The 71,835-nt window shown below is 44.7% G+C and overlaps 2 protein-coding genes across 2 annotated transcripts in view; one reads left to right on the top strand and one right to left on the bottom strand.

Moving 5' to 3' along the window:
- Adamts15 (ADAM metallopeptidase with thrombospondin type 1 motif 15) overlaps nucleotides 1-20,424 on the bottom strand; it is a 25,734-nt gene extending 5,310 nt beyond the window's left edge. Inside the window, exons 1-5 of the mRNA XM_047519693.1 lie at nucleotides 19,119-20,424; nucleotides 7,732-7,864; nucleotides 7,077-7,244; nucleotides 6,548-6,831; nucleotides 678-855 (exon numbers count right to left, since the gene is read on the bottom strand). Coding sequence (XP_047375649.1) covers nucleotides 678-855; nucleotides 6,548-6,831; nucleotides 7,077-7,244; nucleotides 7,732-7,864; nucleotides 19,119-20,075 — 1,720 coding nt within the window. The 5' untranslated portion in view covers nucleotides 20,076-20,424. The remainder of the gene's footprint in view (nucleotides 1-677; nucleotides 856-6,547; nucleotides 6,832-7,076; nucleotides 7,245-7,731; nucleotides 7,865-19,118) is intronic.
- Nucleotides 20,425-37,472: 17,048 nt separating this feature from the next.
- Adamts8 (ADAM metallopeptidase with thrombospondin type 1 motif 8) lies at nucleotides 37,473-58,629 on the top strand. The gene is made up of 9 exons (XM_047519587.1): nucleotides 37,473-38,651; nucleotides 46,540-46,779; nucleotides 48,373-48,508; nucleotides 49,058-49,225; nucleotides 50,136-50,437; nucleotides 52,336-52,519; nucleotides 54,886-55,058; nucleotides 55,170-55,345; nucleotides 57,414-58,629. Exons 1-9 carry the CDS (start codon nucleotides 37,881-37,883, stop codon nucleotides 57,982-57,984), a joined length of 2,721 nt encoding a protein of 906 aa, XP_047375543.1. The 5' UTR covers nucleotides 37,473-37,880; the 3' UTR covers nucleotides 57,985-58,629.
- The last annotated feature ends 13,206 nt before the right edge of the window (nucleotides 58,630-71,835 follow it).

The raw sequence follows: 71,835 nt of genomic DNA, 5'->3' as shown, positions 1-71,835 counted from the left end.
ACAGATAATAATGCATCCCCAAAGGAATGTGCCACCCTCTCTAGCAATCTTGCCTTGAACTCCCTCTATATCAGGTATCTTAAATATTTTTTGGACTATGGAAGCTTTCAACAGTCTATTGAAACTATCTTCACAATAGTGTTATTAAGTGCAGAAATTATATGAATTTACAAAGAATACCAATTATAGTAATATACAACTATCAACATATTTTGAAACATACTTGTGATATGTATGCTTCTTTGATAATGCATTAAATAACAAGATTCAGTAATGAATCTAATAACTGCTGTGATTTTAAAGTAGGGATGAGCATAAATGGCATTTTGAGAATTCTTCAACAAGTGAAATGTCATATAATAGCCATGATTTCTATTGGTAACAGTCATAGGTATTTCTATTCCTGTTTCAGTTCATTGCCTAAGCAAAGGAAATTTAAAATTTAGATGAAAAGGTTAGTTTTTAAAAAAACACTAAATTTATAATTGAATTGAACACTAAGTTTTAGATAGAAACTTCAGTAAAAAGAGATGCATTTTTTCCCACCAAGTCCATGGGCCCTGGATTCCCACTTGAAAGAGAAGCTTGTCAGTACTTAATTAAGAAAACCTCTAGTCTCATTCCCTTGAGCCCTTTAGCCTCCCAGTCGAAGCAGGACACTGCTGCTTCCCCCTCACCTGAGCTGGGGCAGGGCTGCAGGTTGCAGGATCGATATTTCACCCTCACTCCCTCGCAGTACTTGCCCCCGTTGGCAGGGGTGGGGTTGCTGCACTGCCTCCGAGCCAGCTGCACACCCCCACCACAGGTGCGTGAGCAGGGTCCATATGGTTCCCATTTGGCCCAGGAGCCATCCACCTGCAAGGAAGAGCCAGTTATACTCTTGCAGGGGTCTAGGTGGCACACACGGTCCTTTAGCCTATAGAAAAGCGACCAGTGCAACCCTCAAGTTCCCATCCCACCCTACTGGAATGAAATTCACTTTATACCATGAGAAAAAAAAAATTCATGCACATGATCTGTATGCATAGCGCCCACACAACACTTCAACTGATTAATATCAAACATCAGCTGCTCCCAATTATGAGCACTCCTTGGGCCATGGAGTGAGGCAGACAAGTTTTATCATCACCTCTGCCCTCACTACAAGAGTGGGTTTGAGCCACTGGCCAAATCTCCTTAGGTTGCACATGCTTTACTGGCCAAAAAAAAAAAAAAAAGAGCCAGTAATACTTGGGTCTGAAGTCTGACAGAAGATCTAAAGGAGGTGACAGATATGCAAATTCCTAGCACTGGGCCTGCCTCTTTGCAGGAGTTCAAAGTTTCCCCTTGCCGGTTGCTAGTGTATTTACAAGAGTCTCAACAGTTCCAGGTAACAGCCTTGCCAGTAAACAATGTTGTCATAGATACTTAAATATTTTTATTCATAAATGTTCTATAGTTCAGACTCTTCGCCAAACCAAATTAAACTCAACCTCAACCAGGAGCTGCATTTGAGAAAGACTCAGTATAAGCAGTGCTAATATTTATGTTAAGAGGACATTTGGATAAGATACTATTAAGCAATTCTAAAACTCTATTTGGCTTTGGGGTGAATTATGCAATGGGCTTTTATTTGTTTGTTTGTTGTTTAGCAGAGTAGAGCGGGCATAGAAAATGGATAATCTTCATTCTGTTTTTCTTAGGATGATAGCAAAATGAATTTTCACCCCTGAACACTCCTTGGTTGGGCAATCAAGGAAGCAGCCCAGTTGTACATCCCAGCATTAAAACGCCACTCTGGTATTAAATCTTCATCCATAAGGTGACTAACCCACATAGACCACCAGAATTGCTTAAATGAAACTTAAGTACTTTAACTTATGTATATATTCAGCATACTTATTGGACCATCCTCCTGTCAGATAGTTATTGGTTCATTGTTTAAATATGTCTGTTTTACTTTTTCAAAAAAAGATAAAACACTTTCTCGAACCCCTGCTGTCACTCAAACTAGCGCCCCACTCCAATTCCGTCCTCTCACTTCCTGAGAAAGTCATCCACCTCTGCTCCTTTCCCATCTTCACTCCTCAAAGCTTTGCTTTGTTTTTATCTCCATCACACCATCGAAGTTTCTCTCTCAAAAATGAGCAATGACCATCTGAAGAATTGAGTCTGAGCTAGGCCTTATTCTCTCCACTTTTTCTTCAATATTTAACATCATTCCTACAACTTCTGAGACAATGCTCTTTGTTTTTTATCTAGTTTCATTTCTTCCCACCCATTTGTACAAAAACATTTATTGTACTCCTGCCATGCACCATTCATTCATTCATTCATTGGTCAAATATTTGCTGTGTTCCTCCTATATGCCTGACACCATGTGCAGCAAGTCCCCACCCTCAAAGTCATTACATCCTAGTTGGGTGACACAAATAATAAAAATAAGCCAGTAATGTTGAGTGTTGGATGGGGTTAAAAGCAGGTGGGGGTTGGGGTGAGATGATGGGAAGGACCCTGGCAAGGTGGGATGCTCTTTATTACCAGGAGTCAGGGAAGCCCCACCTAGCATAGAGGTTTAAAGGAAATACTGGCATGAGCCACACAGACATCTCAAGCAAAGGGAGCAATGCAAAAGCCTTGAGGAAGGATGCGCCTGGAGCAGAGCAAGCAAGAGTAGAGAAGCAAGAGATAAGGGAAGTACATGGCCATTCTGAGCCAGGTGTAGAACACCTGAGGCTTCCAAGAAGAGAAATGGCATAACATAACCCACATTTTTAAAGGATCCCTCTGGGTACTGTGTTGAGAGTGGTATCTAAGGAGTAAGATCAGAAATAGAGACCAGGGCTGGGGAGATAGCTCAGTCAGTAGAGTGCTTGCCTTGTAAGCACAAGGCCCTGGGTTCGATCCCCAGCACCCAAAAAAAAAAAAAAAAAAATAGAGACCAGTTGGGGAATGACTGCTATAATCCAGGGAAGAAGAACTGGTGACTTGAACCAGGGTGGTAGAAGGAAAAGCAGTAAGAAATAGGGTTCTGAATCTATTCCAAAGACAGGGTCAATAGAAATTCCTAAGATACAGGATGTGAGGCATGCAGGAGAAAAAGGGTTTAAGTGGAACTGACAAAGAAGGTTTAGGGAATGTGATAAGGAGCCCGGTTTTATATACACTATGCTTAAGATGTTTATCTGGTATTCAAATGGAGATGTCACGATTTAGTCATACAAGTCTGTGGCTTGGGAGAGAGACATGAGCTGCAGATACAAAGACAGGAGTCTTCAAACTGTGAATGGTATTTAAAACCACAGCCTAGATTAATCACTTAAGAAACTGAGTGTGGACAGTGAAGAAGGTAAGGACAGAGCCCTGGAGCACTCTGACATTCAGAAAATGAGAAGGAGGAAGAGCCAGTGAAGGAGATGGAGGAGAAAGCCAATAAGGGAGGAGGAGAACCCACAAGAAGCAGAGCCCGCCTCAAGGTAAGTAGACCCTATGTTCCCAGGGGATAAAGTGATGGGTAATGTCAGACACTGCAGCAAGTCAGGACAAAGTGAGGGATGGTTACCAATGCAGATGGCTATTTGCTGGCCTTTAGCAAGCATTATTTTGGAGGAATGGTAGGAGAAGAAGCCTGATTGGAGTGAATTCCAGAGAAATCCAGGGACTGGGAAGCATATTTATACAAATCTTTTAAGGAATGTTGGTGTAAAGGGAGTCAGACTGTGATATTTGGAGAGGATGAATGATCATGAGAAGTTTGGTTTAAGACGGGAAAAATTATGACAGGTCTGTATTGTGATAGGAATGATTCAACCCAAGAGAGAGAAGAACTGATACTGAAGAAGAGAAAGGAGAATTGACACAGGATGCCCTTGAATAGGTAAGAGGGACTGTGCAAAGCACAGAGCATGGCCTTGTGTTTAACATGGACAGTCTGCCCACTGAAAAGGGGAAAGACAGGAATGCATATAGAAGCAGGTCCGACAAAGGATGTAGTGCCATGGAAATTCTCTTCTGAATGCTTGTTGCTTCTTTTTCCTTAGTAAAATAGGGGAGGAAAAGTCACTGGTTGCTATGGTTTAGATGTGGTTTGTATATCTGCCCCAATACTTTTTGTAATACTGCCCCAATGTGGCAGTATTAAGGAGGGGTGGGACTACTGGGAATTAATTAGGTCACTGAGGACACTGCCATCAGAAGGAATTAAGAAGTTCTTTTGGATCCTGATTAGTTCCATGAGAGTGAGGTGTTATGAAAGAGTAAGACTGCCCCTCCCGCACTCTGGCTTCCTATCTCACCATGTGATCCCTCCCTCTTACATGCACTCCCACCCCATAATGCCATCTGCCATGAGGTGATGCAAACAGGAAGGGCCCTCACCAAAACCTACATCATGCTATCGGACTTTCAATCTCCAAAACTGTAAACTTAATGAACTTCTTCTCTTTATAAATTATTCAGCCTCGGGTATTTCATTATAGTAATGGGAAATGGACTACTACATCAGTGTAAGTAAAAATGAGGAAGAAGTTGGTGATGGAAGGAGAGGGGTGAAAGTGTAAAAGGGCAAGAGAATGCATGAACTATAGAAATGAAATATATGACTCCTGGTCAGAATTATGGGCCCACCTGAGTTTCCAAGTTGCTAATTTATTTAAGCTGAGACCCGTGAGCATAATTGCACATTTTTCTCCAGTCATATGCACCTATGCAGGCACATCTGAGTAGGTGAATGAGTTGGGTTCAACCAAGGTGGTGGCTAATCCAAGTAAGTATGACAAAGAGGGATGGGATAAGGGAACCAAGAGTGCATCTAAAGGAGTGACTTTAACAATGGATCACAGAATCTCAGTTCAGTAAAGAGGAGATAAGGGCATGTGAAGGAAAGATGGAAATACGGTTGTATCCATGGACAGCAGGTCCACATGGAATTGAAGAATCGTTAGAGTCCAAAAAACAGAACAAGTTAGCTGGGAAGATTGGACTATCGTGGTCAGAGTGGGATTCTGGATCTGAGATCACTGGGGGTCTGAAGTAAAATAATCCTTGTGTATTGACTGATTAGGGCTGAGTTCTCCATGAAATCCAGCTTCAGTCAAACCAGGTAGTGAGAGAACTGTTCATAGATGTTGAGGCTATAGTGGATTTTGTTAATGATAGAGAATTCCAGAAAGCATATGGAAAGATTGTGCTTACCAAACCACATTCCCTATATCTGATATCTTGACTAGTCTATTCCTCCTTTAGATTCCTCTTCCCAAGAGTAGGAGCTAGCTATGACTTGCCTGTCCTCAGAATCTCCTAATCTGAACCCATCAGCCTAGCCATAGAGCCCTCAGCCATGTACCCAGCAGCTCACTCAGTCCCAACTCCCTGTCTTGCTCCACCTCCACCTATTGTGCTCCTACTCACCCCACTAGTCTCTCTTCAAATGCCTCTTCCCCTCAAAGTTTTTTCAGTCCCCTCTGCTTAATCTCTCACCCCTGTTTCTCCCATGACACATTTTTATACCTCTGTTGTAACAGAACACTTGCCTCTCCATGTCTGTATTCTAATGACATTTCTAGGTCCCTCACAAGACTCTTGAGTTTTCTGGAGCATGGCCTACATTTTATTTATTTTTCTGACCATCACAGTATCTTACACAGTTCCCTGAACACAGTGCATTGCTGCCTAATAAATTATTGAAAGTTTAGTTAAATATATATTTGCAGGTCACAGAACGAGATTTTAAGTAATTCTCTACTACATCCATCTCAGGTGCTTAGTGAAGTTTTTTTAAAAATATTTCCTCTGTGCACATAAAACCCTATGCCAAGTCCTTCTCCAGCTAGGGACTGGGTAGGTAAGGGATAGTCATGTCCAGGATCAGGGAGAAGGATGGACTTCTTATTCCTTCCTGGAAAAGTACAAATTCTTTTACTAAACTAACAAAAGACCTAAAGAATACACAGTTTGCATTATATTCAGAAAATATTTGGGGTTCTGTTATTTTAGTTTGATTGCTAGTCCTATTTATTATTTATCTGGAGGCAGGGGACTTTTGTTCAATTGCGTTTCAGCTACAAAAAAAAAAAAAAAATCACAACAGACCAAAGCAGAGTCCAGGATGTGTCAAGTTACTGCAGCTTGCCCAGGGCTCTGCTTCACTGCATCTCTAAGTCTTGTTCATCTGCGTGGTTCCTGAATCCCTCGATATAGTTGATGAGAGAAGAAAGTACAGAGCCAGCAAGGTGAACCACTCCTAATGTCAACTGCTCAGCTCTGGGTCCACATAGAACAAGTCACAGAACTCAGGACTGACCTCAATCCTATCAAAACCTATTTCCCATGTATCTGTAAGGCTTCACCAAGTCCTCTGACCTACCATAACTTTTCTCTCTACTCTGGAAGTCAAGAACAGGCTAGCACCACAGACAGAAATGGAGATATAGTGCAGCACTGGGAGTCAGATGTGGTCACACAACCAATCTGTGACAGGGCAACTTCCCAGGAGAAACCAGGGTAGCAGAGGCCACAGGCCTCCTCCCCTCCTTTCAGGAGTTCCTAATTCACCAGCTCCACTACTCACCTTGTACTTGTTGAGGTTGTGTCTCTCCACACAGGCCCCCTTGAGGCAGAACTTGCCCTCACCACAGCTGGTACCATCTGCCCAGGGGAAGTGGCGGGTCTGGCACACCATCTGCCCCTTGGCCTTGCCAGTGCACCACAGCTTGCTGCAGTACTGCATATATGGACAGGGCTTTGAGCCCACACCAAAGGCCAGCTCACACTGCTGGCTCAGGGTATAGCTGGTGCCTGGCAGGTCCTCAGGTAGGGAGATGGGCTTGCTGGGCTGGTCCAGCAGGCAGTCACCTGCAGAGAGTCAAGGACATTCATCAGAACAAGCTGGGGAAGGTGGGTCTTGACTGGCCTAAGAAGCAAACAGTAGGGAAAAAATAACCAAGGGGCAACTGGGATGGACCCACGCCAGGGCCCAACTCCTTAGGGCTACATGACTTAGTACAGAGGTCAGTCCAGAAAGGTGATAAGAACCACCACATGACAGCAAAGACACCCTTGCCAAGCCAGCCCCACACTTCTCTGCCACCCCAGCTTACCATAGCCACTGTCCAGGAAGTCAGTGATGATAGCAGCACTGCAGGCTGACCAGGGGTTGGCACGGTCAATCTGGATGAGGGTCGGGGACATCATGTGGTTGGCTCGGAGCTTCCCAAACACCTCTTCACACACTTTCACATTGTCATGAGGCATGTTGAACACGTGACCTGTGGAGTGAAATGAGGACTCAGGAGGACAGAGCTACACAGGATAGGCATGAGGGGTTGAGGGAGGAATGAGGGACAGTAAGAAAGCCTGTGAAATGGTTTCCAGGCTGGCCATCTGCACCTATCAATGAATTGTTTTACAAACGTCCTCAAGATCATGGGCTCGTATTTTCTGTCCCCTCCACCAGGCTTTGAGCTTGCTGAGGACAGAAGTGGTTCTTCTGGCCTTTAATAGAATCTCCTCATAGTGCCTAAGTGTCAGATATTCTGCAGAGGTACTTAGACCATATCACTGGCCAACTGGGCTGGGACAATAAGCAAAAAGTGAAACAAAGTCACTGCTAAGGAGACTCTCACCTTAAGAAAGGATCCCTAAGATTTCAGAATATGAGACCAAATTCTGAGTGTCTGCCCACTCCACCTGCAAAGTCCCCAACACAAACCCAGAACAGGCCCATGGTGTGGCTCTCCTCCCCTCCAGTCTTACCCAGTTCATGGGCAGTGGTGAAGGCTGACGGAAGCCCATCATCCTCAATGACAGAGCAACTTCTCTTGGGATCACACATGGTGCCCACATCAGCCATGCCCAGGGTGTCACAGGTGGTGGCCCCACACAGGTCCTGGCAGGTGGAAGAGAAGCAAAACCAACCCAAAATTAATAGTGCCAGAAGGGATCTGAAGAGGAAAAAGGGCATATCCTATGAGACATTCCAAACCACCCCACCCCAATGCTAGCCAGGCCCAGACCTTACAGCCAGACCTTCCTTGCTAAGGAGTGGTAAGCTATTCATGGAATTAACCCAGGCTGAGGGAGGAGACCTCAGGAAGAAAGCTCTATGGCTCACTGAGAAGACTGTGCTCAACCACACCCACAGGGAGGTCCTACATGAGGAAATTAGGAGGTACAAAATTAAACTACAGGGGCCACTGCTTTATATAGAGACAGCCTTCCAGACCAGAAAAAAAAAAAAAATGGCCACTCCCACAGTCAAGTGAAGTTCTGGTCATGGCTCCCTGAAGCAAGTGGTGGTGGAAGGCAACCACATGCCTCATCCAGAGTCAGCTTTGGTCCTTGCTAAGTGACTTCTTCAGACAACTATGAATTCAGATTCTCAAACAGTACCAGCCAAGGAGCTGCTCATGCCAGAGATTTGGTTTCCTTGGACTGTGAGGAAGCAGAGTAAGGTAGAAAAGAGCTACCATCTACACACAGTTCAGTTGGCTATGGAAGCTAGAGGGAACCATGGGTTTAGGGGCTGATAGGAAGAAAAGACACATAGATCACCAACTAAGCAGGAAGGTCCCTCTTTTTGTACTGAAGCTTAACTTGCTATAGAAACTAGGGCTTCCCTCAACTTTTATGTATAATTATAATGTTCTGACTTTAAAAATAAATAAATAGAAGGAAGACCAACAGAAGAAGAAGATCAGAAGGAGGGAGGAGTGGAGGGAAAAAGGAAGTACAGGGAATGAAATGGAGCAAATTATGTTATGTGCATGTATGAAAATGTCACAATGAACCCCACTAGAATATATATCTATAATGCACTAACAAAAATGTAATTTATAAAAAAAAAAGGGGGGGTGGCGCTTCCAGCAGCACATTCTGGTAGGAAGTATTTCCAGGGGGATGCTAAAGAGCAAAATGGGGCTCCTAGGGTGGATAACTCAAAAAACATACTGACACTGTAGGTAAGTGATATAATCTAGAAGCCTTAAGAACCCAGGATTTGGAAATAGGATAAGACCCCTCATGCGCATTCTGTTCCTGTTGAAAAGACATGTATTGAATCAGTGGCATGGCCATACTCTTTATTACATGACTGCCTGGAATGTGTAGGGCATTCTATCAAGTGCAAAAAACAATAGCAAGCATTCACTCCTCACAACAGTGTCAGGAGGCAGAGAGGTTATTATACCTCTTTGTCAAAGTAGGAACTGAGGCTCATGATCATAGCTAACCATGCCCATGATTTACTAACTTAGGACACCACGCATGCAATTTATATGCATGACCTGGTCTAATCCTCACAACATTCCACTGAAATAATGACTGATTATCACCTTCCACAGACCAAGAAACTGAAGCTCAGAGAGGCTCATGTCACAGAGCAGAAACATGCACAGAGTATGGAATTTCCTCAAAAGACTGGGAATGGAAGCACCATATGACCCAGCTATTCCACCCCTCAGTATTTATCCTAAAGAATTAAAGTCAGCATACTACAATGATGAAAGCATACCCATGTTTATAGCAGCACAATTCACAAGAGCCAAATTATGGAATCTGCCTAGGTGTCCAGCAACAGATGAATAGATAAGGAAAATGTGGTATTTTATATACAATGGAGTTCTGTTCAGTCATAAATAGGAACAAATTTATGGCATTTACAGGAAATGGATGGAATTTGAGAGCATTATATTAAGTGAAACAAGCAAAACTCAGGAGGTCAAGAGGCTTTCTCTTATATGTACAAGCTAAAGAGAAAAAAAAGGAAAATACAAGAGAAACCAACAGGGTAGAGGCAGAGGGCCAGGGGGAGAGAGGAAGGGAGAGAAAGGAGGGGGTTATTGAGGAATAAAGTTGACCAAATTATGTTTTGTGCAAGTAGGAATATGTAACAACAAATCCCAGTATTATATATGATTATAATGCACTAATAAAAAAAGAAATAAGAAATAAAATTAAAATGTCACATTTAATCCATTGTTTTAAAGGTACTAAGGGTCCATATGACTGGGAACTCATTAGTATTTCCACATCACAGTTAATTGCTCAGCACTCCTGAGCATTAGCATTAGCTCAGGAGAAAGAGCTGTGTCATTCTCATTTGGAAGCCAAGGGGGTTACATGAACACACACACAGTGTGGTTCTCAATTTTGTGCCCCTTGAGGGTTATATGTCTGTATGAGTGTGTGTGTGTGTGTGTGTGTGTGCCAGCTTGCATCCATGCATATGCTGACCTGGGGGAGGTGGGGTAGCTTCAGAGTTAGCAGGGCATGGGAGGAAAAGTGGTCATAGTACAGAAAATCAGCAAAATTTAATCCAAAGCACTCAGAAGTTTATCACCTGAGCAGTCAAACTTGGCTTCCACCGTCAGGTGATAGTCACACCTCCTAATGAGTTAACAGTTCTTCTGGCCAAAGCACCACGAGGATGATCAGCCTGAACCCAGGGTGTGCCAGAGTCAGCGATGGGCACTATACGTGCCCTCCCTTTGTTCAACTGCCTGTGTTTGCATAGTGCACCTCAAATTCCTTTCCTTTCCTAATCCTCTTCCCTCTGCAAAGACCTACTCTTCTAGAAAGTTCTTTTTCCCCAGAGCTCTAACCCTGGAAGACAATCACTGTCAAACTTCAGAGGAGAAGTTTACCGTAGCATCAGTTTAGGGAATGTGCTCAGGATCACAGGCCAGCTGTGAAGGAAGGGAACAGGGAAAATGAGGAAGGACTCATGCCAGGACACAGCAAAGAAGGAAGAGAGTAGATACAGGGCCGTGTGTTCCCACGCACTAGAGCACAGGATCCCAATGGGCAAGGTGGTCATCTCTGGATATTCTACCCCGGTCATTGCAACCTATAGCAGAATGTGTGAGACAGGTGCATCTGTGGTTCCTGGGCCACACTGCACACTCACCCCTGGCTTCATGCAAGAGAGAGGGCACAGGAATAAGAACCAAGAAGCCTGATTCCAGTCCTAGCCCCATCACTAAGTAGATGTATGACTTTGGCCAAGCTTCCTCAGGGCCTCAGTTTCCAGTTCTGAGGAAGGGCCAATCTTCCACTAGAACTTGGAGTGTCCAGTGCCTTAGGCCTCTGCACCTTCCCCCAACCTGGGGTACTCAGTTCCTTCTGACCATGTAGATTATTAAAGGAACACACAGAATGATGTGCTTTTACACTGAAAAGAACAGTAAGGAGCCTCTTGTCTTCTGACCCACGTCATAGTGGATAGCACTAACTCATAGAAAAGTGACAGTTGCCCCTGCCCCAGCTAGCAAGCAGAGTGCTAGCCCCTCATCCTATTTCCCCAGAAATGGCAGGCCAGGGAGAGAGTCCACAAGCCCTGGTAGGAAGTCCTTAAAGGCAAAGTGTCCTCCCTCTCATGGAGGGCGGATTCTCTCTGAGGCAAAAACATGCAGCTGCGGGCCCTTCCCAGCCAGGAGCAACCTGTTCTTTCCATCAAGAAATCTGGGCTACGCTGGATCAAACAAGAGTAAAAAGGAAAGCGCAGGGGCGGGTGTCCTGTGGGTAAGAGCACAGCAGAGAGCAGCTGTCAGGTAGTAATGGGTGTTTTCATGGTGGGAAGATGCACTGTTGGGGTCAGAAGATCTGCCTGTCCCTCTTCCCCCTGTTAGGGATGCACATGAAGAACTGCTCAGCCCTAGTTCTTTGAACGCCTACAGGCGCTTGTACAGGGGCCCAGTTGTGCCTCATTTATGGCAATGAATGCCTCCACCCTTCTGGAATGAACTCAGAGGCACTTGAATTGCCTCAGCCTCTTCAGCTGGAGCACTGGTCTCCAAAAAATAGAAACTCTTCTGGTTCCTCCTGCCTGGAGGGTAGAGGCATTTCCCAGTCCAGCCCCTATAATTTTTCTTATAGTTACAGCTGCTTCTCCAAAAGACCCAAGAATCATATTGGCCAAGAACCTAAAACTCCTGGACTATTCTTTCCTAACTGTCCCTCCTTATAAAATAATTTAGGATTGGAGCCACAACTTAAATAAACAAGGATAACAATTTGCAGCAGGGCCAATTCCTATTTACCAGTGCTGCTTTCTACACACCCCCTCTAAAACTCCCCCCAACTCCCTTCAGGCCTCCTTCCCACCTCCATTGTTCCCCATGTGTGTACTGAGATATTCAAAGTTTTCAGAAATGTGGAGAGACCCATTATAAAATCAAGCACATTAATTTTTTTAATGTGGCAGAAAATATATGTGTTCCATGGAACCAATTTCCTGCTGGATACAAGAATCAGGGCCACATGACAGTATCCAAGTATTACACGCTAAGAACTTCAGAACTACCTTCTCATTTTGCAGATGAGGAAACTGAGTCTCAGAAAATTGAGATCACAGGCCCAAGGTCATGCTATTAAGAATGGAATCCTGAATCCACACCTAAGCCAAACCAGCAAGTATTCTTTGCTCTAAATCATACCTCACTTGTTGGGATACCATAATTACTGGTGAAAAGCACCCTTGCTAGTATTAACAGTGACCCTTCAACTTGTTTCAAATCTGAATTTCTTCTGTGTTGCACTGTATTTTCTTGCTTAGCCCAAGATCTGTTCATTTGTAATCCCCAAGGATGGGAAGGCTTCACTTTTCTAGAAAATTTAAATCTAGGAATTCAGTTCCTAGACAATGTGACTCAGACTGCCTGGTGCAAAAGAAGGAGATAGTACAGTATGGAAGGTAAGTTGCTTCTATTAGCAGATTAGGTTTCACTGGCACATAAATCCCTCCAGATGTACAAAATGGTATTATTGCAAGAGACTGAAGTAACCAAAATAACAAGAATTACTTCAATGAGGAAGAAGAGGAAGCCAAAGCTTGCAGGAAGAGTAAACTTGCTCTGGAAAGCATCACTTTAAGAAAGAGTACCTACCAAATAAAAGGATGTTGGCTAACATTTATTGAGTTGCTACTAGGTGCTAGGCAATGCTTCAAGCATTTTACCTGGATTAGCTCATTTAATCTGCACAATAGCTTTAGGGGGAGGTGCCATTATTAGGTCCCATTTTATAGAAAAGACACAGATAAGGCAAGCAATTAACCCAGGATACAATGAGTCTCGGGTTAAAAAGAGAGGGCAGAGGCACAATGAGGGTTGAAATCTAGGCAATGTAACCTAGGGGCTGAGTTTTAGCCAGGACTCCTATTACTTCTGGTGTGAACTGATCCCAAGAATGAAGGGGCTAAGAAATCTCAAGAGAGAAAGACTGCCCATCCCATACTGCCCCTCCCCAGAGCTCAAGCTTGTACTGGAGGACAGAGTGAGGAGAGTCCTGGGGAGAAGGAAGCAGCAGGAATAAGGGCAAGAGCAGTCCACCACTGCCACTATGGTGCCGGCTGAGCAAGCTCCTGGCTCCCTGCCCCACACCTGCACTGACACACTGACCCCATCCCTGCTGTGCGCACCGTGTCTGCTGACTCCAGGGTGGATTCAACATGCTCCTCTATGTGGCCCCGCCTTTCTCCAGGGCAAAACCCAATGGCAAGGAGCCAAGAAGAAATGCCAGAAGAACCAAAGACTCCCTCTCCCAACCCTGCAGCCTGACAGCCTGAAAGCTGGATTAACGATCCCCAGGCAGGGACGCAAATCACCCAGGCACCCACAACCACAGGCAGGCCCTTGCGCTTTCGCCTGCACCATCCTTCTGTGTACACTTGCTGCTCCAGGAGATGAAGGGACCTGGGTAAGGATCGCAGAAACATAAAGAGGTCCTGCCTTAAATCAGCAGATTGGCAAATGCTGGCAGCCATTTTTTCGACACAGAGGAATGTGTAATCAGACAAGTGTGGTGTATACTTGCAAGGGCAACGAGACAGAATGCTTTAAATCAGAGCTATCCCAAATTTACATTCTGGCAAGAGACCTGAAGGTAATGACTCAGCAACAAGAAACACACCCTGAGCAACTAGCAGTGATAATAATAGCTGCCATCATTGGGTGTCTATTCTGGACTACTCAGGAACTCATCCTCGAAAGAGCCCCATGAGTTAAGTGACATGTCATCATCCTCTGCCTCATTCTAAGGATGAGGAAAGTGAAGTTCAAATAGCTGACTAATTCAATGTCCATTGCTAGGAAGTTCAAATGCAGAGATTCAAAAAGCTCTCTGACTCCAAACCCCAGTTCTTCCCACTGCACCAGTGACCAAATCAAGGTGTCAAGACAAGATGTGGGGAGTGCCAAGGAATCCCGGGAGGGAGAGGCAGACAAACAACCATAGAGAAGTTCAAAGGAAGGTGGAGAACAAGACATAAGAAGAAAATCTCACCTGCCTTCTTAATTAAACCAGCAGTTTAAAAAGAAAGAAAAGAAGTCAGGCGCCATAGCATGTTCTCGTAGTCCTAGCTAGTCAGGTGGCTGTGAAAGGTTAACCCTCGAGCCTAGGAAATGGAGTCTGATCTGAGCAACAGAGAAAGATCCCACCACCACCACCACCCCCAAAAAAAAGATTTCCTCCAACTCTTCTCCCCCACCTTCTGCCATTAATATCAGGCTTAATTATTTGGTGTAGGGAAAGGATAAAGAGAGTACTCACACTACAAGACAGGGCATAACCATATTCTACTCACTTCCTCTCCTTTTCTAGGCCTTTCTCTCTCACTCCCATTCCTGAATGACCAAGAATGACAAACTATTAAATACCAAATCTTCAGATGGCCCCTCTCCTTTAATGTCTTACAAGGCCTGGCTTTTTAAAAATCCTGATAAAATCATGAGTTTTTTTTTTTTTATACATAATAGCCAGGCTCATTTTAACATATTTATAAATGTACATAACATAGTTTTCTCCATTTCAATCCCACTACTTCTCCTTTCCCTCCCCTCCTTCCTCTACTAATTCTCTTCCTCTACTAGTCTTCCTTCTACTTATTTATGTATTTTTAATTAGTGCATTATAGTTACACATAAAAGCAAAATTCATTGTGATATATCCAAACATGCACAGAGCATAATTTTGTCAATTTCATTCCCTGTCCTTTACACCTTCCTCTCCCTTGGTCCCCTGATTCTATTCTACAGCTCTCCCTTTTATTTTCACAAGATCCCCCTTTTTAAACTCCTTTTTATTCTTTTTTTCTCCCTAGCTTTTACCTATGAGAGAAATTTGACCCTTGACTTTCTGAGTCTGACTTAATTCACTTAGTATGATGTTCTCCAGTTCCATATATTCACCAGCAACACAATTCAATAGCCAAGTTTTGAAACCAGCCTAGATACCCAACATCAATTGATGGATAAAGAAAATGTGGTATATATACACAATGATGTTCTACTCAACCATAAAGAAAATTCAAATCATGTCATTTGCTGGTAAATGGATTCTTTTTATCACACTGGGAAATACATGCAAATGCAAATCATCATTTTAGTACTCGTATTTTTTAATCTGAATTCTAAATGCCCTGTCCTATTGCAAGGGCTTTATTTTAGAAATTTACATGAGTTTTCAGAATGCTATTCTGCTCCTCACAGTAAAGAACATCCTACCATAACACATTGGGATTTCTCAAGGCCAACACAAGATCCGTGCCAAGCTTGGGATTGTGAGGGGACTGGTCAGAGTATGAATGAAGAAACTAAGAGGAAAAGCCCTCCTAGATAATCTCAAAAGAGGAAGAAAGAAAGGGTAATAGAAGGGAAAGGGTATGGCATGAAGTTACACTAAGCATAACAGAAAAAGAAATGACTGTAAGTAGGCAGAAAAACCATAAACTGCAAGTCATTTTCAAAAAAATGAAAATGACAGCCATAAAGAAGAATGAAATTATGTCATTTGCAAGAAAATGGATGGAACCTGGGAGCATTCTGTTAAGCGACATAAGCCAAAATCAGAAGATCAAAGATCCTATGTTTTCTTTCATATGTGCAAGTTAGAGAGGAAAGAGGAAAAGGAAAGGAAGGGCGTGGGTAGCTCTCATGAAAATCAAATGGGAGATCAGTAGAATAGAGGAAAGGAAATAGCAGAGAAGGAAGGAAAAGGAGAAATACTGGGAAATTATATTGGCCAAATTATATTGTTATATAATATATGTACAAATATGCAACAACAAATCCCACCATTATGTTTAATTATAATATACCAATAAAATTTTTAAAAGAACTGTTTTAAATTTTTAAATGGAAATGAAATCAAAACAGGAAATGTCACAAATTATAGTGAAATAGGTGTAGGAGAGAGTAGACAGTATCCTACAACACAGAAAACGAGCTTTCTTCCCCATCCCCACAACCTCCCAGTTCCGTTGCCTCTCCTGCAGGAGAGTATCCTTAGCTCATGGGTAGGAAAATGTCCCCCCATGAGGCTTCCCACAGAGAGGGCTCCATTCCTCTGTCCTGGCACTTAGCACACCCTATTGTAATTAGCTGCCTCTTGCCACACAGTTCATTCCTGGGGTTCCCAGGCCACATCTTATTACTATGTGTAGCTCCACAACCCAGGATAGTAGCTAGAAATAACAGATGCTCAAAAAGTACTAAAGAGAATGTACAAATAAATGGATGGAAATCATTCTACCACAAAGGGTTACCAAAACAGCAGAGAAATTGAATCTAAAGACAGAGAAGTCTCAACAGTAAATACCTGGCACCTGCTGCAGGGTGTAACAAGAAGCCAAAGAAACTTCTCCTCATAGAAACTAATGAGAAAGACTCTGGCTCTAATTCTCGGCAGATCCTTGTTCCAGTCCTGGGCTGACCTCACCCCGTTGTTATGAGCCTGGAAGCTGAGTGCTTTGCGAAATCAGATGTGCATCCTTTCTCCATGAACTTTCTCTGAATCTTTACTCCTCAAATTGTCAAAATGCTTGTCGAATGATCAATGTACTCTCCCTTCTGGATAGTTAAGAATCCTGGAAGGAACCACATCTGCCTTAGTCTAGAAAGAGCAGCTGTGTGCTCATGTTCTCCTCCAATACTGTACCTACCCCTGGGGAGTTAAGGAATGAGATGTTGCTAAGACTCTGAGAATGTAGCCGGCCCTGAAGCCTGTGCTGGTGAGGAGGTGGAGGAGAGATGTTTACTCAAAGCATAACACACATACCTTGATGATGGACCTGCCAACACAGCCTCCCAGCTCTCTGGCTTTGCCCTCTAGATCCCTAAAGGGAAAACAGCTTCCAAAAGTCACATGTTGCACATCACTGCTTCTGACCCAAGCGGTCATACATCTTGTACCCATTATGCATGGACAACATAGCCCCCTGGGGGTCTAGCACACCACTGAAAAACAGAAGCTGTCACGCTGTTTGATCACTTCTTCAAAAGGTGCAATTCTTCTGATGGCATGGCCCGGATTCCCAGCAGGACTCCTCTTCCTGGGGCTGGTTCCAAAAGTCAGCCTTAACCACTAAGAGGAGATTGAGGTCTACTAATTTAGAGCCAGTGAGTGACCTCCACAGTGGTATCCTGGATAGCGGATGGGGCAACAGATGCTTTGCCCATTAAGATAAACTGTTCTTGGCATTTGCTTTATTTTCCCCCAGCAATCTGACTGCAGAGCTGGTCTGTGTGCAGAAGTCGAAGCCACCTCCTTTGCAGTTTCCCCATGACTCAGGCAGTACTTGTAGGGGCTGGGCAGTGGCAGCTCAACAGACCTCAGTTGGAAGAATGAGCACAAGGAAACAAGACTCAGGCCAAAGACCTCCCTAGAGAAACCAGGTGGTGGGAGGAGAAGAAGGCTGGGAAAGTAGGAAGTTCATCTCCAGGAAGGGCCTAGCTCTGCCAAATGGGTTACTGTGGAAGACTCCAGTTCCAGCCCGTGGGCACCAGACCAGCTCTGAGTGGCCATTTGGAAACAGTAAAGAGCAAGAGGTAACCAAGGATTCTGTGCCATCGCCAGAATGCTGTGGTTATGATAATGACAAAACAAGAGTGAGGCACAGATTCAATTTGCAGCCCCCAAAATCAGAAGATGCGGGTCAGTTGGTTGGCCCTTTTCCTCCCAGACTTCTGTATTTGAGAAATTTCAAGAATCCAAAAACTTCACAGTGCCCAAACATGTCAACGCCTATGAATCTAAATGTTCACAGATTCATAGCTTCTTTGAGATAGAATATCAGGTAAAGACCTGGAAAAGGCAGAGCTGCTTTCCTGGTCTGGGTCCATTTTTCTAATCCCAATACTTAGTATCTTTCCAACACTGCAGCTGAAGTCTCTAAATACTCTTGACTAAGCTCATATCACTTCCACTGCAGTAAGCCATAGACGCTGTTAGAACCCTGTACTGAAGTGGAGTCATAGGAATTTTAGTGAGTTCTGAACATGAGCAATCCTGTCTGCTCTGCTCTATAGCATATAGCTGAGCAAATAGGTCACCCTCTGCTAATAAGGATCCGAGAAAATTGTAAGAGATCTTTCCAACTCAGCTCCAAGTGAAACTCCACTTGAAACTCCAAATGAAGCACTCCCAGCTCCAAACAAGTGACCTAACTAAACTGCCTGCACAGAATGGTCTGCAAGCCCTGGACAAGGTTCAGCAGAGGATGTGGAAGAAGCAGCAACGAAGAAGGATGCTCCTGGCACTACTTACTTGAGTCAGGTCTTTCTCTACAACCCATAAAATATGCCAATGATCCCCTCCATCCCAATTCAGATTTCTCTTGCCCAGGACACACAGAGGATAACATGTTACCCGCGAGAAATGTGGCCAGCGCTGACCTTGGATCACCTTCCAGTTCTACAGCCAGGAAAGAACCCTCTGAGGTGGTATCAGAGAGAACTTGGACGCCCTATACAAAACTGGCGGGCTTTCCCGCCCTCTCTAAGGCCATCCTCAAAGCGCCTCCTATCGGCTTTGAAAACAAACTGCTGCTCGGGGGCGGCAACTTCCTGGGTTCCGGCCCCTCCGCTATTGATACAAGAGACGCTGATTGGTCGCGTCAGGCCAACACCTTCGGAAGGAGCAGGCTTTCCTCCAACCGCCCAGATGCACTTGAGCAGGACCTCTGCTGAGCCTAGGAGAGTTTCCTGAACCTAGGAAGTTTCAAAGTTGGAGTCGGAAGAGATAAACGGAATTCGAATGGGAGGAGGGGGCGGTTTATTGCGCAGCACAAAGGGGATTTGGCGAGCTAAAGGCGGTAACCCTAAGAGAATGGGGCTAACTGGTTCCAAAGAGGTGACAGATTAACTCACCTGCCTGGTGAAGAGGATGGCGGTATCCCAGTATTCGGGGTGCTTGTCGCTTACTTTGTTCAGCTTCTTCTGCCAGGCGCAGAAGTTGCGCAGAGTCAGGGCCGCATTGCCGGTGACCTTGGGCCCGGTGTCACGGTCTCCAAGAAGCAGCACCTTGACTACAACGATGTTGATGGGGTTGAGAATGCTAGGATGGCGGTAGAGTCGCGCGGCGGTGGCCAGCAGCGTCAGCAGATAATGCTCCAAGTCCGCGCCGTGGAACTTGACCATTGACTCGTCCGCCACCACCAGCGTCTCCACGTAGCGTGGGATAGACACGAAACGTTTGGCTCGCCCGGACCTGCGCGGGCTGTGACTCTCCCCCAAGCCTGTCCACCGCGGCTTGTAGGGGTCCAAGGCCCGAAGGATGGCGGGGTTCCAGCCCGAAGCCACCCCACAGCGAGAGGTGGGGTCTCCGGAAAGCCCGCCGGGGGCACTCCGACGCTGGAGAAGGTGTGCGCCCTGGCTGTTGCGCTGCGCCGCCTGCGCGCTGGCATTGGGCAGCGGGCTAATGACATACTCTGCGCCTCGGTAGCCGAAGGCTCCACGTAGCCCCCCACACAGGCTAACAGCTGCAAACGAGTCTGGTTCGGCGTTCACGTTCCCTGAGTAGAAGCAGCGTCGCAGATCTAGAGAGCTGCCGGTGAGCCCCTGGAGGGGGACGCCCAGATACTCAGTGGCGAACGCGGGAGCCAGAAACTGAGCATCCGGCGTCAGGTGTAGATAAAAGTCCTCCTGAAATGCTGTGATCTGAAAAATTAGTCCCTGTTCCCCGGAGTCCTCAGGGCCCGGCCGGTAGTAGTGGCGGCCGTTGATGTCCGGGTCCAGTCGAATGGGAACGACCACCTCCCGCTCTGGCTCGGAGCTGCCGGCAGGTCGCCCGGCGAGAGCCAAGGTTAAGATGCCCAGCAGAAGCATGGCGCCGGGCAGCGCACAGCTGCACTCTAGAAAGGGGCTCGGCCCGACTTCCCCGCCGCCTGCACAGTCTCTTTGCAGCCCACACCAAAACCACCAACGCTTCGGGACAGCCAGCAGCTCCCTGAAAGGAGAGCCGACCAAGGAAGGGAGACTCCTCCCAGAACAGCGAGGGTGCACCCGGCAGCCTGCGCCTCCTACCTGTGCCTTCCAGCAAAGAGCGCCCTGGGAGTTTAAGTACAATCGCTGTCAAGTGCAAGGACGAAAATTTGCAGCGGAGAACTGGCGGGAGGTGCCGGGCTGCTTCTCACAACCGCAGCCACTCGCAGCGCAGCGAACCAGGCGCTGGGCGAGCCTATTAAAGGCCCCCTCCTCTTTGGACTGCCCAGTCAGCGCCCCTCCCCTCTCAACCCTCCCAGCCTCCCAGAGCTCGCAGCCCCGGGCCTCCAGGGGCCACCGAAGAAGTCGGTCCCGCCTCCAGAGCGGAGAGCCATTTGGCGGGGAGGGAGTGGCGTTGAGCTGAGGCGGAGGCGTGGGCTGGCCAGAGAAACCAATGCTGGTGTCTCTATTCGCATTTTGCCCTAGGATATGCCCCAGTGCCCGTAACACCAGTTACTTGTGTCGCTGGTGGACATCTGTGCACTTCCCCAGTTTTAGCCTTTATAAACCTCAAGGCAGCTGGGTTTAAGAGTTAAGAATGAAGACACCACTGACCTCTCTCCCAGACCCACCTCATCCCTTCTGTTGCAAAGTCCCTGCTGTTTCTTAATCACAGAATACGCTGAAAGACCCAGAATACACACACACACACACACACACACACACACACACCTATAAATGTCCTATTGTCAGAAAAGCAACTTCCAAGAAACATGAAGAGCCCATCTAGAAGCCAGAGCTACCCAGGCCCATGGTCCAGTGGTGTGCTGGATAGGCTAGTGCAGACCGTTAAATTTTCAGATATTTTTCTAGTCAGCTGTTAAACACAGCCATTATTAATAAAGTATATAAACTTGCAATTAAATAATTTATAAAATGCTCAAAACCCATTACTTCCTAGTTATCTGATTATCGTCTATGGTCTTGAGCCACCAGAACTACCAACCTCTGCTAACATTTCCCGGCTCCCAGAAAAGACAGCTGAGGGAGGTGGAAATAGATGAAAACACTAAATGGCAAGCTATTCTGCAGTTCCCCATTCAGGAACATGGCTCTTGAAATACATAGTGGCAAATGCTTCCTATCGGAGTAGAGGAGAGGAGATTGAGGTCTTGATAAACATTTATCAGCACCCTGGTTCCTGGAGAGCATGTAGACAGCAGGTGTCAGGGCTGCAGGGACAAGAGAGAGTGCGTCTTCCTGCGAGGGAAGGGCTCAGGGTTTGATGAGCAGTAGAAAAACCAGGCAGTGCATCCTCCATAAGACTGTCCATTTGATCCTTGACCAAGTGTTAGGCACTAGAGTGGGAATCCAAGTATTTAACAGGTAGAGAACACACAATGGTGCCAAAAATTCCCATCTAGTTTGTAGAAGCCCATTTATGACTCCAAACCCTAAGGTTATCCTTACCTCTCTTGTAGAATCCACTTCATTCTCTGACAAGAAGAGAAAGGAGAGGAAGGAGACTTTCCTAGCCTCTCCTGGTACCTAGAAAATCTTTCAAGAACCTAATGGGGGGAAACAGGAGAGGGGAATGTGCAATGATTTTAAGCAAAATGGTGGCAGATTGGAAGAATCTGGGGATTTTCTTGGAGAAGTGACTGCTCAGGTAGACCACTCTATTGCTGAAAGAAAGATAAAGCCAGGTCTGGTCCATTAATGAAGAGTGCTTTCTGTCCATGATCTTCTCCCCATAAGGATTCACTCTTGGAAGAACCCCTCGGGCCTTGGAACAGGAAGATGGTACAGATGCACTGAACTCTGCTAGGACCCCCTCCTTAAATTGAGGCACGAGGAATTAAATTCATTATGTAAATGAGTAAGAGTTGGGTGTTTATACTTTGTAAATGAAAGGGAGAGTACACATATGGGAGAATTGTATGCATGAGAGACAGAGTTCTAGTTTATAAAGGCCCTGTGTGTTTGTGTATTCAAAGAAGGACTGTAATTAAAGAACAACTCAAACAACCAAGAGCATTCATAAGTCACTTATTTAGGGCAAGCAATTGTTTTCCTACACCCAGAAGTTTTAATGGTGGGTTACAAAGATTCCAAACACATTTTACTTTCACTCTGATCAAAGATTTGAGCAAGGCCTGTAGGTTGTCAATCAAGATGGTAGGTCCAGGGAAAGGAAGTCTCATCTTCATCCAAGTACTTTGGTCCCATTTCCCCTATCACAGCCCAGCTGATCTCATTCCTGAACACAGAAACTGGCCATGGACTTACTCAAAGGCTGTAGCATGTTTTGCACACTTACTGTGTACTAAACATTGCACCAAGAGTTTTATATGCATTGTCTTCTTTTGCACATTTTTCCCCTTGGGAACCCAAAGTTCATCCAATCACTTTTACCAGGGAGTCCTAGCCAGGAATTGGGGATGGAGAGATATGCTGAAATAGAGTACAGAAAGTCCCTGAGCAGAATAATTCACAATCCACACTCCATTTCCATTACTGATTTGATTCTTGAACTCTGAGTATTCTTATCAAAAGAGAAGGGATCATCCTAGGTCAGAGGTCTTTAGTCAGAGAACAATATCTGAATTCTCTTACCTAATAACATCTAAGCCCATTCCAGATCATGAAGATGCCATGCTTTATTTAACCCCTAGCATTTATCTTTATCTAAAACTATTTTTTGTCAGATTTTACTTTTTTATTGGCACCCTCCCCAGCCCCTGCTAGAATGAGAGGGTAATTCTGTCTCATTTATTCTTCTACCCCACAGGACCTGACATAGTGCTAGGCACACAAGGGACCCCCATGAATTCTGAATGAATGAATCAACCAATTCTGTTCAGTTTGGTCACTGACAGTTTGTAAAACCTTGGGCAAGCTATTTCATCTCTAAAATGAATAAGGCTATCTCATGGAGTTGAGTACCTAGCACACTATTCCCATAACTATTCATTTCCTACACCTCTCTGACAGAAACCTTAGGTCCAGAGAGATAAAATGACTTGTCTGAGGCAATCCAACCAACTCTTTACTCATTTCATGAACTCATTTCTTTTTACTCTTTGCCTGAATGCCTGGCCATAGCTAAATTAACTGGCTTGGTGGCTTCATGCTACTATTTCCACATGGATATCGCTATATGAGACATTTCTCTTACATAGGAGGCCCTCAACCTTGTCTATGTCTGTCTATAGATGACAGACATAAGCATTATAATCTAGGCAAGGTTGTAATGGAAAGGAAAGTGATAAGAAGTCTCCCAATTCCTCACATCAGATATTGTAAATCATTGACTTACCATGTTGGGATTTAAATCAGGTTTTACACAGCAACATGAAGACAGATTTATGAATTTATTAATTATCAAAATTTTTTTTTTGCTTTCTGTCTTTATCATTATATGTTAAAGACCCCTAAAAGTCCCAGATATGTTTCATTTACTCTTTATGGAACTTATCCTACAGAGATGGGTAAAGCAGAAAGTACCTAGCAGGCACGGGACTTAGAAACCACTTGATTGAACTCATCAAAGGAGCTCTGGTTGCTCCTTTTTTTCTTAATTCCTTTTGGCCTGTATGTATTCTATTACCAATACAGGCATGTTCAGTTTAAATTTACTTGCCCTTTGTTAATAATTTAGTGTTGAACCCTTTTCCTTAACACCGGCTGGTCTGAAAACTCATCAAAAACAGGTCTCCATCTCCTTGTAGGTCAGTTTTCATGACTGTCCCAGAACAGGTATTGACTGCTCAGGTGACCAGTTAGGTTCAAGAGGTTCCAGTCAGAAGATCAACCCCAAAAGGTTAAGGACAGAAGGAGGCCCACTTCACTTTTTTTAGATCATTATTGAAGCCAAGATGCCCTCTGCCAATCTGTAACATCAAGCATCTGGGAGGATCTCCCAAAATGAAAGAAAAGAATCAAGGAGAAAAGAAGTAGGGACTACAGGGGCAAGCATTATAATCTAGGCAAGGTTGTAATGGAAAGGAAAGTGATAAGAAGTCTCCCAATTCCTCACATCAGATATTGTAAATCATTGACTTACCATGTTGGGATTTAAATCAGGTTTTACACAGCAACATGAAGACAGATTTATGAATTTATTAATTATCAAAAATTTTTTTTGCTTTCTGTCTTTATCATTATATGTTAAAGACCCCTAAAAGTCCCAGATATGTTTCATTTACTCTTTATGGAACTTATCCTACAGAGATGGGTAAAGCAGAAAGTACCTAGCAGGCACGGGACTTGGGGAGCCTCTTAGGATTCTTAGCAAATGTTAACCTACATAGCTGCCATCATTCACTGGCAACCACAACTGCTGGAGCCCTTGGCCAATCTTTTTCTAGATGTGGAGATGGCTGAAGCATCTGGAGATTCATTGAAGTCCCCATGAATTATAGTCCTGGGCCTGAGTCCATTCATTTCTTAGAGGAAACATTTAACTCTGTCTTTTCCCTCTTAGTCTCCCACTCTGTTTTTCCTGCACTCTGGGGCTAAGTAGGCAGATAGAAGTCCCTCTGACATTTAACTCCTCTGCTTGTTCTCTTGAATACTGGAGGGTCAAAACAAAGGGTCCTCATTTAACTTAGGCAAACTCAACAAATAAGTCCAAACTATCTCCTTCTTCCATCCTAAATCCCCCTTATATAGTTTTAAACAAAAGCCCCCACTCTCACCTTTCAGACTTCCCAATTCAGTCGTCTATTTTACAGCTTTTCACAAACACACCCTGATGTAAATTACTTTGGGGCTTTTGGCCATTCAGGATACAACTGCACCTTTGACCTTAGGGCTAGTTGAGGATGAATGCCTAGAACTGAGACATTATTAATGCTAAATTCTCCACTCTTATCTAAGGATTTAGAAAACAACCAGTTTTTTCTGCCAAACAAATTTCTATATCCTCTACTCATCCCAAATATCCCTTTCCCCATCCCCATCAGCATCCTAATAGTACTTTCAAGACCGAGGTTGACCTTGAGCCTCAGGCTCCACCCCAGTCAGTGATTAAGGATCACCTCTAGATTCCTTCACATTAGATGAGACTCCAAGAGAAAACTCATCATTCCCCATAAGTATCCATCGACCCATTCTTCTTCCTAATAAGCACTTGACACATATGAAATATCATATGATTTGTTAATGAGTTCATTTATCCTCTCATTTTTATCCTCACAAATACATTTGGGGGCAGGAATGGTGGGACAAAAACTAACATTTCCACTTGGCTAAGAAAACCTAAGACCTGGGCTGGGATTTGTAGCTCAGTGGTAGGGAGCTTGCCTAGCTCATGTAAGGCACTGGGTTCAATCCTCAGCACCACATAAAAATAAAAACAAAGACTAAAATATAGGCATCCTGTCCATCTACGAATTAAAAAAGAGAAAGAAAGAAAACCTAAGGCCTAAAGAGTTTGAATGACTGGAAAGAGATCAACTTGATGGTAAGGAGCAAGATTCCAACTGAAAATCTCATCTTGTATTAAGTTCCATCCCTGGAGACTTCTCAGACCTCCGCTGCCTTTCTTCTGGCACAGATCACCCCATTTCCATCTTCATTTGCCCATCCTTGCTCACACCATGCGTACACCCCATCCATCCTATTACATCCTCCTAGTTATACAGTGCTCTTCCCAATTTCAACACATTCCCTTCTCACCCTCCTTGAACACATACTCAAGAGCTCATTTTAATATAATTTATAAGAATCCAGTGAACTGCCTTTCAGCTGGACTTTCTTTGGATCAACAATTAACATTATGGTCCTAAAGTGACTTGGTCTATTGAGCATCCACGGAGAAAACTCATAATAAAGGGTAGTATTTAATGTGTATTGTAAGAGCATATTTTTCTACTGTATTCATTTTCACTTCTGTCCTCTGTACTGTGACACCTAAGGGGACCCAACTCACTGGAGATCAGCCTGGATCTCCTGGGCTCCAATGCAACGAGTCTTAGTCATTTGGGGACTTTGGAGAATGTCATAAACACTGTGAAACCTTATGCCTGAAGAAACACCCAGACACACACACACACACACACACACACAAATTTTTGCCATAACTCTTGAAGATTTGTAGCTTCTCAAAAACCCATTCTTCAACTTCCAGAATTTTAGCCAGAACTGCCTGTGCCCAAAGAGAAGGAAAAGTCTCCTCTCCCACAGAGTGCAAGTTGCTAGTACTTGTAAATCAAAAAGGGTTTTCCAGACCCCAGTCCAGTGCTCCAGTTCTTAAATGATGGAAAGATCAGGAGCAGCAAATTGTCTAGTTCAATGCCCAAGCTGCAGGTCAGCAAGCTAGGACCCAGCCCCAACTCTAATCTGAAGTTGTTTCATTTGGGGGTGTTAGTTAAATGAATGACCCAGCCTCCTGGGATTTTTGAATTCTTTATTCATGAAAGAGGAAGAAAGTTCTTAATATCATGAGTAACAACATATTGAGCTCACCGAGTAAATAGTGTTGTTTGGGACTCTTATAATTAGAAAGTATAATACAGTTTTCACTTCTGGAGTTTGAAATTTATTTGATTTGTTCTGCCAAGAAAAAAAAAATTAGGTGAGTTGCAGGTTCTTGCTCTCTTCATTTAGGTAAAATTAGCAGGTAGGCACATTGCCTGTGCAAACCCAGAGGGATCAAGCCTTGTCTGTACCTGGATTCTCCATTCTTATCTACGCAGCATGCCACTCCACACTCCATGCTTGGCCCCATCACCACCATGCTTTATGTTGTTCTAAATCTTCTCAAGCATCCTCACTCCCTTTTCTCAAAATTTCTGCCAGCATCTCATTTACACTAAGGTGAAAATAACTGATAACAGTTCTAAAATGTTTTCCACTCATATATATTTACACGTTAAAAGCTTCCAGAAAGGGAATGCTAAAAAGACCCTTCCAGGCAAGATGGCCATTAATAGTTACACAGGTTGTGCATAGCACAGCTCTCAGGGGCACAGTCCTCACGTACAAGGACCCCCAGAAATAAAGCACATGCAACATCTACTAACCCTGCTCTCATTCATCAGGCTTTTTTTAACCCAACAAGACCATAATGGAAGGACTTTCTCTTAGTGAGCTTCTGCCCTCAAACTTTTTTTTGCCTGGAATCTCATTCAGAAATGTTGGGTCGAACACTACCTCTCTGACCTTCTCTTTTACTAACCAAGTTAATGCTCATTGCTTCACTTAAGGCTTTGTTCCTCTCTGGAAGTGAGGAGCAAACAGGCATGAGAATGAGCTTCATAGATGGTCGAGCTGAGATCATGAATCCAAAGTAGCAGATAAAACTTACGACTGAGCACTGACAACACAATATGCATTAGTCTTATAGATGTGAGTTCTCTCTCATCCTCAAAGACATTGGAAGTTAAAGGGGCAACAACTGTACAATAAAGGAGAATATAAAATGTGGCATATATACACAAGGGAGTTCTACTCAGTCATAAATAAGAATGAAATTATGTCATTTGCTGGTAAATGGATGGAACTTGATGGAGAACATCATACTAAGTGAAATAAGCCATACTCAAAAAGTCAGGAGTCAACTGTTTTCTTTCCTATATGGAAGAAAGAGAGAAAGAGAGGGAGAGGGAATAAAAATCAAAAAGAGATCAGTAGAGGAAAAGAACCAAGAGGGTGGGAAGTGGGGAGGGGAAGTGCTGGGGAGTTATATTGGCCAAATTATATTGTTATATCGTGGGCCTATACAGACATGTAAAAACAAATCCCATCATTATGTACAAATATAATACACCAATTAAAAAATGTATGGGGAAAAAGGATCTCACAAAAATAGAAGAGAGACCAATGGAGTAGAGAAATGTGATTGACAGGAAGGAAGGAGGGAAGGCATGGAGAAGTATTGTAGAACGAAGTCCACTAAATTACACTATGTCCAAGTATGAATATACCACGATGCAAATGAATCCTGTTTTTATGTATAATTACAATGCACTAATTAAATTAATAATAATAATGATGAAAGGGAGTAGAGTAGAGCAAGCAGAACAAGGGAGGGGAGAAGGGAGGGAAGGGGACGGTACTAGAGAATGAGATTGATCAAGTTATGTTATGTACATGTACAAATGTGGAATATTGAATTCTGCTATTATGTATGATTATAATGCATCGATTTCTTAAAAAGAAGGATATTTAAACTAGCATTTGTACCAGGCCAATCAGGGAAGAATTGCTGCTTCTGACTGTGCTGTCTCTAGCTCATCCTCTCTCTGCATGGGGTCCCAGAGCAGAGACCTAGGTAGCCCGTACACCCCTGCTTTCCTACCGTGGGTTCTCCCATGCTCTGCTGAAGTCAAATACCATCTCCTTCTACGAATGTTCTGACATTCTTCCTTCCCTCACTTCCTCTTTCCTGTCCCTCCATGCAACCACTTTTGTCCCTGTAGAGAGTCAAATGGTGACAGGATCCAGTAATGTCACTTCTTAGCCAACCTGGCAGGAGCATCCCAAGTTTGTCCAATGCTTCCAAACTGTGGTCAGTGAGGATCCAAAAGTCAAGTCACTCTAAGAGTCCTCCCTTCCTCCCATTTTCTCCCTGAACTAACCAAGAATCTCTTCCTCCATATCAGGACATCCTGCCCTGGTTTTTGAATCTGCCAGGAGACAAACTGGAGGACCCATGTAGATCACAGAACCCATCTGGGTGAAAGTCAGTGTATCCATAAGGAAAGGCTAAGGGTACCTGCTGCTTCTGGAAGGAGCCCAAGTGTGAGGCAAGAGGGGACAGCAAGAATGGTGATTGGATGAGCAAATGTCACCTCTGTTCTTGAAAATGTGAAAAGGAGGTAGAGCAAATAGGGAAAGTTGAAAACATGGGTAGAGTTTTAAAAAGAAGCCCTAATTGCACTTCAACTCTTCTTATGTCTACATTTGACTCCCAGATCTGTACCTCTAGCCCCCATCACTGCCTGAGTTTCATTCCATGTACCTATCTCTACATCTGGGACATCCCATATGGTTCTTAACAAGCCTAACACCACACAGGTATAATACATCATCTCCCCTCTTCATGAGGCCAAAGGCGACTCTCTTTACCTCATCCCTCATCTCTCTTCCTTGACCCCATGAACCCATAACCAGGTCCTGACAGTGCTAATTCAGAGGGACTCCCAAATCCTCCCCTTCTTCATTGCCGCCTCCCAAACCCAGGCTAGTGCTACCTCCTGCAACCTATCCTAACAGGTCTCCATCATTCAACCTCTGCCTTCCTGCAATCTGTATTCCACATAGTTGCTAGAGTTGTTTTTCTAAAAGACAAACACAGTCGTATCCCTTCCCTGCTTAAAAATCTTAACTCTATCTGCATTGACATCTGGAAAGTTCACAGTCCCCAACACAATGAATACACCCTTTTGCACACTGGCCCCATCTGGCTTTTCCAGCTTGGTCACTTGCCACTCCTCTGCTGTCCCTTACATGGCAGACCTGCAAGACTCATTGAATTCAGTCTTGTTCTCAGACATGCCAGGCCCTCTTTCATGTGTGTGTGTGTGTGTGTGTGTGTGTGTGTGTGTCCACCTTCTGGAATTTTCTCCCTCCAGTGCCTAGCAAACTCCTATTCATTCATTAAAGTCCAACAAAAATACCACTTGAATGAAATCTTTCCCAACCTGCTACCTGCCCATCAAATCACAGCTATCACTACTTTCCCTGGGCACACATAACTTATTAATTAATTCCATCAACAATTGTTTACTGAACTCCTACTCCACATACCAGGCTTTTCCCATTCATCTTTGTTCTTGTACTTGTGACCTCAGATGATAGTTATTTGGCTATTTCACTTTCTCTTTCACCAGACTAGGAGCTACCTTGATAAAAGGATTGATTAGAATACAGGAATTATCTTTTTCATTTATTTACCCCTAGTGCAAGAAAATTGAATTAAGTTCAAGAAAACAATGGACAGGTGGAAGTCAAAGAGATGGGAGAAAGAGAAGGAGAAGAAAAATGAAAAAGAGGAAAGTAGAAAGGTGTACATAACCATTTCTATCACCACCAAAATGTGTGTGTGTGTGTGTGTGTGTGTGTGTGTGTGTGTGTGTGTAGTTGCATAAGTAGGTTTGGGTGTCCCCACACACACATAAGGCAAAGAATTAGAATCTGCCTTCAACATCAGAAGCTTCAAAACTAATGAAAATGCTTTCCCAGGCAGGCACACCAGGCCACTCTCATCCTTCCTCCTCCTTCCTCTCCTGCCACATGGCCACTCTCTTTCTAAATCCTTGGTGTAGTGTAGTCCTTCTCTATCACCTTCTGAGGCTATTAGAAGACACCTTCACATTTTTACATAAGTTCACACAAGGTAAAACACTACTATGCAAGCCACTAAACAGGACTAAATTCTAAATATTTTGAATTCTTCCATCGTGGAAGACTCTTTTGCTGAAGAAAAACAAACACTTAAAAGAAAGAGGTCAGAATGGAGATGACATGATATATAGGCTAATGAGGAAGCTGAAATATATCAGCATATCCCACTGCACTCCGTAGACCCAGATTCTACTATTAGCCCTGACTCCAGACAGTTCTGGTCCTTGGACATGTCATTCTTAGATCCCACTCTTCAAGAGAGAGTGGAATTAGATGCAATGTCAAGAAAACCCTGGACTGAGAACCCCAGATCTAGCCCTGAATCTCATGCCAACCAGCTGTGTGATTCTGGTTAAATTACATCTTCATAGGTCTCAATTCCCCATCTGTAAATTGAGGGGTCTCAAAAAGGCATCTTTTAACTCTCTTCCCCTTCTAATGTCTGTGTTCCTGTTTTAAAGTCTCTGATGCCAACAAGCAGGATGAGACTCCAGGAAGAGTGAACTGCCAGGAGGACTGTTCTGAAAAAAAAAAAGGAACAACCACTATGATCTAAGGAAGTAAAATCAATGGAGAGTTGAATAATTTGCACTAAGTATAGATGGCTACATGCAAAACCAAAAAATTGGGTTTCTTAGCCAGAAATCAAAATAATCTTCCACTACTCCAGAATACCTGAAAAATAGAATAGATGGGACCTTTAAAGTCTTAGAATATCATCTCCCACCCAATCCAAGAATCCTCTTTTTGAACACCCCTGCAGCTGTTCCCTGCTTGAATACTTCCACAACAGGGAAGCTGTACCTGCACAGTTCTGCAGAGGTGTAAGCAGGGATAGGTAGCACAGTTACTGAGGAACCCTGGCATGTGTCCCTGGCCTCCCTCATGCTAGACTCACAGAATTTGAAATCCTACTCTTAGTTGTCTATTTCTGTTGGTTCTCCTTCCTTGGATCTCTTAAAATTCAAACATTCCTAGTAGGTAGTTGTTGCTATCAAACTATTCTGTTCATGAGAGCAGAAAGTTAGATTTAAAGAGACTTGGGTAGCTCTAAAAGAAGAGAGATTTTGAGGATGAGAGGAAAGGCAACAACATTAACTCCAGGTATATGTGATGACAACGATAATGATGATGATGGTGGTGATGGTGGTAGCGGTAACGTGGTAGTGGTGGTGATTATGGTGGTGCGGTGATTATGGTGGTGGTGGTGATAATGATGGTAGTAGTGATACTGATGATAGAAAAATATCATCTATGTATGCTTACATTGCCAAGAATTCTGCTTAGCACTTTATATTCTAACTCATTGTAAGTACTTTTATAAAAACTAGGTAGTTTTTACAAATCAAAATAATCTTCCACTACTCCAGAATACCTGAAAAATAGAATAGATGGGACCTTTAAAGTCTTAGAATATCATCTCCCACCCAATCCAAGAATCCTCTTTTTGAACACCCCTTGAATAAACACTCTCCATCCTTAGGATCCCAGTTCCTTTCCTTCATCTCTCTTTTCTTTCCTACTAAAAGAGGATAAATAAGTGCAATTTTGTAAGTTAGTTGCAATGACTATACATATGTGTGTGTGTGTGTTTTGTGTGTTTGTGGTTAAGTGGAGATATATATATATATATCCACTATATAGATATAAATATAACCACTTTGACATTTAACCACTTTTACATAAAACCAGAAATGATTCAGCGGTTAATGAGACCCATTGTTCAAGGAGATTTTCAACTTCTCATAGCAGCTATAAAAGGAAAATGTGATGAGACTCCCATCTGGTGGTTAAAATTAATAGTGACAGTTTGGAAGAAATACACTGCTCCTACTAATGATTGACCAGGTGTATGAAAACTAAGCCCTCCTCATGATGGAAGTGGTCCCACCTGTTGCTGGAGATGTCTCAATTTGGTCAGCTCTCCTAGACTGCCTGATAATTTCAATTAAGAGACACTGATCTGATGAAGACCAGAAATCAAGGTAAAGAAAGGACCGTAGGAAAGAGTGCAAGTTACTTTAAATAACTCAGTTTTTATTTGTATAATTTTTCTTGTACCAGGGGTTGAACCCAGGGGTGCTTATCCCCTGAGCCACATCTCTAGCCCTTTTTATTTCTTTATTTTGAAACAGGATCTCGCTAAGTTGCTTAGGGCCTTGCTGAGTCTGACTTTGAACTGAGTGACTGGGATTACAGTCATGGTCCCCATGCCTGGCTTATTTGTACGATTTTGGAGGACTGGATTCTTAGTCTTCACTGACTGAAAGAGATGTTTGCTTTTTGAGAAAGTTGCTGAGATAAGGAGGGAAGGGGAAAGGAAAGAAGAGGGGAGAAATAACAAATTCCAACAGTGCCACCTTCTGGCCACAAGTGGTGAGGCATACATGACCTTCAAATGCTCTCAACTGTGGTCACTGTTACAGCATGTAACACCCAAATGTGCAAGTAACTCTTACTGGCCATTTACAGTAATAATCACAGATTATAATCATGGCTGTGTTCCACATGGAATCCTAGGCAGAATTTAGACTGTAACTTGAGCAGGGACCATCTCATGCAAATTTGGGCACACAATACTTGACAGTCACCAAAAATATAAGTGACAAGAACAAAAGGTTTGTTTGTTTTAATATACTGTTTCTCAGTATATTAAAATAAAAAATTCTTGTTAGCAAGCAAGTCAATGTCAATATTTCAATAAAGTCTGTACTAGATCTGCTTCTCAGTGATACCGATAACAGGATTGGGAGTGTGCCCATTGAGACTGCTTATGCAAACAGCAGCCAAATGAAGGTAAAAATATGAATCAGTAGCTGGCATCTTGCAGGGGTTTGAACTGAAAATAGTCTAAGAATATGAATTAATGGAATGATATTGGCAAAATTATATTGTTATATTGTATGCATGTACAAATATGTAGCAATAAGTCCCACCATTATGTTCAATTATATTTCAAAAATGGTAGAAAAAAGAATATGAATTATTGTTTTTTCAAATACTTATGGAGTTCCAAAGGTTCCAGAAGATAGAATGTTTAGGACTAAGAAAGAGTCTAGTAACTCAAGATGCACAGGAAAGTTTGCGTACACACGGGTGGCTGTAACAAAAACATGCATGCCAAACAGAATACAAGATGAATGTCAGCACAAAAGTGATACCCAAAATCAGACTTTGCCTGTTCAGGATGTGTCATATGTTAATAAAGACCAAGAAATCCTTTTTCTATTGTAGGCAATGCAGAGCTTTGGTCATGGCAAAACAGCAAACATTATAGAAAATGGGCATAAATCATGACACAAAAGGGTATTATTTTGTTTTGAAAGAGTTCTTTTTATATTTAAGTGCCATAACAGATGTCTGAGAGAAGTTATCTATTTTCTTATTTGAGACCTTTAAAAAAGGCCAGAGAAAGAGATTGCCCCAGTGAACTTCTAGGATTGGGATATGTAGTACTGTGATTTAATACTTGGTTTTACTCAAAGGTACCCTAATTCTGTGTAGAACTTTCTCTCTAGAAAAAAACATCTTGTTTAGTTAGCAGTAGTTAAGCAACCCATCTATCACTCACTAGCTAGGTGGCCCTAAATAACTTACCTAACCTCTCTAAACCTAATTCTTTATCTGCAAGATGCTTTTTTCAAAGATTTCATCATAATTAAATGAGAAAACATTTGTGATCTACATAGTACGGTGCCCAGTTCACAGCAAGCACCCAAAAATGGAAATTATTACTGAAGAGTAAATGAAAATTATATCAAATTAAAATGTCTGGTCCACAGTTAGCATTCAGTGTTAATGTCAAGGTACGAGTTGCAAAGGAAACTTTAAAACAAAACAGTTTCTTTATCCTTGTGTAGGGGTGCCATAGCATTTTAGAAAATAAATAAATAAAACACCATTTGTTACATGACTTCAGGTAAGTCACTGAAACCCTGCTTTTCTCTTTATCTGTAAAATATAAGTAGAAATGAATTAGATAACCACTTATGTTGCCCCCAATCTTAAGAGTTTTGAATTCTAGAGAATACAAGAATTTAGTACATACTAAAAATTTGTAATATGCACTATATACTCTGGTTATAAACTAAGAAATAATCAGTAATGGTATACATTTATTAAAAGCTTAAAATTCACAATAGATCTACAGTATAAGCATCACAAACATAAAAGTTCTTCAACTATTTAAGTATTAGTTAAAGAACAAACAACTACTAGATAATTTAAAATAAAACAAGGACATTTTATTTTTATATGGTTTCTGTTTTGTATTCAGAACAAGGAATTATTTTGAGTTTCTTATTCCATAAGAATCTCACATACTAAGTCTAAATAATCCCATATTCTAAATTTGAAGAATACAAGTTAATACTGTTTTACACTGAGGACTCAACAAACTTTTTTGAAAGAGCCAAACAGCAAATATTTTAGGGTCACTCAGTCCTACCCTTGCGGCTAAAAGCAACCAAAGCATCAATGAATGGCTCCACATTCCAATAACTTTTCTTCATACCATTTTAAAGTGTCATGAAATATTAATATTCTTGCTAATTTTTTAAATTTACCACTTTAAAATGTAATAACCATTTTTCACTTGTGAGTTGTACAAAAACAGGCAGTATATGCAGAATTTAGCACATGGGCCAGTTTGCCAACCCTTTCTATAATTATATATTTTAGGAAAGACAGTGGTAATGTAGGAAACATAATTGGCAAAATGCCCAACTTGGGTTTCCATTGGTCAATGTGTTGGTGTTTGTTTTGCTGTATAAGTTTCATCTGCCATTCTTCTAAGGGCTTCCCCTACAAACTTGTCCCTAATGCAGCAGCAAGGCCTAGGGTTAACATAACTAAGGTAAGCCTGACACCTTGTGGTTAGATTGCAAATGACAGGCACTACTTTGGAAGTTGCCAGCAAGACAAGTTTTGGGGAAGGATAAATTCAGGGAGGGAGATCCTGCAGGTTCATGGTACAGCGGCTCACTCTGATGGTAGTGATGGTGGTGATGTGGTGGTGGTGATGGTGTTGGTTGATTGTGGGTACTTGTTGATTAAAAGAAGCAAATTCAAGTCCAAAGTTCTAACTTCTTCCTCCAAAAAGAATTTCCAAATGGGGGCATTTCTTTCTATCTAAGAAAAGAATCAACAACGTCCAGAGCCTCCTTCCCAACTGGAGGCTCCAGAGATCTTCAAGATTTTCCCTGATATGGTTAAGTCTCCCATTTTCAGCCATTAGTATACATCCAAGAGGACAGATGGGGAAATTGGCCACAAGTCTCCTTCCCACTCTTCTCTGATGTTCACAAAGGGGAAAGAAAATAATTTTCAAGGAACTAATTGCTATTGGAAATAAATTTTACTCTGGGAAATGATGAATAAGGGGTTTCAAGATGAAAAAGACCTGTGATTGAAATGTCACAACAGCCCTGAGGCAAAATGGATTACTCATTGTCTAGGCAGGTCAGATTGTCCCAGGGTTATCACACTGTTGTGTTGAAATGAAGTGTTTTGCTCATTTTAAAAAAATGATTGAAGAGGTAATCTTTCTATCCCCCTGCCTCTAGAAGTGTTTCCCCAAAACATCCTAGATTAACTTAATCCTATCCTGTAAGCTATGCAGGCAAGGAGATTCTGGGCTATACTACATTGGGAGGCATAGTAGATTCACCCTTTTATCTAATTCACAGCCATTTCTTCATGTGATGAGAAAGCAGAGAAGGACACTTGGGGGAGGCATATTTTGAAGGGCTTCTCCCCATATACCATAGTTGCAAAAGTATTTTTGTTGCTATAAGGGGCTCTCCTTTGGAGGTAACAAGCCTGAGAGTCTCACATGCATGCTGGGCTTTTACAACCACAGAAAGTGATGAGGCAGGCTAAAAGAAGCAGGGATGAGCTCAACTGTCAGTATCCCCAGCATAAGCAGAGAGTTGGGTAGCTGGGGTGGGTGACCTGGCCATAGACTTAAAGGACCAATTGGTCTGGAGATCCCAAATGATCCTCCATGCTGTCAACTGAGAGAAAGGACACCGAAGGGCTGCTAGAGTCAGTATTTAGAGAACAGGTTTCATAATCCAAATCTAGACCTCTACCATTAGGATTGGAGAGGGACACCAATGCTGAATTTTGTGGTCTTGAGACCATATCATCCCTCTTACTGGGTTCCACTCTCTTCTCCAGGAAGAAGTGGTAGTGTGAGGCAGAATGAATTAACCTTATACTCATACCTGATGCTGTGGGCAAAGCAGTAAAAGGGGACCTGCCACTTTTCCTGAAGTCCCTCAGATAACCAGCAGGGTTGTATGGCAGAAGAAAAGCTGGAATAGTGGTTGGATACCTGCTTCCCTTCTTAGGGAAGTGCTAACTTTCCCTCTGGGGTGATTCCACTTTGCTACTGACTTTACCCCTGTTAACTTCCACTGTGCTGGAATCTGCCCCAGAACCCCAGGAACACAGTAGTAAGAGTAGTGGGTTACTTAAACAGATAGGGTTCTTTTAGGTTTGCAGTGGTTTTAGTGGAGAGCACGGTTTAAGTATGACCTTTCCACCTCCGACTTGTGCGTTACAATTAAAAGCTCTGGAACCTCTCCTACGACCTCTCTTCTGACAAAATGGGATCTCCGGAGTGATAATAGGGATCTGAATACGGTCTTCCGATAGATCTTCCGAGGTTCTGTCCTGGACACCTGACCTCACTGGATAGAGAGGCTAGGATCTCTCCAACGGCTTTGCCTGAAGGGCCTGTCCAGCATTGTAGGAGTTAACGTGGGTCCGCACGTAAATGGAAGGGGAAGAAGTTGGAATTGACACTTCTCGGGGGCGAGAGGGGGCGGGTCTCGCTGACTCCTGATTGGTTTTACATTTCATCCAATTTTTTTTCTCCTCCTCTCTCTCTCGCTCTCTCTCCCTCTTTTCAGCTTCCCTCTCTGACCCCAGGGGAGGGGAAACGGGAATAGTGAGAGATCAAAAATAAACCTCTTATGTCAAAGCCGGGAAGGAAGTATAAATACGAAGGGCTCAGCAGCCCACTCGGTGCTTCCCGGAGAGTGGAGGAGGCAGGAGGCGGCTGCGCGGGGCCGACGCGGGGCAGGAGCGGAAGACCGGCGCACGCGGGCCGGGGCGCCAGCTGCTAGCGCTCAGCTCAGCGCGGGAGGAGCGGGCTGCGCAAGCCAGAGGGGCCGCCAGGGGACCGCCGCCGCCGCGCGCTGTGGCCGCCAGCTGCCACTGGCCGAGTGGGCCTTGCATCTGATTGATCTTTTTCCTGGAGAGAGCGGCTGGGCCACTCTCCGGCTACCAACACCTGCCCGCATCGGGCGGACTTCTTGCAAACTACCGTGCGCCGCAGCCAAAGCCCCCATGCTCCCCGATCCTGCCGCCTCTCGGTGGCAGCCGCTCCTGCTGCTGCTACTGCTGTTGCTGCCGTTGCCGCCGCTTGCCCGCAGCGCCCCGGCCGGGAGGGGAACCCCAGAGCCGACCTCGGAACTGGTGGTGCCCAAACTGTTGCCGGGCAGCGCCGGCGAACTCGCGTTCCACCTGTCCGCCTTCGGCAAAGGCTTCGTGCTGCGCTTGGAGCCCGACGCCAGCTTTCTGGCGCCTGAGTTCAGGATCGAGCGTCTTGGGGGCTCGGGTCGGGCCGCCGGGGGAGAGCGGGAACTGCGCGGCTGCTTCTTCTCCGGCACGGTGAATGGGGAGCCGGAGTCGCTGGCGGCCGTCAGCCTGTGTCGCGGGCTGAGCGGCTCCTTCCTGCTGGCCAACGAGGAGTTCACCATCCAACCGCAGGGCACTGGGGACTCTCTGAACCAGCCGCACCTCCTGCAGCGCTGGAAACTTGGGGCGCGCCGCGGGGATCCGGGGTTAGCCGAAGCCGAAGCCCGCCCCCTCCCTCGCGGACCCGAGTGGGAGGTGGAGACCGAAGAGGGTCAGGAGCAGGAAAGAGGAGAGGATGACGAGGAGGAGGACGAGGAGGACGACCAGGAGGAGGAGCACAAAGAAGAGGCAGAAGACGCCAGTGAACTGCTACTACCCTTGAGGGCCAGGACCAAGCGGTTTGTGTCTGAGGCTCGCTTCGTGGAAACACTGCTGGTGGCCGATGCGTCCATGGCTGCCTTCTATGGGGCCGATCTGCAGGTAGGACTCTTGAGAGCCTTCCCAAGTTGCTCTGCCTGGATGCCCCCAGTACATCTCCCAGGGTCTGTCAATTTTTCCCTTCCCAATCCCCCTTCACCCTCCCAAACCCGACCCCAAACCAGGAAGAGCAGTAACTCAAAATTTTTAACTTCTGCCATCCTGGCTTCTCCACTCCAACTCCCAATTTAGAGAGGAGGTACTAGTGTAGTCTTCCCGCTCCCAGCCCTCTCATCCTTAGTCTCCAGCGGCACATGGTGATATGAACAGAAAGTGGGTTTGAACGCATCCCCCAGGCACCTGCTTCTCCCAAGAGAGATGAAAATTGAACATTTTGAAAGAACACCACCCCACCCGTGTGTCCTCAGCTCTCTACTGTCTCTTGAGAGGTTCCCAATGAAGGCAGCTGAACTGGAAAGAGGTAGCTATTTGACGCCCTTTGGGTACAGAACTGGGGTTGCCATAAGTAAAAGACATTGTCTAGAGGGAGTTGAACCTGGAAAGGGGCTCCCAACTTCTGTGTGCCCAGCTGGTTCTAATCAAGGGGCATGAACTACCTTGCCAACCTGGCGCTCAACCCCAGCAGAACTTGGCAGTGCCAGCATCCAGCACAAGGAGGGAGGGGAACAAAATTTCTGCCTGGGGGTTTAGCCGCACAACTGACATTTCAGTGAAAAAAAGAAAGGGAGTGGGGAGTGGGAATGAACTCTTGCAGTTAATGTCTTTGGAGGAGCCAGAGCTGTGCTTGGTCCATCCAGCTGTCCTCTGCCCAGATGCAACTAACTTTCAAATGAGCTGGGACAAAAAAAAAAAAAAACAGGCCAGGGAATAGCTGCTGTAGCCAGACCTTTTCTAAGTAGATATAAAGATAGTGCTGATTTAGCAAGAGATGTATCACCCTAAGCCCTGAAATCTCCCTCCAAAGAAGAGGTCTTTCCAGTAGGAAAAAGAGGTCTTTTCAGTGAAAAAAAGCAGAGAGCTATCTTTCTCTTCACCTGGGGAGCATAGGACCAGAGATATGCCAGTTGGAAAAGAAATGATCTGCCCAGAGGTCACAGTTCCCTGAAATAGGGATCCTGACACCATAGCAGCTCAGTTAACACTTTTGTAGTGATGGCATTCTTGGCTGGAAACCCAATTCTAGTTCAACCTGTGCCCGACTGTTGGGGGCACTACGGGTATTGGCATCACCTATGCAGAATAGTCCAGAAAAGGAGGCAGTTAGCCCTCTGTTTCTCACATGCTCTTACCCACTCTGCTATCACCAGGAAGTGCAGAGTGAGAAAGATTCAGTGAAAAATGGATGGGACAGGAAGTACTGTTGATGAGAGGTCCATGTGGCTGCTCTTCTGGCTACTGCACACTTGTGGCATTAGCTTGTCCCAGAGCACTGCAAGGCAGCTCTGAGCCCTCAGGTTATTCTAACCCATGTTGATGCTGATTAAATATTTGCTTCTCTGCTGACACTGAGAGCAGGAGAGAGGCACTAGCCTCCTCCAACTCCTTTCTCCAAGCAAGTTATAAAGAAGGTGTCAGAAGAAGACGAGAGGGCCTCTCCTATCTCATTAGCACCACCATGCTCAGCTCCAGAGGACTCCACTAGAAAGAAACTGAGATATGTTTGTCACAAATCTAGAAAGAAGAGTCTGTGCCCCGTCCTCCTGAGTAGACCAGTTTCTGACATCTGCCTGAAAACCAACACATAGGAAAGCCAAACAAGAACATGGGGAAATAGCAAAAAAGGTCCGTTTTTTTCAGTCTTCTGTGCCAAAATGTCCTCCCAAACACCTTCCTGGGTCTTGCTCTCTCAGCTCCTCTCCTAGACAATGGAGATGCCAAGTATTTCCCTCAAGGACGTATTTGGCATCTGCAGACATCACAGCTGCCCAGAGGCAGCCGTGCTTTGGCACTGGGATTCAGGATTCCCTGGCCACTGTAGCAGAAGGCTCTACTGAGTTCTACACCAGGTTTTGTTCATATTGCTTGAGATCCAGGTCTGCTACCCGAGACATGTTGCTTTCTCTGTCACAGAGCTATCAGAGAATGTCTATTCTCATGGGATGCCTAGCTGGATTGACCTGGTTGATGGTTGTCCCATACCCTCCCCCTCCACATACACAGGTTTCTGGACCTTTTACAGCTATACACAGGTACCTCTGCACCCAGCTAGCACCACGTATAGAGCATCAAAATAGTGTCACCACCTATGAAGGCTGCATTCTTCTCTCTGGGGAGTCTGCTTCTGAGTCTCATACAGAAAAGAAGTCTTTTACTGAGCTGGACCAGCCCTGCCTCCTCCACCTTGGTCTTATCATGTGGCAGCCCACCTGCACCCTTGTTTCCATCTGTTAGGGTGAGAGAGGGACTGGGGCACATCTGTCTCTATGACAACCACTGGCTTCTCTGCAGCCACTGAGATTTTCAGCTTAATGCCTTGGGCTTTGTAAAACAAGTTCATAAGCTCAACTGAGAGATGAGTGAAAATCAAGGCTTGGCACTCCAACACCTGACCTGTTCAAACCCTTTACCCCCAGCTGGAAGTTCGGTTTTTTTTTTTTAATTTTCATATTTTTATTGGTGCATTATAGTTGTACATAATGAAGGGATTTATTGTTAACTATTCATACATGCTTTCAATACAGCAATATAATTTGGCCAATATCACTCCCTAACACCTTCCCCCTCCTTCCCCCTCTCCTACCACCTGGTCCCTTTCCTCTACAGATCTCCCTTTGACTTTCATGAGATCCCCATCCCCACAACCTTTTCCTTTTTCCTTTCTAGCTGGAAACCAGTTCTTTACACATAACTCTCCAAGAAGTCCACTATAGACTCCATTCACATAGATGGAAGGCACTTTGGGGTGTCTTAGAGTAATTGGGGGGGGTTGAAAAGAGCATCCCTGCCCTTTAGGGAGTAGAAGACACCTGGATATAATCAATTCTAGTCTAAGTGCCTATGAGGCTGCTCCATGATGAGCCCATCTTCTGGAAGGTTCCGCCATTTTCTGAGTAGTTTCAATTTCTGAGTGGTTTTACGTGTATGACCTCGTGGAAATACCTGTGAGGTATCAGAGAGCTCACAGAGGACATGGACTTTCTCAAGGTCACACAACTAGTGAGTATTGCCTAGATCTGCAAACCAAGTCTCCCAGACCTGAGTCCAGCCCTCTTTGTGATTGTACCATGCTGCCTTTTTAGCATAAGGAGATCTGTAACTCTGTTCACCCTCTGACTCTTGTCTATGTTGTGGGGTAGATCCTTAAATCCAGCCATCCAAAGATATTCAGCTAAAGTGTGAAACTCTATCCTGAGAAGAAACCACCTTCACCTTCAAAGCTATAAGAGTTAGCCATGCTCCAGTCTGGTCCCACTGCTAAGCGACAATGAAGTTTTCCAGAACTCTGTACCACTGAGTTCACTTAATCCCTTGACAAAAGTGGCCCCTGCCTCCCACCTTCTTATCTGGTTTCAGAGTTAGAGAGCTTGGACAAAGGAGGCTTGCTGAAAGGAAGGACCACCTTGAAAGAGACCATTAGCTCTGTCTGCATTCAGCCTTTGCTTTATTGCCCCCTGGATGAACCTGGGCCAGAACAGAGTGAGTGGTGGGCTGAGCAGTGCCCCAGGCACTGTCTGGGAAGTTTCTGCCGTGTTCGAGCAGAAAGCTGAGCTTCTGAATTCTCTTTTTAACAGAAAGGGCCTGGGAGTGGTGTGAACTTTCCCCAAAGCCAACCAGAGCATCCCTGGATGTCAGTCTCCTGTCACAGCTATCTCGTCTCCTTACCTATGTCCTCTAGGGCAAATGTCTCCCACAGGCCCTCATACTGAAGTAATCACATAGCCTAGCTCACCCAGCATAGTCCCAGTTTATGCCTGTTGTGGCATAATTATTAATAGCATCATCTTTCAATGTCAAGAGTGTCCTGCTTTAGAGGATAACAGAAACAGAGGGCCCCACCTGTTCTGTAGCTATCCCAGTTTTCATGGGTGAAAGACAAGTGTTGTATATACATGAATTATGTTCTTTCCACAGGCAAAAGTATTAGTCTTCTCCATCCCTTTTGTCTGCTACAGTCAGAATGACTAAAGATATGAAGTATTTCCCAAAGAAAACATCTTAATATCCAAAAACTAGGTGTGCATGGACAGTGACAGGGACAGCCTTGCTTGCTGGCATGCTTTGGGTTTGTTTTGGCCAGACTACAGTTTTCCTTGCAGCAGCAATGATGGGTGGTAGTGCGGCAACCAGGATCCTAGAGTTTAGGGAGAAATAGAAATAACAGTGTGTCCTTGAGCAAGTTACCTATTTCTCTGTACCTTGATTTCTTCACCAGAAAAACAGAAGCATTGAATTGACGATAGAACTAAAGATGGAAGCACCTGACCCAGTGCCTGGTACAGAGTAGGTGCTCAACAAAGCATAGATATTACTAGAGTTGCCTTCAGTGAAGGAAACCATTTGTCACAATGGGACAATGGTGTAGCCACATACTATTGGAGTGCCAGCCACTGCTTTCATCTTTGCTCTCCCACAGAGCAGAGAGGCCTTCTTTTTCAGCTTGCCCAAACTCCCTTAAAGCCCAAGCTTTAAAGAGGTGACATTGCTCTTTGCTATTTGGAGAACAAGACAAGATAAAGGATATCCATGCAGGTACTTCTCTTTCTTCCTCTCACTTCTTTCCTCTTCCTTTGCTTCTCCCCCATCTCCTCCCCAGTATTGTCTTGGGCCCTAAAGAAATGCCAGGAAGAAGAATGTCCCCTAGCATGAAAACTGACATTCCCATCTTGCTACTCTATTGATCTCTGCCATTGTGCCACAAGGGAAAGCTTTAGGGCCTGCCATGGGATAAGCAAATGGACAAAGAATAAAAGGTGACATTCTGACCAGGAAAAGGACAGCTGAAAGTTTGTTTGACCCAGGCTCATCCTTCCCTAGACTCCACCCAACTTTGGCTGCCACAGGATCTCTAGGGGAGAAATCTCCTTGTTTATATCTCAAAGATTCAGAGGTCTATGTCCTTGCCATCTGAATGGGCCATTTTTTTTTTCTATTCCTGTAGATACCAGTAAAGAACACTCCCCACAAAATGCTTTCTTTCACTAACAAGAGTTGAGGGCATAAGATTTCCAGGTCACTCAAGAGCAGGTTTGACCATTCTTGGCCAGGTTGATCATGGGTTCCTACCAACTTATTGGGATTTTTGGAGGTTGCCTGCAAACCATGAACCCTGTAATCCTGGGTATGAGGTGGGGAAGGATCTTGTTCACATTTTTGGGCATGCTGCCTGCACTTCTGTGGTGAGTAAGGAGGTGTGAGAGGTATAAATAGACTCCAGGTGGTAGAACAAGCCATCTGACCTTTCCCTTGATCAGCTACTAGGTCTACTCCCTGTACAACTGGAAGTCAGGCTTGCCCTGTGAACCCAGTGGGTTAGTGGGGAATCAGAGGTTCACAGACCCAAGGTGACATACCTGGCCCAGGCTCAGTGGTCTTTCCCAGATACCCTGAAAATGCAAATCTCCTGCCAGTGTTTCTGAGATGCCAACTGGGAGTAGGCAATGGAGGGATGACAGAGCTGCTCAGTAACACAATAGATAAGAAGAGGTCAACAGGACAGGGCTTGGGATTCTGAGAGGAACATTGGACCGTGGAATCCTGGCAATACAAATTGTCTTCTGAGATGGTGAGTGACCAGGAGGAATCTCAGATGTCTTCAAGTCCAACCCATCACCTTGAGGCAAAATGACTCCCCAGCCAGCTCCCTGGCCTAACAGCTGTGCAGTGTCTGGAGAAGATATCATATGAGCTCCCTAAACTACAGAGAAGAGGCTCCCTGCAAATCTTAATTCTGGGAAACTTCCTTTGTCTTACCCCTACTTTCATGCAACAATTTATACTGTTTTCCCTTATCTTCACTGAGGACATGACCAATGCATCATCTTTCACTCAGTCTGTCTGATCTGGTCAGCTTGGAGCAGACAGACTCTTCTCAGATCTCAAGTCTTGGTTCCTTGTGCTGACCTGCTATGGCCCAATGCTAAACAACTGATATCTCTTGGCTTCACACCATATTTGAAAGATCTCATCTTCCCCTGAATGTGCAATGGGGGGGACTCGATAAGAAGAAACCTTGTGAGGACAATGGTAGGTTGCCTTGGAAGAAATTCCAATATTGTGGTCCCTGCCTGTCAGGCCCTGCTCCTTCCTAGAGAGACTAGGAGAATCTTTCTGAACCCCAGAAGCAGTGAAGACCTGGCCAGGAATCAGCCTCAGCAAGCTATCATTCCTCAGTGCTCACCCCCAGTTGCATAATATGTGATCGCTTTTTTTCTTTTAGGAATCTAACTCCAGGAGCAAATGCCAAGTTTCAGCTTTGCTGATAAGATATTTACCTCAGCCTAAACCTAACTAGAGTGCTTGACATGCTAAATAACCTGCACTTAGTAACCTGCCAACTCCTTTTGGTAGGACTAACAAAATACCTGGCTTGTTGCCTTTGAGGTGAACAGACAGGTCCCATTCACAAAAAAATGAGACTCATCTGGAACTCCCACACACAGCCTTCCCTGTTGGAATGTCCCTCTCTACCCTTTCCCCTCCTTCCATTCCCATCTTCCAGACCACAGAAGAACAGAAAGAGAGGCTGATAGGAGGTGGTGCTCCAGGGAACAGAGAAGCAGAGCACATTAGCAGCAGCCCAGCTGACCACACTACAAACTGAAGGCATGCCTGCCTCTGTCCCTTTGTCTCTGCCTCTGCAAAATAATCCAAGAGGGTGACTTCAAGAAGTCCCTGTGTCAGGAGAATCAGCTCCCATCTGGCTTCCACTCAAAGCCTTGGAATTCATCAAGGGAGCAGTTGGCAGCCCAAGGACAGGATAGAGGCCAAGCAATGATGTAGGTTCCTTCAGCTGCCTGGGTGGAACTGAGAGCAGGTGGGATCCTAAGCACATGGGTCTTGTTAGGCCCTCTGGATTCTCTCAAGTCCCAGGCAGAAAGGAATAAATCCTTCGGGGCTGTCCAAGCAAACACCAACAAGCCAAGCTCTGAGAAACTTAATGAGAAAAGTATGAATGTCAGAGACAGACATACCTAGGCTGGCATCCTGGCTTTAAGAGTGGTATGACCTTCAACAAGTTACTGAACTTGTGTGACTCTCCACTTTCTCTGTCTGCTTCATAGAGTTATTATGAGAATTTAATGAGCCAGTGGCTGATGCAGAGTAGCTATTGCTAGGAGTAGTTATTATAATGAGCAAAGTTTGAGGTTAACAATTCCCATTCTGAGGAGTAGAAATTACCCCAACAGACATTAGGAAAATGCCTGGCTGAATTCCAAAAGAGAAACTCTAACCTTCAGCACTCAGATCATTGCTTCCAGGCTGAGGCCAGGGAAGGGGAGGAGGTTGGCAGGAAGACAGTTGGTGTCCAGATTAAGGCAGAATAAACCATGCAGCCCAAAAGAACATTCTATCTGCAGCTCCAAAACAATAGCCAGGAGCTATATATGGCTATTTATGTACTTAAAATATGGCCAGTGTGATAGAAGAACTGTCTTCTAATTTTATTAAATTTTAATTCCACATGTGGCTTGTCTGGATGTTAAATGCACAAGCTTTGGAACCAGCATCTGGGTTCAAATGCTGGCTGTTCGTTCACTCATTCACTTTATGATCACTGAGCCTCAGTTTTCTACCATGGAAAGTGAAGGAAAATAACACCAAGCCCACAAGGGTTTTGTGAATCACAGCAAGATATTATATACCAAATGCTCAACCCAGAGCCTGGCAGGAACAAGGCCCATGCCCTGTTACAAGCCATGATGGCAGAGGGCAGGCCAAAGGCCTTGAGATTAAATATCTCCCTCTTCCCTTTGTTCCTCCTTCCTGACAGAACCACATGCTGACCCTGATGTCAGTGGCAGCCCGCATCTACAAGCACCCCAGCATCAGGAACTCCATCAACCTCATGGTGGTCAAAGTGCTGATAGTGGAAGATGAGAAATGGGGCCCAGAGGTGTCAGACAATGGTGGGCTTACCCTGCGCAACTTCTGCAACTGGCAGCGGCATTTCAACCATCTCAGTGACCGCCACCCTGAGCACTACGACACGGCCATCCTGCTCACCAGACAGGTGTGTGGGCTGGCTCCAAAAGTCCTGGGCCTGAAGGGAGACAGGCTGGGTGGATCAAAGGGAGGGCCACTAGGCCTGCCCAAACATGGGAACTGTCTCCCTGCTGGCCTCAGCTGGATGCCAGAAGCCTCATGCTTGGAATGGAAGAGGAGGAGGTCATGAGGACAAGTGTGAGGTATTTGCAAGGGAAGGAGAAGAATCTTGTAAGGGCTCTTTTCCAAAAGTTCATGACCAGCTGTCTGCTGAGGTCATAACAAGAGGAAACGAGCTCAAGCCGCTCAGTGAGGGATCTGGGGTTGGAAGTGGAGCAAGGGTTCTGTCTTCAGTGGTTGTTAAACATAGGGGCAGGTAACCAGGAGGTCCCCCAAGATTTCCCATGGCAGGAGAGCTGCTTACCCATTAGGCATGATTTAAACATACAACTTCCTGAAGACGAGGGAATGTGGTAATGCGTGCCAGGCCCTATCAACTCCTTCAGGACTCACAGCAGTCCCAGGGCCAAGTATGGTGCTATCCCATTTTACAATGGAGGAAACTGGGGCACAGGGAGGCTATGAAGCTCTCTTGCCACACACACAATGCCCATAGTTGAACCCACTCAGTTCAACTGCTGCTACCTACACCTTTAAAAAACTCAGTTAAAACAAGAGATGCTTAGGCCAGTAGTTGGGTATCCCATGTAATGCCTAGTAGGGAGATTCCTGTGTACCTGGTGCCTTTCTGTGGTCCCATACCTGCTGCCTACATGCTGTAATCTCTGATGGCTCTCTTCACCAAGCAGAACTTCTGTAGAGTCTTTCTCAGAACCACTGTGCTGTTCTGCCTCTCAAAATAAGCCTATGAAGTCCTAGTCAGCCCTAGGATGCTGTCATGATGAAACAGGGAACAGGCTTTCTTATATGAGTGGCCCATGAGAGAACACAGGGCTCTTTTGACAGCTTTGTGTGTGTTATTGATGTTGTTGTTCTTTGCAGTATCCTGAGGATGGAACCCAGCGCCTCACACATGCTAAGCAAGCACCACTGAGTTACATTCCCTGTTTGTTTGTTTGTTTGTTTGTTTTATTTTTGAGATAGGGGCTTGCTAAGTTGCCCAGGCCAGCCTCAAACTTGGGATCCTCCTGCCTCAGGCTTCTGAGTAGCTGGCATTAATAGGCGTGCACCACTATGCCCTGCTTTGTTTTTTAATGAAAGTAATTTTTCATGGATCACTCTCCAAGTTAGAAAGACAAGGATGGGTGAACTAGCTTGACCATAACTGAGATAGAAAAACCCAATAATGCAGGCCCATGAAGTGAGATATCCAGAAAAAATAGAGCCCTACTACTGCTACCTACACCTTTAAAAAGCTCAGTTAAAACAGGGGATGCGGGACTGGGGAGATAGCTCAGTTGGTAGAGTGCTTGCCTTGTAAGCACAAGGCCCTGGGTTCAATCCCCAGCACCCAAAAAAAAAAAAACAGGATGCTTAGGCCAGTAGTTGGGTATCCCATGTAATGCCCAGTGGAGAGATTCCTGTGTACCTGGGGACTTCCTGTGGCCCCATACCTGCTGCCCACATGCTGCAATCTCTGATGGCTCTCTTCACCAAGCAGAACTTCTGTGGAAAGGAAGGGTTGTGTGACACCCTGGGCGTGGCGGACATCGGCACAATATGTGACCCTAACAAGAGCTGCTCCGTGATCGAGGATGAAGGTCTCCAGGCGGCCTACACCCTGGCCCATGAGCTAGGTAAGATTTGCCATGTCAAAGCCACATGACCACATATAGGAGGGAACCACCTCTTCTGGGTTCAAAGTTGCCCAGATTCTAAGAAATAGCCCTCGCCCTTGCCCATCATATCTCATGATTCTGACAGAGTGGGCTATATACCATAGACATGGTGCATACTCTTGTAAACTCCACTCCTACCCTAAGCATAAGAACAAAACACTAGAAGTGTCCTAGGGCATCATCAAAGGTCATCCAGGTAAAGCCATGATGCACTTTATAACTGAGCAGTAAGGATTTGGGGTATAATGTTGGACAGCAACTAGTAGAGATGAAAGTGAATTTCAGACAGGCACAGACAAAAAATAAAGGGATACTAATGTTCCTTAGTCATCTGAGAATGCTTCCTGGAATAGATAAGACTCAAAACAAAAATCTCCAGGTAGTCAATATGTGACTGTTCCCACAAGGAGCTGGTCATTGGTAGCACTGCCAAAACCATCACCACAGCTGGTCATGTGGGGACCATGGGAAAGGGTAGAGTGAACAGTGGTCTCTCTGCTCCCCCAGGGCACGTTCTCAGCATGCCCCACGACGACTCTAAGACCTGCGCACGGCTTTTTGGGCCCATGGGAAAGCACCACATGATGGCACCACTCTTCGTCCACCTAAACAAGACTCTGCCCTGGTCTCCCTGCAGTGCCATGTACCTCACGGAGCTCCTGGATGATGGCCACGGTAGGCCCCACGTGGCTTCCTCTCTGCTTCTCCCTGCCCACCTGCCCAGAGGGCCTCCGGGACAGCTCTTGGCACCTGCTGTCCAACTTGGGGAATCCCAAGACCTGTGCTTTCTCAGAATGCTCTTAGGGTGGGGAGAGACATCAGGAGTGTGTCATTCTAGAAAGACATTCTAAGAATCCCCTAAGAGTGCTCCTCCTTGCCCCATCTTCCCATAGCCTGAGCTTTGAGCTAATTTAGATTTATTCATCAAAGCAGGTGGAGTCAGCCTAAGAAGTTTGTCTGAAAGAGTTGAGTTTGAGCAGAGCTTAAAGGAATGGAAAAATGTTTATAGTGAAGAGGAGAAATAATGTTCCAGGCTGGAGTGGTTGCTCCTACGATAGCTCAGAAATGGCAGAGGCAGTTTATCAGGTTGTGTGAGAGCAAAAGGTGGGAGACCAGGGATGCCTGGTTAAAACAACTTGAATTGTTGAATAAAGTAGTGACACAATATAGTCTTCTCTTTGAGGGAGGCAGGGAGGTAAGTGGTATAAATATAGATTATCAACAGCAATACTTGGGCTTTATTTGCATGTTGTGACTTTTAAGAGGATATTTATACCCCCAGGTATTGTGATGTGGTTTAAGGGTATGGTTAGATAACTACGTTCACACTGGGAGTTACGTGGAATGCGTCCTAGATGTTCTGGTAATGAAAGAAAGTCAGTCCTACAAAACTTCCTGCTACCATTAGTCAAAATTAGACACACTCTTAGATGATTGGGTGTTGACAGTGTTTAGATCAAGGTCAAGGAAACCACGATGAGACCTTAAACTGCATCATATGGAACTTGAATGTAATGTGGGGTCACAGAAACTGAGAAAGAGGCCCTACCCCTTGTTCTTACTCCTCTGCTTCTTCTTTTCTCAGGGGACTGTCTCCTCGATGCCCCCACCTCAGCCCTGCCCCTCCCCACAGACCTCCCGGGCCGCAGAGCCCTCTATCAGTTGGACCAACAGTGCAAGCAGATCTTTGGGTCTGGCTTTCGCCACTGCCCCAACACCTCTGTGCAGGATATCTGCACCCAGCTCTGGTGCCACACAGATGACTCTGAGCCCCTTTGTCACACAAAGAATGGCAGCCTGCCCTGGGCTGATGGCACTCCCTGTGGACCTAGGCACATCTGCTTGGATGGCAGCTGCCTGCCAGAGGAAGAAGTGGATAGGCCCAAGGTGAGGAAGGAGGAGGGGGAATATAAGGAGGACAAAGGAGGAGGAGGAGGAGGGTGAGGGCTGTTTTCAAGGGTGGAACTTTACATGAAAGTTGGAACTATGAGACCTCAGGCTAGACTGCAACTTCTGACTTCTAAGTAAAATCACTCATCTTATAACAAACCAAAGCATATTTATCCCTCCAAGCAAGGAGCCCTTAGAGACTGTACTCGTGGCTATGGGATGCTGCCATTGCTCCAGGGTTTCAACAACTCACCCTTTGAACTGCTTTGGGGCTGAATCGAGAGCTTGTGCAGATTGGTGAGTGGTATGAAGGCCAGATGGGCACTGAATAAAAGAGAGCCTTTTGAAATTCCATTGTAAATGAAAAGAGTGACATAGACAGGAACATTTCATCAAGGATTGAGTGACAAGTGTTCATAGCCTACCCATATTTGAGCTGAATTCCTAATTAGAGATCAGGGAAATGAGAGTCATTGTGGAATTCCATACTTCAAGAGGAGGAAGAGAGAAGGAATTGGAGCTGCTCTGACCAGGCAGAGAAAACTTGGCCCAGTACAGAGGAAACTTGCATGAAAAACCAAGGCAATGCCAGTGAGGGTTTTTAAATGATTCACTTCTTTGCACTGCTCTTAATACATCCAAACTGCAAGGCCGATCACATTTCCCTTACTGCGAGTCACGGAGCCATCACTATGAAACAGCATCCGCTTTGTTTCACAGCTTGGTCCCCACCCAGCGCATAATCGCCAGGGTGGCCCGAACTCACTCCATGGGGCTGCCCTCCATGGCCTGTCTTCTGTACTGAGTTTCAGCAGCCTTTTGGGCCTCATAAGCCACATAACCCTCATCCTAAACCTGCACCAGTGCAGGATTCATGGATTCAACTCAGCAACCTCCCAATCCTCCATTCATTCTCTTTCCACATTATTGAAGGGAGAGGAGAGAGGTCAGTCCACCCACCTCCAGAAGCAGAACCAAGCTAAATGCAGGGAGAGAGTGATGTGATGATATTTATCCTCTATTTTTATGGAGAAAAGGCAGATCAAAAAATAATTTATATATACAGAATTGTCTCTGTAAAATGAAAAAACACCACATATTCATGATTATATATCTGGAGCAAAAATATGAAAGGAATTGATGAAGATCATTTCAATGGTTTTAGCTAAGAATTGGTGTTTTAAAAGAGTATGCCTTTCCTTTTTCACAGTCTTCTGTATTTTTTGTTTTTTATATGTACATGTGTTTTATAATGCTTTGAACCAAGAGGCAAAGCTTTCTTCCCATAAATCGGTTATAAACTTGGGTGTAATTGTGTATGTCCCAGGCATTATCCTAGCATTGGAATCAGTAGCTGGTAGACTAGTGGCAGCACCATTCAGTAACTCTTCCTTGAGACCTGGATTTCTCAACCTTGGTGCTAGTGACATTTGGGATAAATCCTGACTGTGGGGCCTGTGCACTCTTGATAGTTTAGCAGCATCCTTGGGCTCAGCCTTCTAGAAGCCAGTAGACACCCTCCCCAATGGGACGACCACAGTGTCTGTGCACACTGCCAAGTATCCCATGGAGAACAAAATGTGCCGTGGTAAAGAACCATGGTGTCAAATCCAGCTGTTTCCCTATAAAAAGCTTTCTTCCATTTATTCAGCAGTTATTCTGTTGCACCTGACTGAAGGTAAGGTACTCTCTTATACACCAGGCAGTCAACTGTGAATGGGACCAGCATAGCCTTGGTGTCCACAAAGCTGCAGCTAGGCAGGCCACATAGCCATTAAACAAATAACTGAAGCAGTTTACAGAACTTCATGCACCAAGATGAGAATAGCTAGATGACAAAGTCAGACCCAGCGCCCCAACCTTTGCTTCTGATCCAGTGGCACTATATATTGCAGGTCGTTGTGGATGGAGGTTGGTCCTCATGGGGACCCTGGGGAGAATGTTCCCGGACCTGTGGAGGAGGAGTACAGTTTTCACATCGTGAGTGTAAAGACCCAGAGCCTCAGAATGGAGGAAGATACTGCCTGGGTCGGAGATCCAAGTACCAGTCATGCCACACGGAGGAATGCCCACCTGATGGTAATAGCCACTTAGGGCCACACCTGCTACAGCAGCTGTTGTTTTTGCTGCAACCAGATCCCCAGGGGAGGAGAAGGGTCCCAGGATACAGAGTTGAACCTGTGATCCAGACTTAAATGGGCTCTGGAAACTTGGGGGTTGCTCTTGGGAACCCAGGACAATTCTTACTATGTTGAGAAATGCTGGCAAAGTCAAAGAGAGAAATTGCCCTGATCTTCCAAGATGTGGAGACAGAGTGTATCACTCCCGACCAAACTTACTGAGGAAGGGCTTTTGCTCAGGGGCTAATGTCTAGGACAATAATCCTCCTGGAGGCATCTGAACCCTCATCTATGCACAGAATGGAAGTGTTTTCCAAAGCAAGTGTCAGAGCCAAACCTCCAAGGTCTCTCCAGCCAGCACTCAGCCTGGGGAGAAGGAGGATTTCTGAATCTGATTCCTGTGTACATTCCTGCTGAGAAGAGTTGCCCATCTTCCCTTGGGGGCATGGCAACTGCCTGATAGAACTGTCCCAGGAAGCAACACTACCTCCACCTCTCCCTGGCATATTCCTCTCCTCTGGGATATGCTAGAAGCACACCCACTAACTTAGAGGCAGTAAGGGGCCTCAGAAAACTTATGAAAGGGAATCATTAGAAATTTTTCGCCCAATCAGCCCATCCAGCTTCTCTTTGGACAGCTCCAGGAAGTGTTGGCAGACATAAAGTCAAGCAGAGGTTTAGGACCGGCTCGTCCAAATGCCAAGACACCCTGGCATTGATTTGACGTCTAATAGGCTCTGCAATTTTGCAAGAATCAGCAATGGCATGAGACTGTAGAAACTTTGCTCTGGAATTGTGAGAGTTTGCCTGACATACAGGCTAAGATGTTCCTGGGAAAGGAAAGGAATAAATATAAGGTACATGGTAGACACAGGCAATAGGTAACATGATTTCAGATATGCCAAGGTCAACCATTTCAATCAAGTATTTTTTAGTACTCTTGTGTGTCTAGAACTATAATAGATGTTATAAATGATATAAAAATGCATTCCGATTAGAGAACCAAACCAATTCATCTAGCAATTAAGGCTTAATCTATGAGGCACAGACCCTAGGTGTGGAAGGAGGTCAGAGAAAGGAAAAGACTGGACAAGACAGATGCTTCGAGGGGAGTTTGGACCAAGGCAGGCCCAGAGAACTGAGATGGTGGCAAGTTGTGAGGGAACATTTCAAGATAAGGAAAAGGTATGAGAAGCACCATCATTTGTAGAATTTGCCAGCATATCAGGGCCAAACTGCAAAGGCCCTTGAAGTCTGAATCAGATGGTGATGGCTGTCCCCTTAGGTAACTTGGAAGCTTCCCCAGACACAGTCTAGACCCCCTCCACTGTAGTGACTTAGAACCTCACGGGTGGAGCACCACATCTGTGTCTAGAAGTTTCCACAGGCCATTCAAATTCACAGCTAGGGTGGAAAATCATGGTAGGAAGACCAGGTCTAATTTCAGGATGTGTCAGGGGAAACACCCCTATCTTATTTCATATGGATTAATCTGCAAGTGATGAGGAGCAGAGAGGAGGGGAGGCAGGTGCATATAGGAGGCTAGATACTGGATCGCATGGGAAGCCATGAGATCTGATGGGGATGGTGAGAGTAACATGCAAGCATTTTAGATCACAAATTTTCCAAAATATAGGGAAGGACTTCATGACTGATTAGAAATAGTGGATAGAGATACTCAAATGTTCAGGAGAGTTGAGAATGCTAGCTAGTCTCAAGACTGAAATATGGTAGTGTCATCAAGTGAAAACCAAACCAGTTAGTGGAAGGACCAGATGGTGCTTGGCAGTGCTGAGCTGGAGGAAACAGTAGTACATGCAAATGGAGCTCCCCCATAAGCACCCAGAATTACAGAAAGTGGGGTATAGCAGCAAGACCTGAGCTAGACATACAGGTTGAAGAGCCATTGGCCACATGCCCAGTGTCACTGAGGAAATCAAAATAGAGTACAATTAGCAGAGTCCCAAAAATAAAGTCCCATGCATCATTCTGTACCTTCCAGAATAGGGAATGCTCCCTATTCCCACTTAAGTTTATTCATCTGTAAAATAGAATCAATATCTTTCCAAATGGAAAGGATACTTGTCCCAGAAAGGCCAGCAGGAAGCATGATTCCCTTTCTTACCCCTTTGAGTAAGGATCACATGTGCATCTAGATCAGGCTGTGTCTAGGAACATTGGGCCCTCATGACACTGGGCCTGTCTCCTTGGGTTAAGTCCAAAATCTAGAGCAAGAAAGGGGCCTTGAATCATGGCATTTCTCCACCTAGGTCCTCCCAACTTCAATAGCTGTGTTTCATTCACACCATTTCTTACTCTTTTTAGGGAAAAGCTTCAGAGAGCAGCAGTGTGAGAAATATAATGCCTACAATTACACTGACATCGATGGGAATCTCCTGCAGTGGGTCCCCAAATATTCAGGGGTGTCCCCCCGGGACCGCTGTAAGTTGTTCTGCAGAGCCCGGGGGAGGAGTGAGTTCAAAGTGTTTGAAGCCAAGGTGAGAATCCTACTGGACTCAGATCAGAGAGGGGGAAGAAGGCACCTATGCACACCCCTCCTGCAGGCTGCTTCTTTGCTCCATATACCCTATCATCCTTTCCTTTCCCAGGTAATTGATGGTACTCTATGTGGTCCAGAGACTCTGGCCATCTGTGTCCGAGGCCAGTGTGTCAAGGCTGGCTGTGACCATGTGGTGGACTCCCCTAGGAAGCTGGATAAATGTGGGGTGTGTGGAGGCAAAGGCAACTCATGCAGGAAGGTCTCCAGTTCCTTCACCCCTTCCAGGTGAGCCTCCCCAGAAATTGTACCTTGGCAGAAGAGCATATCAGACATTGTACTACAATCAGCCCAAGTTTGAACTTCAGCTGCTACTTAATAGCCCTGTAGACTAGGCAAGTTATTTAAATGCTCTGAGCTACAGCTTCTCTGTAGAACATCAACCTTCATCTGAGAGTCATTGTAAGGATTTCATGCAATGGAATGTGTGGAGCACTTGGCACAGGGTCAAGCCATAGAAAGAATGGAGCTCAGGGCAGCTGTTATTTTATTAGAGGGAGGCCACCTGGATATGATGTATCAGCTCTGAGTCAATCTGCAGGAGGGCTAGGCTGAGTAATCTGGTTCTTTGCCAAAAAACAGTTCCTCCAGGCCTCTGTTTTGGGAAAGACATCTCACCCTAAGCCTGGTGAGCCCTGTCCTCTCCTAGATGAATCTTCAGAGAAGAAGGTACAAAAGAGTGGCTTGGCATTCTCACAAATCTGAGAACTCAGAATACTTTTCTAACATCCATATGCCCCACATTCATATAGCTCCTAGAATTTTTCAAAGTCCTTTACTTCTATGGCCTCATCTGATTCCTAAAATAAGTTTATGAGGTGGGCAAGACCAATACTACTGTTCTCCATGTTTCAGACAAAGAAACTAACACAAAAAATGATTAAGTGACTCTTCTAAGATCACACTGATAGTTAATGACTGCCAGAAAGAAAACCTGGATTTCTTAAGTCCTTGAGGATTATTTTTTCCTGCCATTTCATGCACTTCCTGGAGAATAAGGGCATGGTCACATGGTAGAGGCTACACTCTGCCATTCTTGCACTAGTACATATATATTTTTCTGGCAGCAAGTAATCATCCAAGCCTCCTCCCCCTACTCCATCTGTAATTCCTCAGTCTTTGAAAAGTGTTCACTTACTAGGTAAGTGTTCACTTTCCTAGTTATGCTTGCTCTACCCTGCTCTATATTCATTTACCTTTCTCTCTCTCTCTCTCTCTCTCTCTCTCTCTCTCTCTATATATATATATATATATATATATACATATATATATATATAGTATAATATATGCATATATACATATGTATATGTCATATATATATATGTATACATGTGTGTCTCATAGTAGCCATCTTGGGAGTCTTCAAATTTAAGCTCAAAGGATATAGGATGGGAAACCATGAGCTCTTCAGATTGTTGCTCCTTTAGCAACTTCCTCTTAGGCACTAGACATAGGGGCCTTGAATACTGTTATAGCCCTAGGCTAAACAGCTAGTCCTGGCTGGGCACATGACAAGAATAGCAAAAAACTAGACTGACTATCCTCCTCAATACTCTTCACTTTCTCCCCAGCCTCTATAACCCAGATCCCCAAAGGAGAAAAAAAGAACTAAGTTTTCTTCATTCTACATAAAACCCCATGCCTATAATGGATGAACAGTTTTCCCTAAATAGCTTCCTCTCACTGCAGAAACTTGGTATTCATGGCTTGGTATACTCAAACGTTGGCTCCAAAGAAGCAAGCTTTACCTGTCCCCACATCCTGAGATCCTGTCCTGAGTCCATGTAACCATAGATGCTGACTGACTCAAAGAGGTGATGTGGGACTTCCGCCCAGGTCAGTCCTGGAGCAGGTTGCAAGACCAGGTTTTTCCACATGGGTTTGAAGTCTGGGTGTGTATGTGGCCAAGCCTAGTTTTACGCCAACACAAGGAACTAGAAATATTTGAGATCTCATTTGAGTCATGAAGTGCCAGATTTGTCTGTACCAATGCAGATTTTCAAACCCCTTTGGGTTCCCCCTCTATGTTGTTGTTAAGATCCATCCATCCCAACTCCTTAACTCAAACACCTACAATAGAGTTGCCAGGTGAAGCAAAACCCTTGAAAATCCTAATGTACAAGACATTTTTGTCTGCTTTAACAGCTAATTTATTTAGAACTATGGGGCAACTGCTTTATTATTGCATAATTATTTTTATCTGCCCATTCCCAGCACCTGGGGTGTCCACTTCAAGGACAACCTAAGGACCTAGGCTGCCACCAGTCCTAACAGTGTCTCTCTGTTCCTATTCTAGTTATGGCTACAGTGACATTGTCACCATCCCAGCTGGTGCCACAAACATTGATGTGAAACAACGGAGCCACCCAGGGGTCCAGAATGATGGCAGCTACCTAGCATTAAAGACCACTGATGGGCGGTACCTGCTCAATGGCAATCTGTCCATCTCTGCCATAGAGCAGGACATCTTGGTGAAGGGGACCATCCTGAAGTATAGTGGTTCCATTGCCACCCTGGAGCGGCTACAGAGCTTCCGGCCCCTACCTGAGCCCCTTACAGTACAACTCCTGACTGTCCCTGGTGAGGTCTTCCCCCCCAAAGTCAAATACACCTTCTTTGTTCCAAATGATGTGGACTTCAGCATACAAAACAACAAAGAGAGAGCAACCACCAACATCATCCAGCCACTGTTCCATGTGCAGTGGGTGCTAGGGGACTGGTCTGAGTGCTCCAGTACCTGTGGAGGTGGTTGGCAGCGGCGAACTGTGGAATGCAGGGACCCCTCAGGCCAGGCCTCCACCACCTGTAGCAAGGCTCTGAAACCCGAGGATGCCAAGCCCTGTGGAAGTCAGCCGTGTCCCCTGTGATCATGCGGTGGGAAAGGGTCCTGTGCTCATGGACTTGGGGTCCTGGGGTATGGACAGGGGTCCCCTCTGGTGACCCTGCATATCAAGGTGGCATGGCCTGCCCAGGCCTTCTTTTGCCGCAGCCCCTTGGGTACTGCCTGAAATCATAAGGGGGAGGAGCAGAGGGGATGGGGATGACAGATCCTAAGTCAACTGTCTAGTGGACTGGACCTTGCTCAGGTTCAAATAGAGGGCATAGGTTAAAAGGCAAAAGTGCACTTATTGACTTCAATGGGAGACTCAGAGCCAGACTGTTTGCAAAGGACTAGCAAAGTTAAATTTAAAAAAAGAAAAATGTTTTTTTCTATTTGGTTTCCCCGATAAATAATCTACCTCAGAGGGGAAAAAACATTAGTACAAGAGAGGTGTAGGGCAGGGAGTCAGTGGCAAATGTCAAAGCAAGCTCTGTAGCTGTGACCCAAGCTGTCTTTGGAAATGACTGTCTTCAGTGTTAAAACCATCTAAGGGCCACAGTGTTGGTTGCAGGGTTGTGGAGAGCCACATGTTCTCAGGCTGCCACCTGCCGGGGTGGACCCATTTCAAGTATTTATGCAAATGTGTCTCTGAACTAAAGTGTGATCTTGTGCCAATGAAGTGATGTGGTCTGGTTCATTCTTGGGAAAGGGCAGGAGACCCAGAGCCACAAGACAAAAGTAAAACTAGGTCAGCTCACCTGAAGCACACACAGGGCATCTGGCATCTGGCCTGTCTCTTCTGACCTTTAGTAAGAAGGCAACTGAATTCTAATGAGCCTGCCGAATCTGGTTCATTTAGGCAACCATTCATTTACATGATCTAGACCAGTAGTTCTCAAGCTTCAGTGGGCATCAGACCATCTGGAAGGCTCACATACAGATTTCTGAGCCTTATCCCCAGGGTTTTTAATATAGTGGATCAGAGGGTAGCCTGAGGATCTGTGTTTCACCCAAGTTCCCAGGCAATGTGGAAGCTACTAGCTTGAGGACCACACTTTGAGAATGCCTGAGCAAATTCCATCTGGGAGATCACCATGGTTATGTGGTGCCTCTTGGGTTCATTATTCTTGAGAGAGAGTATTCCATTTCGCTCTTCAAGCTACCCCATTGCTATCCTGCCTTGTTTTATTTAAGCCCAAAACACATGATCCTCCTAGGATCTCAGGAATTCTAAACCGGTATCTAGGTAACATCCCCGTGACTTCAGCACGCACTGTTCAGATGATATGCAAAATTTCATCCACATCTCACAATTCTTGACCCAAGAAATTCACAGCTCTCCCCATGAGCCCTTTACCCAGAATGGCACTCCCCACCAGGCACCCCAAATCTACTAAGAGCCTCCAATATCCCCTATCCTGCCTATATTTCCCCTTCTCTCTCATGGCTCAGAAGAGCTCTCTGGCTCAGTCTTCCATATAGGGAACTTAATCCTTGGTCATAAAAGGGTGAGAAGAAATGGACATTGAGAAATTACATTCTAAGAAAAGAAAGAAAACCAAAATTTGCATCTTCCTTTGACCCCTTTGTCCTTCCCTTTGGGTTTCTCTCAATACATGGGGACATAGAAGGGATGCTAGATGGAGCCCCAGCATGAATGAGTTCTCAGACCCCTGGGGCACAAAACAGACCAATGCAGTTTCAGCCCCAACTCTTCCCCTTAGCTAGTCTCTACATGGTGGCAGTTGACAGAGCTGATTGCTTTTCCCTGTCTGCCCAGTCTGTTTAGTGAGTGGGAGGCCAGGTTTACCTAAACATAAACAAGCACACACAGAAAGGCATATTGTTGATGACTAGTAAAAGCAGATTTTCCCTTGCTGTGCACCAGTTTTGTTGAGGCTGATGGATGTTTCTGCAAGTCTTTATCTCCTTCCGTTTCTCATTCTCCCCCAAATAATCAAGGGCAAGTGTGTCCCCTATTAACTGCTCATGTCAAGCCAGCTGTGCCATCCCTACTGCCTGCATTATTACCAGGCACAGCTTTTGCCCTGAAGTTCAGCTGGCAGCAGAGCTGCTGATGTGCAAAGCAGAATGGAATCCAGCTTGGCTCTCCCTTGCTGTGTGGGCTCGGCAAGGCTCACAGAATACATACTTGTTTGTGTCTGGAAATTCAACAGCTGCAGCTCAGGGACTCAGAAAATAGAGTTGCAGAGGGAGACCACACCATTGTTTGCCCTGGCCAACCACAACCATCCTTTTAGCCCACAGAAGGAAAGACTATATTTCCTCTAATAGTTGCATTCTCCAACTATTGCTCCTGATGGAAAATGGTACTGATGCCTTCTAATGGAAACCCCTAAGGCCCTGACTCAGCAGGTAACTTGGTCATTAATCTGGATCCTCCAAGCAGCTGCCAGAAATATTTCAAAGGTGAAACATTACATCAAAGTTCATTTCCAACTTTTCAAACTTAAGATAAGTGAATCCTTGTCTGGGATTTGTTCTCTGCCTTTTATCCTCCTATAGCTGACCAGAGGATTTTGAGAATTTCAGAAGAGAATTCCCCAAGAGATGAGAAGTATATCCCAGTCCGGCAATCCCCACCCCTTATTCCACCATTGGTCTGATGGTCAGCCACCCCAAGGCCCTGAGGCACACACGATCCAGGGTGTTAGGACAGAAAGCAGAGAAAGCAAGACATCACTCCTATCCTTGAGAAATATAAACAGGGGTTTGCTCTCCTTTGGTGGCCTGTGGCTGGAGGACAGTATGTCTTTATGATGAAAGCTCTCCTCTAGCACAGCACGTTTCCCATCTGCGGTCCTCCAGCTGAGCCTGCAGCTTTGGGAAAGCTGCATGTAGGACATGAAAGAGAAAGAAGTCCACAGCTTAAGCTGACATTTTTGCTGGTTCATTTTGGGTGAGCATTCAAGGAATAAATACCATGGTCATATTTACCTTATGTAGGACAACATTTTAGGAGACTGTGAGTGTAGCTCAGTGGTAGAGTGAAGGCCATGGGTCCAGTCCCCAGCACTGCATGTATAAGAAGGAGGGTGAAGAAGAGTTCAAGAAGGAGTGGAGGAAGAGGAAGGAAAGAGGCGGGGAGGGAGAGGGAGAAGAAGAAAGAAAGAAAATTTCTAAACAATACAAGTTATCAACAAAGGGAACTACAAGTAGGAATGTTGAGCGAGCAAAATGGTTGAATTGATACTCCGTGTTTTGTCTGTATCATGTTGGTCCCTCCAAGGTACCTATCTACTTTATAGGTCAATACTTTAGAATGGCCTAACCAGGTTTATCAAAATAGGTGTGCCCCCTTATAACTTGTACCATGTTTCCCTGGTTCATTCTTCTTTCGATAGGGAGATTCACTAGCATTCCACTTGGGAAGTATCTGACCTTGCTCAAAAGTGAAAGTTGGCCAACCCACACCCCTCAGAAAAAAAAGATGAAGGAACTTCTCATTGTCACTGCTCAACTATTGGGAAAAGAGGGATGACACCCAATGTACAAATACATTCCAAACTGCAATGCTAAAGCAAGGAGAGAGAGAGCCACCTGTCTGTTTCAGAACATACTTTCCCTGAGGCCTTGGGCTCAGCAAGGAGAGACAAGAAATTTCTGGCTGGTTTTCTATCCCCATGAGCTGCCCAACCTACCCTGGCAGATGAGCAATTGCCCCCAGGAAAGAAGAAAGCAAAGTAGCCTTCCCCAGACCTCACCTTCCTCATTCCAAGCATCTTGTAAGTCCCAAGGGCACTGAAAGAGTTTGTCCTCAGCCAAACACAACTTCCTGCTTCTAAGAAAGGGAAGAAAAAAATAGTCGAAAGGATTTTTGGACACTGGAGATTTCAAGTTTCTGTAAACGCAAATGAATCAGATACATGTGGAATAAATTTCTCCGGAAGTAAGAAAAGATGCTGTGAGTTCCTCTTGCTGGACCAGAAAGTGAGAAAAGGGGGGCTCAGAAGGGAGGTACATCAGATGCTGAAAGGAGAAAAGCTATGTGAATATTGGATCAAAGAGAGGGTCTCAGTGATGACAAGGGTCAACAGTGCCCCTCCCAAGACCACTTCCTGGCTTACTGATTACTCAGAACTTCTCCACCTCTGATGTCATAAATTCAAATAGTCTACTCCCCAACCACAAGTTCCCATCCTTCCAGATTTTTCATTAGCTCCCACTAAACATCCTTCCTCATCATCAGGGCCCCAGGTCCTTGACCACCTCCATGTATGTACTTTTACCTTTCACCTATACTTCTCTTCTGTCTCTACCTCTTTCCCTGGACTTCTTAGTCCCCTCGTTCCAGCAACCTGAACATTGCTAATACCTTGCTCCATTGACTTTCTCCCCCAAACCTCAGCCCCAACTTGATGGGTCCAGTCTTTAGAACTCCCAGGGTTGCTGACTTCCCATACCTACAGGGTTCCAACATGCCAAAGACTGTTCTCCTTGGAGACCTATTGCATATATGCATACAACCCAGCACAAGATTTACACCCTCCTCCCTGGATTTTCAAGGGCTAGGAAGAACTATTCAGATACCACTAAAACCCCAACATTTTCCAAGGCATTTACCCCTTTCTTAGGACAAACCCATTCCAGGGCACCCACCCCATTGACTTTCTCTGTCACTCAATGGCAGAGCCCCACTCTGAGCACATTCCACTCTCTCCTCATATTCATTATGCTAATAAGCAGAATGCATACCACTGAGAGAATCACACCATGGAGCACAGATGTGTCACTACTAAGTTATAGTGTCCAGTGGAAACTCCACGCAGCAACCCAAGCAAGGCGCTCTACCTCTAACTCTCATATAAATTGTTTTCTGCTTTGTCCACTCTCCTTAAGTTCATGATACTGCCACATTAAACTGAGGGCATATGACTTTACCTCAAATACTCAGTAGAACCCAATAGCATATTTTTAATCATAGAAGACAGAAGGGACACGGTCTCACTGCTAATAGATCCAGTGTAGATACTAATCCAGAACATAATTCTACCTTATTTGGATTCAAGAAGCATATTCCAATCCTGTCAAGTCTACAAAAGGGTGAAGTTCCAAAAGATAATTCCTCTACCCTATTCAGTTAATGCCTTAGGTACGCTGATGAGCACAGTTCATGGGGTCTCAACCTCCAGGCCTCCCCCATGGTTCAGCTCCTCCACCATCATCTTCATTGACCCCTCTGTTCTCCATCATTTGCTCTGAGTCTACACTTGGACTCTGACATTTACCAGACATTCAGTCCTGTGTAGATTTATTGCTAGATGGAGCTGGCTATTCAGATCCCAGGGGTGAAGGAGGGAATGCGGAAAGACTTCACAGGGACAGGACCAAGGACAACATATCTTGAAGGATAGCCTTTCTGCAGTGCGGACCTTGGCCTCCTGCTAGTCTATCTCTGGCACATTGGAATTCTGAAAGGATACCTCCCTCTTCTCCATCTTGAGTTGTATTTCTAAAGACCCCCTTCTGTTTTCCTAGCCTATGAATGTGCTGATCTCAGGAATCAGGATAAGGAAGAAAAAGAAAAATACCTGCCCCTTGAGGTGATGAAAATCACACAAGAACTTTGTCCATTTCTTGCCACCAATCCTAAAAGTCTTACCTGTAATCATATCCATCCTTTTAAAAATCTATCCTTTTCCCTCCTCTTTCTGTTACATAGTGAGGTACTTCCTTACTATCAAAACTACTGCCTTCTAGATACCACAGTCCTCCACCTTCTCGAAATCCTCAGCCCGCCAATGACCCTCTCTCCCCTAAGGACTTAGCCTCTCCCTCTCCACTGACTCCTCTTGTCAGCATCTGCAGGTGCTGCATCTGCTCACTCCTGTCGTTTTGCACATATCTCTCTCCACTATCCCTCATGCCCCTCCAAACTATGCACTCTTTTCTCTTCCCAGTCATTCACATAAATTCTCCCTCCCCCTAAAATGTTCCTTTTCCTCTTTCTCCTCTCCCCACTTCAACACACTCCAGCTTATTCTTCAAGTCCCAGGTTAAAGGTCACTATCATCCTCAAACAAACTCTCAGCTTAGGTTAAACACCCCAATGGTGCTGGGCATTTCACTTTTCAAACACCCAGCATATTCAGTTCCTTCCTGTCCTCGTTGCAGGACCAAACACTCCAGTCTGCATCTCATGTTCATTTGCATTACCAAGTCTAACTTAGAGCCTGTCAAAGAAAACAAATTGTCGCCTTTACTTCCATCTTAAAAAATATGTGTACACATCCCCCACATACCTCTGCTACCTCTCTGCTCCCTCCACAATCACACTTGAGGGAATCTCTCCCCTCCTCATGACCCCTATTGAGCAAGTCCTCCCCACAACTGCCCAGGGGGACTGTCTTGCCAAGGTCAGCTAAATTCAGCAGACATTCTTCAACCCTATCGCCTAAGTTCTGGTCCTCCTTTGTACATTGTCTCCCTCTCATTATCCCTCAGTTGTGGTGTTCCTTGGGGTTCTACATACCCTTCCTGGCTGATCTCATTTGCTCCTATGGTTTATGTTTTTTCTATATGCTGATCACTCCCAAATTTAAATCCTGAGGCTTCAGGGGCTCCTAAGAACATCCCATTACCTTGAGACTCTCCAGAAAGATTCATGGAACCTGGCATGTAATTGTACTCTAGATAAGATCTGTTACAGTGGTAGGGTCCGGATATACAACTGAATTATAAGAGGCAGAGAAACAAGCAGAGTTTGGAGGAATCCAAGTGCAGTCTTCCTGTGCTACCTCCTTCCTATGAAGTGCCACACAGGCTCACTCTTCCCCAGCCACAAAAACACAGCAATATGTGTGTGATGTTTCTTACTTTCACACATTATGTAAGCCTATTACAGACTAGGTGCCTAAGTTCTCACCTGGTGGCTATACATGTTGGCCTTTCTGCTTAGTACTACCAAAATTTCAGACTCCCAGAAGAAAAGCAGGCATTCGGCATATTGTTTGCACAGCCCCACCATAGGGCCCTCCATTTTATCATCAACTATGAACTGGGAACACACTGAGAACCAAGTTCCCAGACAGCAGCCAAGGACCACATTTGCTGGCAGGTGACTCTGAGAACAGAAGAGCCATTCCTGCTGTGTTAACTCCTTTCCAACTTCCCACCAGATTCAATGGACTCAATCAAACTACCCTCCGCCTCCCAGATCTTTCCCCATTCTTCCTCAAATGTCACACTTCTCTCCCTTCCCACCACTGCCACCATCATGGAAGTTCTGGGTCTTCTTACTCCCAGCATGGTTTCAACAGCCCTCTTCTGCTTCACTTGACACTGCACTAATTCCATCCTCACATTATTCAGAGTGATCTTTTAAACATGAAAATTGGATCATTTCACTTCTCTACTTAAACCCTTTAATGACTTCCTAATACTCTAAGAATAAAAATCCAATCTCTTAACAAGTTCCTATGTGAACTGTTGCCTGCCAGCTACAAGTCTTATTTTATATCACTCTCTCCCTCTGGTGACATTTTTCTCTTGTCAGCTTCTTGCCAAGTCATTTCTTACCTATGGGCTTCCTACATGCTGTCCTAAGCCTGGGATCCTCTAGTCCCTCCTGGTTTTCTGTCTTAACCCAACTTACCCTTTTAGTCTCAGGTTGATGGTCACAGCCTCAGGAAGTCTTCCCCAGAGATGACTAAAAGTATATAGGGGGACATCTTTAGGTTATATGCAAATACTTTACCATTTCATAGGAGACTGAGCATTCAGGGATTTTGGAATCCACAGGGGAAGAGAAGGTGCTGGATCCAATCTCTGGCAGATACAAAGAGACAACTGGGAGTTAGGATTTCAACATATAAGCTGGATTTGGGGATGGGGGCACAATTCAGATCATAGCGTGGACTGTCAGTATTCAGAGAGCAAATGAATGAGAGGTGAGGGGAATTTTTTTTTCTTTTGCCATGCTGGGGATCTAAATGAAAAGTATTTCTAAAACTCATATCTAATCTTGTCACTCCTTTCCTTGGAGTTCCTCAGAAATTCCACTGCCTATAGAATATGCTCCCAAAGTCCTTAGCATAACATCTGACCCCGTGATAACTTACTCCCTGCCCCTCTCTCTGGGGTCTTTCTCAGCAGCTCCCCCTGCAAATATGGCTTTCTCCTTCAGTAGCATGCCCAGTGTTCTGGCTGCTTTAGCAGCACCAGCCTCCTTTAGGGCTGCTCTGCTCTCTGCAGCAGCGTGAAACTGAGCCTTATTAGCAGCTCCCTTAAAGCCCATATGACTGCAGCAGAGTTAGTGCATCTGAGGATGTGCAGTACACAGATGTGGCAAAACTGACAGAAACTTGCACTCCAGTAGCTGAGAAACTGCTAGAGAGAAACCTCATTCTGGGGGAGGAAAGAGCCACACAAAGGGAGCTTGACATGAGTCCCTGGAAGAAGAGGCCATTCTCAGAAGAGCAGCAAATCTATCACTCAGTCCTGGGCGTCGCTACTTCCAAGGTTCTCTGTCTGCCCTTGTAAATTGCCCCTTATCCACTAGGCAGAACATCACAAGGTCTTGTGTCGGCTAGCACAGTTTTGTTGTAGTTCTGTGAGTGTCTTTCCCAACTTCTGTGAGTGATTAATGGGTACATGTGGCAAGTAGCAGACTCTCCATATGTGTACATTCTTTTCTTCCCTTCCTGTTCCCGTATGCATCCCCTGCTTCCACGTTAGACATGAGCTTTCAGGTCAGAGGCTTCCAATCTGGCCCTCCTCCATCCTCTGCTTCCCAAACCACTGACTTTGCCTTGATTATGCTGCACACTGTCCCAGTAGATCAATGTGGATGAATTGGTCCATGATTCCTCTTGTGTGAATAATCTCACTCTATCTATTGATAAAAGTGAAATCTGGTGAAGGATTGCTAGAACTTCAGCCTCCTCACATATTCCAAATGGAAATACATATGTGATGTCACGTATGTGTCGTAAAGAAATGCAGTAGATAGACAGTTAGATGGTCTGATATCTAGTTCGCTCTGCTATTTATCAACTAGATGACCTTGGGCAAGTCAGACACTGAGACCTTCTAAGCCTCATTTTCTTCACCTATAAAAGTCCCAATGTTACCAGCAAGAGTCAGGATTGGGTTCATGTTGCACAGAGTCACAGAATGAACACCATGAAACCAAGATAAGCAAGAGAGTAGGATTTTATTTAAAAAGAAAGTGAAAAAAGAAAAAGAGCTCGGAGCTCCTGATGGTGCCTGAGAGGGGCACAAGTGCCACCCAGTAGAACCAACTGTCCTGCTTTTATGGATAGAAATGGGGAACTGGTTGATTTTTTAAATTATTGGTTGGGGCTTTTGTCTAGGGGTCTTGGCATTATGTGATTGGATCATGCTGCTGGAGTTTGATGATTGGTTTGTACCTTGAAACTGCAAGATGCTTGGACAACTTTAACTTCCTGGCTTGTTTGCCTCCTGTGGTCCTGAGCTCAGGATCATTCAGAGCTCCTGATAAGGAGAAGATGAGGGGACTACCTGTCTGGGCTGGTTTGTCCCTATTTATCTACCCAGCACTTCCCCTTGTCTCACCCATAATCTCAAAAAAAATGTTTTAAACATCAAACAAAAGAATGGTATGTAAAGGTGCTTTGCAAAATAGAGCATACAACATGAATATAGGGAATTCAATACCTTACCTTAGGTCCTAAGGAGAGTGGGGACATCACTTGTGGAAACAGTATTTTGATTACAGCTAAATCCCTGGGTTGGAGGAGGGTGTAAAGGAGAAATAAAAGGATAAAATCACCCAACTTAGTGAATACAAGAATTGGTAGCATAATTCTGCACATGGAGAGAATTAGGGGCAACAAAATGGCAGACCTGCACATGTCTGACACAATGATATGACTCTTTGAATCCAGTACCAGGCTTGCCAGAGATGTAGGTTGTACACCACACTCCTCTCTCCTGGGTGTGCTGAGCCTTTGGGAAACAAACACGAAATCTTGGTATCAAAATGCCACTTTCTTTTTATAATAGCAAAAGATTAGAAATAACCTACTGCCCATCTGAATTGCACTAGTTAAACTATGGAAACTCATCCAATGAAATGTTATTCGGTCATCCAGAAAGGTGAAAAACAAGGTATTGAATGAAATATATGTGTGCTACTGATGGTGGAAAAAATATGTGACCACATGTATGCATGTATTTCTTGGTGTATATAGAAAACATGTCCAGGACAGTGAAGATACTTAAACACTGGTTGCCTCTATAGAGAGTCACTAAGAAGATGGAGAACAAGAATGGGGGAAATCTTTTACTATGTGTCCTTTTGTACCTTTTGGACTGTGACCTGTGTGGCCATAAGACTGCATTATTGTGTATGTGCATGTGTACATATGTGTTCATGCTTACATTCATACATGTGACTCTGTGTCAGTATTATTATTGGCTCAGATAACATCTTGGAAACAATGGACTTCCTGCTTACTAAGAATCAGGTCTTTCCCCAAAGTTCAGATTCCATGAGAAGCACATGGGACAATAAAATCCAGAAGCAAAACGAAGGATCAGAGCAACAGAACACATGCTGTCAGTCCAGAGGAAAGAAAGCCAAGGGATCATAGACAGCAATCTCCCTTTCCCACTCCCATCAGTGGGAAGAGAGTTAATGGCACTTGCTCCAATCAGATATCCTCTCCCTGCTACAGCAATATGAAGAATGGGACAATGAGCATATTCCCAAATGGTACAAAGACAAGTTAGCATCTACTAGAGAAGTAAAAGCTGGGGCATGTGTGTGGAACAGGGCTCAGGATATGTGTGTCAAGAAGCCAAGTCAGGAGGGCTGGGGATATAGCTCAGTTGGTAGAGTGCTTGCCTTGCAAGCACAAGGTCTTGGGTTCAATCTCCAGCACCACAAAAAAAAAAAAAAAAAAAAAAAAAAAAAAAAAGGAGCCAAAGAGAGACTGTAAAACAGAACTGAAGTCTTATGAGACATACGTGGTGTTGGGGTCTCCTGGATTGCATGTTTTCATGAGGACCAGAAAAGGAGAGGCTGGCACTGGGTGAGACCCACATATTTATATGGCATCCATTAGTGAGACTGGAGCATGAAGGGGATGTAACCTTTGGTCTTGCACAGTTACTGGGGATGCAAGGGGACGCAGACAAACCTTCACCAGAGCATGATCCGGTCCCCTTCTAAGGAAGCCCCTCCCTTTCCTGATCCCTCACCATCCTCCACTGCATTCCCTCCCCCCACCTCCATCCAGAAAATTCACTTCGTTCAGCTTTCCAATGTTCTGTTTTACATTTGGCTTTGTTCAGCAGCAACCTCCACTTAGCCAATTTCTGCTGAGGAGCCAAAGCGCCAAGAAACTACACAAGAAGACAGGGCCTGGACAGGATCAGAAATGCCAGAGATTTTGCCACCAAGCCTCATCCACTGAGACTGCCAGGAGAGCTTTGCAAATGGAATCAATCTGAATGTGGCTGATGGGAAACATCTGAATGAAAGAAGCCAGGACAAACAGAAATCATCGAGTTTCCCACTGCCGTAGGCTGGAGTGACTTCCCCCAAATTTCTACTTGTATGTCTTGATCTTTGTAACACAAGGAAGACATGCTCCTTCCTGAAAACCTGTCCAGATCATGCAAACGGACTGTTAGCTCACAAATCCCACTTTCCCTATAGTCCCCGCCTCACTTCTGTGCCCCAGTCTGCCCAGTGGTTATTGGGTCTTACTGGATATGTTTTGATGGAAGACAGGTAGGAGATAGACTTTGGTCACAGTATCGTGCTTTATTTTCCCTGGAATCTGAAAAGGTTAGAAAGCCTCATGCCCTTACTGTCTATGCCCTCACTGCCCCAAAATAAAAGACCACAATACCTCCCCAACGTACCTCCCCGATGTAGTCCTCACCATCCCTCCCTCAATGGCAATCAAGTGAATGGCACCATTCACTGTAACACACCTCAGGTATGATAATAAAGGAGTGTGATTATCTGCCTCAAGCTGGGGGAAAAGAGTTAGATAAGAAAAACTGTGGCTGTCTAGCAAATTCCATGGGAGAGACTGATGCTAATACCTGGAATTGGATCCTAGACCACAGTGACTTCAGAGTAGAAAACCAGAATATCCCCCAAGAGATAGTAACTTTACATAAATAGCTTTTCGGCGATGCCCAGTTTCCTTTTTCTGACTGTATTTTCACCACGTGGCCTTCTCAATTTTAATTCAGAGCAGTTGGCCAGCTGCAATCACCTAAGAAGAGTGGGCATTAGATATATTGACATGGTGCTTTATCAATCAGGTGCTCTACTTTTTTTTTTTTTGGTACCAGGGATTGAACCCAGGGTCTCTCAACCACTGAGCCACATCCCCAGCCCTTGTTTTGTATTTTATTAGAAATAGGGTCTTACTGAGTTGCTTAGGGTCTTGATAAGTTGCTGAGGCTGGCTTTGAACTTTCGATCCTCCTGCCAAAGCCTCTCGAGCCACTGGGATTACAGGCATGGGCCACTGCGCCCAGTTGGATGCTCTACATTTAACGAGCAAATGCTCTGGGTTTAACCTTGGTAAATGCCAACAAAAGATCTGGTATCTGCAACGCTTTGATCCAGACCTGGGACCAATGCTGACTGATGGTTCTGTGGCTTGATAGTTAGGAACTGCCAAGCCACCAGTCCAGAAACAATTAAATGGTTGATCAGGGAGTTGCCCTGCTTCTTAGTTTCTTTAAAGGATAACTCAGCTATGTGTTACTCTGAGCATAAACATTTTGCTGACCTTGATCCAAGAATTTAAACAGTGTCATTTCATGTAAACGCTAACAAATACCTTCTTGCTGAAGTGGTCTGTTTTCAGGATTGGTTAGGGTTTCTTCTCTATGAAAGTACTTTGGGGTACTGGACTATTTTTAATTGACAGATAATGACTGTACAGCTTTATGGGGTACAGTGTGATGTTTCAGTACACTTTACGCATTGTGTAATGAACAACTCAGGATATTTAGGTTACCCATCATCTCAAACATTTATCATTTCTTTGTGATGAGAACATTTAAAATTCTCTCTTCTAGCTATTTTGAATTATATGATATGCTCTTGTGGACTATAGTCACCCTTCTGTGTAATGGAACACCAGAGCTTATTCTTCCTATCTGCCTGTGACTTTCACCATTAAGCAATCTCTCCCCAACCCCCCACCCACACTCTTCTGTCTCTGGTAAGCACTAGTCTGCTCTACACTTCTCTGAGCTCAGCTTTTTTAGATTCCACATATGAGTGAAATCATATGGTACGTGTCTTTCTGTGCCTGGCTTATTTCACTTAACAGTATGATCTCCAAGATCTGGAACAGGACAAGGATGCCCACTTTCATCACTCCTATCTGACATAGCACTGGAAGTCCTAGCTAGGACAAGAGAAAGAAATAAAAGATGTCCAGGCTGGGAGTGGTGGCAGATGCCTGTAATCCCAGCAACATGAGAGACTGAGGCAGGAGGATCACGAGTTCAAAACCAGCCTCAGCAACTTAACAAAGCCCTAAGCAACTCAGTGAGACCCTGTCTCTAAATAAAATATAAAAAATGGCTGGGGATGTGGCTCAGCAGTTAAGCATCTCTGGTTTCAATCCCTGGTACCAAAAAAAGAAAAAGAAAGAAAAGAAAAGAAAAAAGAAATAAAGAATGTTCAGATTGGAAAAAAGGAAGTCAAATTGTCCTTATTTGCAAGCAATATGATCACGTGTATATAGAAATCTTAAAGTATCTGCTAAAAAATACTATTAGAATTAATAAATTCAGTAAAGTTACAGGCTACAAAATCAGCATACAAAAATCAGCAGCATGTCTACAGACCAATAGCAAACAACCTAAAAAAGAAATTTAAAAGGCAATATCACTTACAATAGCCACAAAAA

This window comes from Sciurus carolinensis, chromosome 11, assembly GCF_902686445.1.
Source record: "Sciurus carolinensis chromosome 11, mSciCar1.2, whole genome shotgun sequence".
NCBI lineage: Eukaryota > Metazoa > Chordata > Mammalia > Rodentia > Sciuridae > Sciurus > Sciurus carolinensis.
The sequence above is the reverse complement of the archived record's forward strand: the minus strand, read 5'-3'. Positions and strand labels throughout refer to the sequence as shown.

Bases quoted from the DNA above. Each gene is read 5' to 3' on its own strand.
- Adamts8 (XM_047519587.1), top strand. From the start codon at position 37,881: ATGCTCCCCGATCCTGCCGCCTCTCGGTGGCAGCCGCTCCTGCTGCTG. The intron at 48,509-49,057 runs GTAAGATTTGCC...CTGCTCCCCCAG, and splicing joins CACCCTGGCCCATGAGCTAG to GGCACGTTCTCAGCATGCCC. The intron at 55,346-57,413 runs GTGAGCCTCCCC...TTCCTATTCTAG, and splicing joins AGTTCCTTCACCCCTTCCAG to TTATGGCTACAGTGACATTG.